Source organism: Lathyrus oleraceus, chromosome 1, assembly GCF_024323335.1.
Source record: "Lathyrus oleraceus cultivar Zhongwan6 chromosome 1, CAAS_Psat_ZW6_1.0, whole genome shotgun sequence".
Classification (NCBI taxonomy): domain Eukaryota; kingdom Viridiplantae; phylum Streptophyta; class Magnoliopsida; order Fabales; family Fabaceae; genus Lathyrus; species Lathyrus oleraceus.
The window spans coordinates 339,687,050-339,759,138 of NC_066579.1; the positions used below are offsets into that span (position 1 = coordinate 339,687,050).

At 36.6% G+C, this 72,089-nt stretch overlaps 5 protein-coding genes across 6 annotated transcripts; 1 reads left to right on the plus strand and 4 right to left on the minus strand.

Annotated features, from left to right (window-relative positions):
* Positions 1-7,734: 7,734 nt before the first annotated feature.
* On the minus strand, positions 7,735-12,820 carry LOC127135130 (ABC transporter D family member 2, chloroplastic). Of its 2 annotated transcripts, XM_051061931.1 has the most exons (10): positions 12,284-12,820; positions 11,944-12,178; positions 10,648-10,715; positions 9,994-10,320; positions 9,722-9,886; positions 9,374-9,602; positions 8,933-9,171; positions 8,532-8,847; positions 8,185-8,444; positions 7,735-8,085 (listed from the first exon to the last, which is right to left on the minus strand). In XM_051061931.1, exons 1-10 carry the CDS (start codon positions 12,527-12,529, stop codon positions 7,909-7,911), a joined length of 2,262 nt encoding a protein of 753 aa, XP_050917888.1. In that variant the 5' UTR covers positions 12,530-12,820; the 3' UTR covers positions 7,735-7,908. The 2 variants fall into 2 exon arrangements, with proteins under 2 accessions (XP_050917888.1, XP_050917895.1); XM_051061938.1 differs by lacking the exon at positions 12,284-12,820 and having other exon boundaries at positions 10,648-10,729; positions 11,944-12,119.
* An 8,148-nt stretch (positions 12,821-20,968) lies between these two features.
* LOC127135148 (uncharacterized) lies at positions 20,969-21,406 on the minus strand. Its single transcript, XM_051061944.1, has one exon. The coding sequence runs from the start codon at positions 21,353-21,355 to the stop codon at positions 21,119-21,121; it is 237 nt and encodes a 78-aa protein (XP_050917901.1). The 5' UTR covers positions 21,356-21,406; the 3' UTR covers positions 20,969-21,118.
* Positions 21,407-22,968: 1,562 nt separating this feature from the next.
* LOC127135154 (uncharacterized) lies at positions 22,969-26,113 on the minus strand. Its single transcript, XM_051061949.1, has 5 exons — positions 25,686-26,113; positions 25,474-25,608; positions 25,203-25,240; positions 25,053-25,119; positions 22,969-23,542 (listed from the first exon to the last, which is right to left on the minus strand). The coding sequence occupies exons 1-5, from the start codon at positions 25,887-25,889 to the stop codon at positions 23,153-23,155; spliced, it is 834 nt and encodes a 277-aa protein (XP_050917906.1). The 5' UTR covers positions 25,890-26,113; the 3' UTR covers positions 22,969-23,152.
* Positions 26,114-52,531: 26,418 nt separating this feature from the next.
* Positions 52,532-58,172, plus strand: LOC127135177 (isocitrate dehydrogenase [NADP], chloroplastic). The gene is made up of 15 exons (XM_051061961.1): positions 52,532-52,764; positions 52,947-52,990; positions 53,226-53,335; positions 54,939-54,976; positions 55,110-55,187; positions 55,280-55,333; positions 55,414-55,515; positions 55,691-55,782; positions 55,881-55,984; positions 56,205-56,273; positions 56,352-56,467; positions 56,609-56,643; positions 56,772-56,914; positions 57,386-57,508; positions 57,599-58,172. The coding sequence occupies exons 1-15, from the start codon at positions 52,716-52,718 to the stop codon at positions 57,690-57,692; spliced, it is 1,251 nt and encodes a 416-aa protein (XP_050917918.1). The 5' UTR covers positions 52,532-52,715; the 3' UTR covers positions 57,693-58,172.
* Positions 58,173-58,880: 708 nt separating this feature from the next.
* Positions 58,881-61,494, minus strand: LOC127135164 (serine/threonine-protein kinase RHS3). The gene is made up of 3 exons (XM_051061952.1): positions 60,930-61,494; positions 59,934-60,748; positions 58,881-59,760 (listed from the first exon to the last, which is right to left on the minus strand). Exons 1-3 carry the CDS (start codon positions 60,945-60,947, stop codon positions 58,881-58,883), a joined length of 1,713 nt encoding a protein of 570 aa, XP_050917909.1. The 5' UTR covers positions 60,948-61,494.
* Positions 61,495-72,089: the final 10,595 nt, after the last annotated feature.

Genomic DNA, 72,089 nt, shown 5'->3' on the forward strand with positions numbered 1-72,089 from the left:
TGTTTTGAATATTGTGTCGAGTGCCTATTTGTCATTTTTTTATTTCAAAAAAAATTATTTTTACACTCAAAGGCACTCAATCGTTTCATTACTTCACACACATTCTCTCTCTTCACTACTAACAGTTTCATTCTCAAGCCTTCTCAGAAAAACAACCATTTTTTCAAAAAAAACTTTCTAGAACGTTGAACTCCTTGCATTGGCATCATCATCAAATCCAGTTCCTATGGTGGTAAACTCTAGGAAATCTCTCGAAATCAAGCTCAAAACCTTGTCTCTTAGAGAAGAAGACCTGAAGTTGATTGTTAAGCAGATTGTGGATTTTGAATCATTTAAGGATAATGGGTTTCCCTTATAAGCTTATTTTGAATATCAAGGGTGGTTAAACTACTTTGAAATGTTTAACAGGTTTCCCTTACAAGCAGATTATATAACAATTTCAAGAAGAGGTATCCTGGAAAGATGTTGAAGGAAATTATACGGGGGGCTGCAAAGTCAACATACTCACAAGCTTGAGAAAGAGATATGAGGAGAATGAGATTGATTGGTCAAGATGCATATCTCAATATGATGAAGACCCCACCAAGATATTAGAGTAGATCATATTTTAGGACAACTAACAAGTGTGATGTTGTTCTCAACAATATGTTAGAGTCTTTTAATACTATTATTCCTGACTCAAGGGCTAAACCATAAGTCACTATGCTGGAAGAGATCAGAACCTACATTATGGAGAGATAGGAAAACAACATGATGAGGTTTTAAAATTTCTATGATGATGAGATTTTGCCTAACATTAGAAGGAAGATTGATATAACAAGCACATTCACCATCTTATGGCTTGTCAGGTATGAAACATTGGTTATTACTGGTACTTATAACAATGATTATTAGGGTTAGTATTGATATATTAAACAATTGTAGGATGTCTGATAAACACATGTTTGAAGTAAGGCATGTAGAAATCCCAGTAGAAACATTCACTATAAATTTGAAAGACTACACATGCTCTTGCAGAAGATGGGAGCTCACAGAACTTCCATGTGTTCATGCATTGTCAGCTATGAAGAGTATGAACTTTAACATTGATGATTATATCCCTGGGTATTACAGGAAATCTAATATATGTCAGTCTATAAGTATGTAATTTACCATGTGAATGGATCAAATATTTGGGTTAAGACACCATATCCAGATGTGCAACCACCTAAGTATAGAAAGATTCCTGGTAGACCAAAGAAGAAGAAGAACCTTGAACAAGGGGAGATTGATGGGACTGGCAGAAAAATGAGAAGAACATGTTTCATAGTCAAGTGCAGTAGGTGAAAAAAAGAAGGACACAACAAATTAACTTGTAAGGTTACACCAACAACTCAGCAACCTCAGGGAAATACAACTCAACAATCTCAGGGTAATGCAACTCAACAATATCAGAGCAATGCAACTCAAGGAAGTAGGAATGTTACTCAACCAACTCAAGGGAAAACGCCAACTGCTCAACCAGCTAAGTCATCACAGGGAAAGGCAACTCAATCAACTCAAGGAAAAAAGACAGCTACTTAACCAGCTAAGTCATCTCAGGGCAAGGAAACTCAATCAACTCAAGGGAAAAGGCCATTTACTCAAGGCAATGCAACTCAAGTAACTCCAACTCAAAGCAATGCAACTCAAGGAAATGGAAAGACACGGAAGTTAGGTGTAAGAAGACCATTTGTACCCCTAGTACCAAGAACAAGATTATCAGCAACCAAGAATGTAGTTGGCCCAACAACCAGGAGGTTTACTCCAACCAAAAGAATCACACCTAAGAAGAACATCTAGTGTTATTTAGCCCTTGTCTGGTTAATGGTTTTAGCATGTATTATGAAGTACTTTGGTATTATATATTGTATCTTGAACATGTTTATGTAACATGTTAATGGCATTTTAGAACCTTTGTGGAATTCTGTTATGTCTTGTGAACATGTAAATGTCATTTTTGAACAATTTTGGAATCATTTTGGAATTATGTAGTGTGTTATGCAAATCAATCTATATGTTATGAAAATCATTTTGGAATTCATGTTATGTGACCTGATATTGTAAACTGATTTGTTTATGGACTGGAACAAACAATAATCTGCCAAACAAACCAACTCATATTAAACTGATATAATGTGCTACATACCAACTCATCCATAACAATACAGTGATACTAACTGATATTGCTAACGGATACATACCAAGTCATCCATACAAACGGGTTTATACTCCTAAAACATCCTAAAAAACAATACACATAAGATTACAAGAAACATAATATTCCATATTTTTTCCACTTCAAGATCTTGTTCACTTGAGTTTGAAGTTTCATCACAACTTTCCTTAATTCTTCATTTCTCACCCTGACTTTTTCAAACTCCTTTTTTGCATCATTAATTTCCTTTGATATGCTTTCCAACATATTCTTCATAAATTGCCCATTTCATCTTCCAAATCCTTATGGAGTCAATTGAAAAAACCGCACCTTATTCACAAGGATCCTGGAAATTTCATATATGTATCAAAACGTTTTATCACATTTAGACATAAATCAAACTGAAATTAGGGCTTACCTTAAAATTTGAACAACCCCATAAAAAACCCAAAATTCATATCAGTTGTTGCCCTACGAATCACAGCTTTGTCCCCGCAATAACATTTTGGCATCCATTGTGAGTTTATGTATACACTGCATTCACAACTTTCAAAAAAATTCTGCTTCAGAAATGAAGAACATTGGTCGGGCTTCATGCTTCGAAGAAAACCCAGATGAAGAGCATGATGCATACGAAGATGAAAATGATGAAGATGGTGTAAACAAAGATGAAAATGATGCAGGTGATGCAAACGAAGATGAAAATGATGCAGATGATGTAAACGAAGATGAAGACGAAGATGGAAACGAGATATACAGTGAAAACAAAGAAGAAAATTGGTAATAAGAAAGGGATATTGCCAACTCAGCTGCCACATAGATTAAATAAACAGACATTTGAGAAGAAGAAAATACGGAAGGGGCTCATATGCATCTATTACAAAGTTAAAGGACCAAAGTGACACGAAAAAAAATGGACCCAACTGAACCCAAGCGTATATAGTAAAGGGACCAGAAAGAGTATTTTTCCCATATAATAATTTAAATTCTTCCAATTCCCCACTCATGACTAAATCTCCCACACCAACACCACCTTAATCACAAACCATTATCCAAACACACCCCTTCACCATAACATGACCTATCTATGGGTCATGTCACTTCATCTCTTCAACAAACCTCTGAATCTGACACTATTACGATAGCTCATATGCTAAGGGATTTCTCTCAACAAGAAACTGACCCTACAATATCTGTTCTAGAGGATTTAACAAATAACCTAGTTGGTAACCATAACCAGTTAGCGTGTGTTTCGGATTCAGATCAACCATCACCCATCAATGATATGCTTGAACCAGTCATTGAGGTTTTTAGTGCTAAGTCCTCTAGTACTTACTCAAGTTCTAATTTTGATTCATCAGACTCGAGTCCTCTTAACATCATGCCTCTCTTATCCATCCCTATGAAAACTACACCTTTTGTTAACCCTTCTCGACCAAACTCTGTTCAAACTAACATTCAAGTTCAAATTGAATCTAAACAAACTACCCAAGACCATCCATTACATGAACCATAAAACTTACCACATCTTGAACAAGAAATTCTAACTCTTGAGTCCCAACTAAATCTTGTTAAACCTCGTCTTGAGATTGCTCCTCAAAATGAGGTTGAACAAGTAACTTTAAACCAACCTTCACCAGATTCTACAAATGACCAAACTGTACCAGAACCATACCATGTCCAACATTCTAAACCATCTGACCATCGCAACTCACCTTCTAGGGAAGAAGATATTGTGTCATAAACTAACCCAGTACCTTTACTTAGCCCTTTCACAACTCACCATTCTATCAACCTAAACTTAAACCTTCCACCTAACATAAACTACCAACTAGAAGAGTTTAAAAATGTTATCTTTGATAAAATTCAGAATTTGGTTGCTGAGAGGCTCATAGCATTTGACCCATTGCATATGCAACTAAATAGGACTCTCTCAGAACCTTTGTGGACACATCTCTGTAGAATTTGAAGTCCTTCTATTTTGAGTCTGTAGCTTTTTCTAGTCAAAGGAAAGATCACTTAGAGAAGAAGTTGTCTTTGGTTGTTGCCAAACAAGAAGAAATGTATATCAAGTTGCAGATTGTTGCTGCAAGACAAGATGAAATGGGTTCTAATCCGAAGGCTATCTTGGAGCTTCTTAGACAAAAACCTTAGGCTTTAGGATTTAGGACACATTTTCTTTTTTCTTTTGTTTACATCTATTTTTATGGTTATATGAAAATATTTTTCTTTGGTATCTTTTATAATTCCTTTCATTATTTTTGTTGATGACAAATGTGGAGTAGATATAGAAGTCTTTAAGCACCTAAAACTTGTTAGTTATTATCTTGCTTAAATTCTGAAGGATTATATTTGTGCTTTAAATGTTTAAATTTAATTAACCTGGATAGGACTTGGGGGGGAGCTTACAAACCTAACCCTATGGACTATTAGATTCAGGGCGAGCTTACAAAACTCAAACTCTACAGTCAACTAGTTAATTAAATTATCAACCATTGCTCTTAAATACTTATGTTTGTCATCATTAAAAAGGGGGAAATTGTTGGAACAAATTTGGTTTGTCCCATATCTCTTAGGTTTTGATGATAACAAAGTATTTAACAAACAATTGGGTATACGAATATGTATTCAAGTGTACAGGACCAAAGACTTAAATTTCATATAAAATCCAAGTATTGGTTCTGACTTTGAACATTCAAATAGAAGCGTGAAGATCAAACCCTGATGGATCAGAAGCTGAAGACTGGACTTAGAATAAGTCATCTTCTAAAGAGGTTAACATTCAAAGATCAAAGTCTGAAGGAGTCAATCTTTGAAGAACATACTTTGGAGAAGTCTGCTTCTGGTGACCAGAACCTGAGATAGTCAAAGCGCGAGGACCAAATGGAGGTTGATAGGTTACTCTTCATCTCTGAACATACTTTATCACGTGATGACCTAAGTTCTATTTTATTCATAGAGTCTGCTGCGATACAACTGCTAATTCCTTTTGTAACAAATATTTTTCAAACTAGGTTTCACCTAACCTAACAACTTGGTGAAACATTCCAACGTCTTCCAACATCTCTTTTCGAAGTTTCTCAAAGGACTCTATTGTGTTTCATCTTCAATGTCTCTGTTTCTTCTCTATTTAAGGAGCTAAAATACTTGAAGAAAAATGTTGAACAATGCGAATGAAAATCAATTGACAAAAAGAGAAGTTACTCTATCAAAATAAAAGCATAAGTTAAACTTAAGATTTCTTATCCTTGTATATCTTAGAAATACTTAAGTCTTATAAGAGTCTTATTGCGTTGTATTATTTATACACTTATGATTGTATATCAATTGTATTGACCCAAAAATTATTTATCTGCTAGGTAGATTGTTAGAATTTTTTTACTAAGTGTTTGAGCAAGGAAGTCTCTGACTTGTGTGTTAGAGCAATGAAGTCTCATACTTGCGTGTTTGAGCAAGAAAGTTTCTAGCTTGTGTGTTAGAGCAAAGAAGTCTCATACTTATGTGTTTGAGTAAGGAAGTATCTAGCTTGTGTGCTAGAGCAATGGAGCCTCATACTTGTGTGTTTGAGCAATGAAGTCTCTAGCTTGTGTGTTAGATCAACGAAGTCTCATACTTATGTGTTTGAGAAAGGGAATTTTTAGCTTGTGTGCTAGAGTAAGGAAGTCTCATACTTGCGTGTTTGAGCAAGAAAGTCTCTAGCTTGTGTGTTAGAGCAAGGAAGTCTCTTATGTGTGTGTTTGAACAAGGAAGTCTCTAGCTTGTGTGCTAGAGCAAGAAAGTCTCTTACTTGTGTGTTTGATCAAGGAAGTCCCAAGCTTGTGCGCTTGAGCAAGGAAGTCTTTTACTTATGTGTTTGATCAAAGGAAGTCTATTGCTTGTATGTTTGAGCAAATTATAATCTGGTGTGCTTATAATGAAAATCTCGTATAAGTACAAGTGGATTGGATTACTCTCGAGTTATGAGAGGAACAAGGATAACTATGCGTGTTATTCTTCTTTCTTGCACTTTATATATGCTGCATATCTCTAACTAAATTGGATTATATAACCTTGTGTTTAGAATATGACTTAAGAGCCTTAAAAGAAAGAAAATGGCAACACAATTCAACCCCCTCCCTCTTGTGTTTTTCTCACCTTCATACGAGTACATAGAATTGCAGCTGATTAAAAGGAGCTCACCATTATTCCCAATAGACGGGGGAAAACTCCTCACAAAAGGTATTACCGCACAAAGAATGAACAAGAGAGTCCAAGACTTCACCAAGCTTACTCTCTTGAATACCCATAAACTTGAGGGATTTAGAAACAATATGCTATTTAAATTCATGCTTCTTAACCTTAATCTTCAACCCCACGAATAATGAACAATCCTACTAACATCAAAAACAACTTCTAGATCTCCTAGCCGACCTCAACCGCATATCCTTATTTACTAGATCCACAGGCCTCCATAATTCTTTGTCAACACTTAAAACATAAGTATACCTGAACTTCTTAGTAAGACGAAAAAAAATTGGCATTACCCTATTATATAAGTCAACTGAAATCCTAGAAGACTCTATCACTAGTCGTAACAAACAAACGTGAAGCATGTGGAAGAACATCTCCTAATGTAATAGAAGAGGTAATCCCTTGGGGACTCAAGCCTTACTCCCGCAATGGTCGGGGGAGACTATCCTGCAAACAGAAACCAATAGTAAAAAGGACTCACAATATATGTATCCAACAATAGATTGGAGAGGGTCATAATCATCTGATCCATAGTGGTCTCAAACATAAGTCTGGTGCCTACCCGTCTGAGAGTCCCTAAGGTAAGGAATGGTCTCGGTTCACCTCTCTCTAAAATGGGATTGGAAAATCTCTCCCAGTGGCAAGAACATAAAAAATGGTCAAATCGTATTGGAGAGAGCACCCTAAGTGAGGGAAGGACAAAGTCTCCACCCCATTGGACTAGTGGCAAGAACACATAAATGGTCAAATCGTATCAGAGAGAGCACCCTAAGTGAGGGAAGGACAAAAACTGAATTTTGGACCAGAGAGATAAAAATAGAGAAATCGTCAACCTGGGGTTGCAATTTCGAAGAATTAATTACATTTAGGGCCCAGCCCAAGTCCCTCACAGAACCGATAACAGACCAAGGAGTGACTGTGAAAGAGATCAAGCGCGGGGTATGCAAGTGATTACGATAATGGTAATGTTAATCCTGAACGAACAAATAAAAACATGCAGATTACAAAAATGTTAATGCAGATTGGAAAACCAATCCAGCATTAGAAGGAAATACGAAGATGAATGATATCAGGAGGAGGATGATATTGAGTTAGTGCACTCAGAAACATCATGGAATGAGATTTAAGGCAAGGAGTCAATAAGCTAATAACTCTAAGGAATGGTATGCATGGAAAAGAAGGATGCAGGAAGCATTTTTTTAGGGGGGAAAATGGTTATGCTGGCTGTAAAGGAAATTGATCAACGCCAGCTACGATTCCAGTTAGTATCGAGAAATAGAATGCAGAAGGAATGACATGCATGCAAAAATGAAAAACATTCTAGAGAATATTGTAGAATTATATAAGTGTTTCTATAAACCTGTATCTAAAAATCGAATGTTATAACTCAACTAGTTTCTGAGGGAAAACCTATATAGTGACATCCATATTCCTAAAAATTGTCATTCAATGAATTTGAAACATAGATGTCAATACTGAAAACCCGCTACAATCATACATTTCTAAATTTTTAGAGAGGATTCGCGTCTAGTGGGTTCAATGCACCAATTTGGCTGTTCGTTGTTAGAATCGGTCGCTGATATGCGTAGGACTCTGTCATGAAAGTCGCATAAGGTTGATCTATGGCCAACACTGATGTATGTTACGCCTTCTGCCGCAATCTTTTCGTACAGATGAACCTGCAACACAAAAGGCACAAGAAAATTAATCACTGCCACATTGATCAAGTTTGGATTTTGTTGATTTTATTTTATTAACAACTTTTCAGCCAAGAGCACCTCATTGGCTTCATCAAGTGCACTTGTCGACTCATCCAATAGAGCCAGCTGAGGTTTCGAAAGTAAAAGACGAGCAAACGCGAGACGTTGCTGTTCTCCCAGAGAAAGAACACTAGACCACTCATGTGTTGAATCCAAACCGAATCGAGCCAATATGTAGCCAAGACGGACATCCTCTAAGATCTTTATCAAATCATCTGTTTCCGGCTTCACAAGTTCGTTATTCATATCATCTGAGTTTGACAAAAAAGTAAGCACATCTGCACAGCAATTTTCAGTCTATCAGTAAATCATACACATTATTCCAGATTTAGGTGTACCAGAAAAAGAAGCTAGAAATCACATACCTTTTTCATTACTATCTGATGTGGGAACTACATCATCACCCCAAGTTGGATAAAGTAATTGTTGGCGAAGAGTACCTAAAACCATGTACGGCTTTTGAGGTAGGAAAAAAATTCCGGATTTTCTGCTTATGGATTTTCCTCCGTCTTCCATTGAGTCACGAGCTGTATTTATTAAAGGAGTATTCACATCTGAACTAAATTTCTCAGTGTCTTCCCCTTCTTTTACATAGTATATGATCTTTCCAGTACCAGTTTTCCATAGACCAGCCATAGCTCTTAACAAAGAAGTTTTTCCACTTCCACTTGGTCCTGTTATCTGTTAATTCGGTTACATTTGAAATGCATAAGTAAAACCCTACAGTTTTTATAAGTTAATGGTAAGGGGAGAGTTTCTTTCTTACCAGTAAATTATCCTTTTGCTTGATTGCCAATGATAAGTCTCTAATAAGTGTAGATTCACTTGGTGTCTTGAGAATCAAATTTTCTATCTCTAATAATGTTTCATGTTTCTCTTGTGGAGTTAATCCGTTAGATTCAAATACAGGTGAACTTATAAAGTCTTTGTATATAATATCTATGTCTTCCAAAGAATCGGGAAGAGATTTAGAGTTGCTTCTGTCCAAAACATCATCGAATTCACCTGCATATGCAATATAGAAACTGTTAGTCAGTAGTATACATTATACTCGAGAGGTGGCCGCAAAAGCATGTGTGCGACAACAGATGGAACAAACCATGGTTATCAGTATCTTTCGATATATGCAAACCATGGTTATCTTATCAGTATCTTTCAATATATGCAAACCATGTCTAGATAAGATAAGGGAAAAAGAATGATGTACCTAAACGATTAATGACGGCGGAAAAAGCACTTAATGCTTGAAACTGGTACACAATGAGAGAAAAGTCACCAAGGATGTGATTAAAAGCAGATACTGACTGATTGATGACACCAAACTCGATTTTTCCAGAGAAATACATTGGAGCAACAACAGCAGCAGGAAGAATTTGAATGACATAGCGATAACCACTGGTGAAGAACTCCAGATTTCTAGAAGAAATCAGCAATTGCTGTAAAAGAGAATTATAAATATTTCATCATGTTAACATAAGGTAGCCGCAATGAAAGAAGATAGGGTTTCAACAACAGATTTAAAGGGAAAAAGTAAACATAAGAAGAAAAATCTTACAGTCAGATTTTCGAAAGCACTTTTGAAGCGCGTCAGAAGAAGTTGCATCTCACTCTCTTCACCGCCATAGAAAGCAATTGATTCAGCATTTTCCCGAACCCTTACAAGTCCATAACGAAAGTCCGCCTCCTTTTTCTCTTGCAAGAAATTTAAAGTCACCAGGCCCTGTCATTTTCACCAATTCCAGTAAATGAAAATCGAACTACTTAAAAAGTCCTCTTGGAAGTTTTGCCTTGATTTAAAAATAACGCTTTAAAATAATAGACAATTACCTTTCCGAGGAAAACACTGATAGCTGTACCACCAATAGAGTATATGAGAAGAACAACAAAGAGTGGAGGATATATTCCATATAAGATGTTACTGAATGAGATTAAGTCTACGGCAGCGTTGAAGAGTGTCAAAGAGAAAGAAAGGGCTGTTCCGGTGAAAGAACTTAGATCATCAACAATTCGCTGATCTGGATTATCGATAATTGACTGTGACTGAAGTTTATAGAAAGTCTGATTCTTCAAATAGCGATCCATGTAATACCTCGTCATCCAAGACCTCCATCTCAATGAAAGAGTTTCTCTTGCATAATCTCTCAATACAAAAAACTGGAACACAGTGATGAATAAGGTTAGAAATTTAGGAAGAGGTTTGGAATAAGGTACAACAAACAAAAAGTTGCAGAAGCATCCATAGAGCTTGCATTCACGTCTTGCTAGAAAAGTTCAGAAAAAAGAAAGACACATGACATTATGACTTGGCCTTTTTTTTTTGTTTTCACCCTCTGGTTCCTAGGGGAATGGGGCCCTAGTAATCCAAAGTTCGGCCAGAGAAGTCATAGGTCTGGCCAAGCATTAGTCCCACCAGGAATCATTCTAAAAACTAAAGCAAAGTCTAGCAGAACTATACCTAAGAAAGTGCAGCAATGTGCTCACCGGGATTCCTCCAGCAAAGCCACCCAAGTAGTAAAGTAGCTGCTTCGTAAATTGCTCTTGATCCTTGTCTTGCATTAATAAACTTAAACAGGTTCAGTTGATTGTTGCCACTTCATACTAGAGTAAATAGTTTATTAAACAAAAGAACAGCAGAAAACTCATATACAAGCAAACTATGTAAGTTCAAATAGATGATCTTAGAATTTGGGAGGGGGGAGGGAGCAGTTTTGGCGGTTGCCTATATGATTAATCGGGTTCTATCTCTTATTATATAAGGAATGTTAAAAGTCCCATGTTGTATGAGATAGTCTAAAAATAAATTTATAATTGGGAGACATTCATCACTCTAAAAGCTGGTTTTTGTAGAGTTCAGTAAGGCCTAACCCAAATTCTAGCATGGTATCAGAGCCGAATTTTACAGGCATCAGGGTTGTCGATGGCGGATGATGGTCCATGGAAGAGAGCCAAAATCCCGCCATACTGACCACTTTGCGCCGCCGTTATAGTGGATTATGGCAGAAAAACCCACAATATGGGCCAATATTTACCATCGCGGCAAGCCCAAAAATCGCCATGTATATCCGCCATAATGTTGCCATGGCAGATATTTGATAACACTGACAGGCATGTTGTGGGAATTGGACTCTGGCCCACGTTGCGGCTGACGGTGGGTATTGAAGTAGCATTTGAGTCCCAAATTGCCATGGTTCCTGTGATTCGCATTCTACACATGTGCTTGGACACCCTAATCAATTGAGCTAGCTTTTGGACTGAGATCCCAGCCCATTTAACCGATGATAAATGGAAGATTGAGGAATGCTAGATTGCTAGCATCATACTACTTTAAGATACCGGATTACACATTTTCTATACTTTCAATTACACTTTTTTACAGACAAACACTAGTTGTTAGTACGCATGGTGTTAGTAGCCAGAGTCTGAATTTTAGACTCAATTCTCAAACTCCTAGGGTAATATCAGAGTCATCTTAAGTTTAAGTTTTTGGAGGTCCTGTGTAGCTTAGCCACGATTCAACTACAACAACATTTACGGGTCATATTTAACTAAATTTTAACAATGGCAAGGATTTTATGAGACCCTATATAGGATTTAGCCGTAATAGTTTTTGGGCCCGCGGTGCAGTAGCGCATCTTGCACACCGACACCGTCAAACACTGTCCTTAATAATACTACTAATTACTAATAGTAATACTAAAATGTAATAAAGAGTATATTAGCATTCTTCATGTAAGTTAGCACAGAACTAATGCCCATAATTAGAACAAATAAACTTACTGGCAAGTGCATTATAGAAATCTCTCCCTAGAAAACTGAATCCAACACTAATTCCAGTGGTAGCCAAAGTGAGAATAAAAACACTAGCCAGCTGCAATCTTGCTTGGACCTTATCATCAGAACTCCAATAAGGAGCAGCCACTTTCCAGAACCTTCTAAACAGCGTCTGAAGATCAGGATTCTCCCCCTCTGCAGCCACAGCACCATCACTCCCTCCTCCCAATTGCCCCTGTTTCTGCACACTCACCAACAAAAGTTTCAAACTTTATAACATAATCAACGACCCATCAACCAAATCTTCAACAAAATCAACATTAAAAGCAAGAACAAAAAGAAAAACCTTATCGAGATCAACTGGTAATAGAGATTTTCCAGATTCAGATGAAGAGAAACATTTGTTCAAATTCCTCCTCTTGAAATGCCTTCCATTGGAAATAGGCATAATGGACGATTGTTGTGAAAATTGGGTAAGGAAAGTGAAACCTTGATGAAGTTGCACATGGTGATTGAATTGATTGAAGGAAGGGTTTGATTTATAAGAAAAGAATAAAAGTGGGTTCGAGATTTGTTGAGTCAGCAAAATCATATTTTATTATTAAATTAAAAAAGAGAAACTTCCTTTCTGGGTATTCTTAAATTTGGTCTAAAACAATAAATACATGTAACATGAATGCTTGGTTTTGCTGTGTTTTCGTGAATGCAAAGATATAGGCAACATTGTCGTACCTTGTTGTAATAGTGAAATGTGTTGAGTGAGTGAGTGAAGAGGAAAATTGGGAGCAGCAATGAATGAATATCGGTGAATTATCCGTAAGGTGTGATTTTGTGTGATCCATACGTTGCCACGCAGAGAACGTTAAGCTTCCATAGCCATCAACTAGCCCACTGCATTGTTACAAATTCTTGTTTGTTTTGAATTTTATTCTTTTTGTTATATTTTTTTTTTTAAATTAATCCAAAATGTATAAGTACCAAATACTTTATTTATTTATTTTCGTCGTCAATATTAATATCCGGTGTACTTAATTTATTAATCTGATTTGAAAATCAGTTCTGCCATCAAGTAATTTCAATCCTATTCTAATCATAATGACAGAGATCGAACCGTAGTCATCTCTATTAAATTTAATGTTAATCAAACTTGCCTAACTATAGATTGGTAAAATTACCAAATTGATTTTTATTTTATTTTTTGGATAAGGAAAATGTATTTTTTTATACTTAATATGTTGTTTAAAAAAGGAAATTATGGTATGTGTAATTAGATTAAGGGATTAAAATGATAAATATTCAATTAAAGTTCATCCTAACTCTAGTTTTAAAAAAAAGTATATTTAAGTCTGTCCACCTACGCCTCGAATCTAACAAGAAAAATCGATTTAATTAAGGATGAGGTAGGTGCAAAAAAAATCCTGTTTTTAATTACGGGGCGGGGGATGTTAGTATCCGCCTCACACCAACCCATGTCTCCATCCCGACCTATTAAATATATTTTATTATTTTTATTTTTAATAATTTAATTAAATTTATTAGAATTTTATTTTAAATATATAGGTTAAATAAAAATGACCCACTATTATCAGTATTATTAAAATGATCAAATATTTAATTTAATTATTAATTGACAAATGTTAGCATGTGCCCCAAGGGCACAAGTTAATGATACATTTATAGAAATATTCTTTTGGAATGCGTGCATTTAATTTCTTAAACTTAAAATTTTATTTTATTCCACACAAAATTTTCAATAGTAGTAACCTTAACTTGTACCCCAAGGGCATAAGTTAGCAAGACCCTTATTAATTTGTGTTGTTCTAAAAAAATATGCATTTTAAATAAAAATTATAATTTATCCGGGTGGGGGCAAGACGGAGCGGAGAAACTCATTCTCCGTTGGGGGCGGGGTGGATGGTCATTTGTTAACCCTGATTGGGGGCGAGATTCATACAAGGAGGCGGGGCAGGTGCGGGTTTGGGAATGCTTAAACTCGTACATACTCCACCTTGTTGCCATGTCTAACTTGCAATATATCTTTGAAGAGTAAAATCATATGTGAGTTGGGTGACATTAGGTTAAAGATGGATATTAATAGAGTTTATGATATGCTTGATTGGGATTACCTCGTAGAGAGAGATATCATATTGCCAATGAGTTTTGGTACACACTAGATCAATTAAAAAATGTTATGTGTTAGGATTGTCATGAAGAAGGTTTTTCTATTAAATCTTTGTCAAGAATACAATCAATCACATTTAAAAGACTAAATATTCATTGAACTTCACATTATCCAACACAAGAGTTTTACCTTGTGGTGAGATTGGTAAGAACTAAAGATCGAGAATTCAGATTATACATTACTAAACAAATAGTTATACAAAAATGTAAAGCTAAGAAGTCGCGACAATCATTTTCAACCTTCTTATTACATGTGATCTTTGGTGTAGTGACTTTCATAATCAATTTCGCAACAACAAAGGAAATTAGTTCAGAGAGATGGTAGAGGCAACTAATTCTTCTAGATTTGTTGTTGTGGATAAAACATGTGCAAGTATACACAATCAAATAAATAGTAAGTGATAAAAAAAACATTGATCACTGTGAGGATTGGGTTTAAACATTTTCATAAACCATTTGAAACAACTAAAGTAATTCATAAGGCAAGAAAAGATTAATATTTGGTTTTATGCAACAAGATTGAAAATGATAATAATGTGAAACATAGTTTGCAAATATGTTAGACAATGATCCATTCCATGATTTTATCTAGTGTTTGTAGTAATGTGTGGTGTCATGTCATGTGAGGTCGGAGTTAAATCTTAAGGTGTTTGTCAACAACATGAAAATATATGCAACAGTACACTAAGATCACCTTATGGCTAAGTCTTCAATAGCACAACTAAACTTAAAGTAAAACTTGTCATGTTTACCCATAAGTCTCTAATCCGTTATATATAAAGTAATTAAGTAAGCAAATCATGTCTACTCACCATTTTACCATATTAGTTTTTGAAATTCATTTACTAACCATTATCGCAACTTAATAAAATTCCATTTAACTCTAAGATGATCATACCCAAAATTAAATGTACGAAAAGAATATATAATAACTAAACATAACATAAAACACATTCATTCACATTCAAATACTACTTGTTCATGGAATTTCACAGTATCCAACAAAAATAGAAGTTAGCTCATAGTGAGCAAAGATAGAACTAAGTACAAAAATATTATATTACATATTTTCATACAAATAGTAGAAATTGATAAAATTTAAAGAATTAATAATAATCCTTTTTAGACTTCTAATTGCAGGTGATATTTAGTGTGGTTCATTTGTGCGTCAACTTTACAACAAAAATGCAATGGAGTTAGGGAATGATATTTATAGTTTTGGTTTGTCATTTACTTAACTTCTCCTTAATTCCTTTCAAGTTACCCTCTAATGTAGAGTTTCCTTTCAATTTGTAGACCCTTTTTTTGTCTTCGAGTCAACCTCATTTTATCCAATTAGTATTGACCTAAAATTGGAGCATATTTTCTTTTAAGGTAATAATGTGATAGTACATTGCACATGTGTGACAATTTTCACTCTTCCTTGAAATTTTTCAGCCTTATACATTCCTTGTCGACTTAGGAAATATCTTAACATATAATATCTTCTTTTGTTTTAGTTTTTTCAAGTGTCACGGCTCCAACCATCATCTTCTCACACTTAAGCTTGCTAGGAATCAATAATTAAGCATCATCGTGACACTAATCATCACTAGAACTAATCTTCCACATTAAAAACCAAGTGAAGTCCACAAAAAACACTATGTGTTGAGCTATAAATTATAACAATGTGGCTCAAAACATATCAAACTAATACTTTTCATCTAAGATGCAAGGGATGCATTCAACTATTTAAGACCTAAATAACTCGAATAAGTGGAGTTATCACACCCTCAAACTTGAATCTTAATATGTCCTTAGGTGATTACACAAAGGTTTCACATAAATTTGTCAATCTATTGGATGAATTATGATGATATCAACACACTATAGAAACAAAGCTTTTAAGTTCAAAGTGTGTTCAAAATTTGGCATAACTTGCATAAAATCTATAATATTTGATGTGTGTGTGTGTGTGTGTGCGCGCGCGTGCAATCGTGCGTGTGTGTGTGTGTATGTGTGTGTGTGCGCGTGTGCGTGTGACTTATGACATACGATATCACTTAATCAAACTTATTGAAAATATATAACATGTTTTCTAGTTTATTTTTACTTTCTATTGTTCTAAGGTTTGAATCCAAGTTTTAATAAGAAATGATATTATTCCTTTCGGGAACTTAGGATTTAGACTTTATTAAGTTCAAGGGGTTCTGCTTGCATTTTTTTTCTTTTTTTTTCTTTATATTATGGATATTATTTTATAAATCATAGATGTATTACTTTCATTGTGTTCATCAGTCGCGGATGTATTACTTTCATTGAGTTCCATCAAAGAAATAAGAGTAAATACTTTGGATGAAGCTTTTGGAAACTATGATGGATAAGACTCAATTTGAGGTGAAGGTTCCTATTAGGGATACTAATAGTAGTGAGAGAACGATTATAGAGGCCTCTAATTATCATTTGACTCGTGATAAGATAGGGAGAAAGATTGTATCATCTCAAAGGAACGATTATACAGGCCTTGGGTATTATACTTTAAATGTGAATGAAGGATTGTAAAACTCAAAAACAGAGACCTTCTGGTAGGAATTTTAAAGTAGGTGGAGTCAAAGATGATTGAAGAACCATATTTGTGTCTTGTTAGATTATTGAAGCTGGGAAAAGGTGATTGGGAGAAAGTGGATGTAAGTGGTAAAATAAAGGTTCAAATGAGGCTTAAACTTTATAAAAGTGTTCAATAGATGTTGAATTGGTCGAGAGTAGTAAGGGGATTGATGAGTAAATTGGAATCACCATGGTTTCAATTCAATGTGTTGAAGTATCTCTTAAAATCTTAAGTGATGAAGAGAAGAAAACATATTTAGAGATTGCAAAAATCAGAAATCAACTTAAAATTCGAAAGAGGTCAGTAGTGGGGACGACTGAGGGTTTGGTTGATGGAGAGTGGACATGGCCGGTAGCAACTTCGTCGAGTCGATCCTAGCGGACGATTCGGTTCTTTCGAATATTGGACCATGTCTAAGTACTTTGTGTGTATTGGGCCAGGAGCAACGACAAACCTGAGTTTTTGCTGTGGTGGTAGAAGAGCTTACCTGCAAGGTTAGCACTCCAACACTCAAGTTAGGATGTGAAAGAGATAAGTGAATGAAGTTTGAATTTGAAATTGTGTTCCTGAATTTGGTGCGCTTACTCTTTATATAGTGGAGCAATTATAACAACCCTTTTATTTTTTACGCGTATAGTGCGGGGAACCTTTGGATGTATCCTGACTTTAGATCTTTTGTACCTTTCCTTATGGTAGTTTGCATGTGTTTTAATAAAATTGGATAAATCCTTGATTCCTTTGGATCGTCATCCAATGGCCATTCTAGTCGGCACGAAAAACTTGCCCCTCAAGCCCCTGTCTTCGTATGATAGTGCAGGGGTTTGTCGCATTAGTCTCATTCATGATAGTCATTTTTTGCATAGATGAAAACCAAAATAAGACATTATTGTTTTTGGGTGATTCACTCATTTAATGCACCTCGTGCTTCAAATTTCTTTTCGTAGGTTCCCTCATAGTCACCTTCAGGAACTGAAACACTTAAGTGTCTTCTCGATGTGATATGAATCATTGATAGAGTTTATTCCTTTTAGAAAGTCATCATACAATTCTTGAGGAGTCGGTTGCATATTTCTTTGAAACGTTCTTTTGCTTCATTATTATTTGCACTTTCCATGACGCTTCCTTTTCTGCACCTGAAGGAAGTAGTATTCATCATGAGTAAAAAATTAAAAGAAGATACTTCTGCCTCTTGGGTTGATCCTGCTTTTTCCTCAACTATTTCTATCTTTGTTCGAGAGAGTGGGGTTAACGGAGCCTTTCTTGACGTGGTTCATTTTTGTACAAGAGCATCTTGACTCCTAATGAAGATAAGAGAATTTGTAGCTAGTATGGAGAATGGTTCATCCCTTTCAATGAATGTACCTTTTCGATCATTGGTCTTCGGTTTCCTATCAACAACTTCAAAATAGAGGTTTTGAACCACTTGATGGTTGCCTCATCGCAGTTACATTGTGCGAGTTAGGCGTATGTTAAAGTTTTCTAGTACTTGTGTGAATATTTAAAGGAGAAACCCTATTTGTTCCTTTTCTTCCATATTTTCAAATTTCAATGTAGTTATGTGGCTTAGGCGTTGAGCCATGGTTTGATTAATTTGGTGCAAACTGTTTATAATTTTGGGATGTTTTTGGAGAGCTTGAAGCATTTCGAAATTGATTATATTGGGTCACCTCATCCACCTAGAGGCTCATGCAATGATATGCACCATAGCCAACAAAGTGGAAGGCAGGTGTAGTAATCTGTTTCCCAAATACTTGAACGATGATCACTTTTTGATGGGGAGTGGATTGTATGTTTATAAGGAGGATGACCTTTCCCAAGAGGATCTATAATTGAAGAAATTGTTGGTTGGTTTCGTCAAAGAGTTGAGTTACCCCGAGGGTATTACTCATTGGGATGAAGCTTCACGGAAGTGCTTGAAATGACTTATTGACACTCGTATGTTGATGAATGCCCGCACCAAGGATGAAAAGAATGTCATTTTTTGTGAATTCTGGAGGTGTTCGGTCTCTCTATCGTATGTTCAATTATTTGTAATGTACTTACTTTGGTAATCATTATTTGGAAACTTAATTAAGGATGAAGAGGTGTTCCGCTTATTGGGACAAGGAATTCGACAAACTTAAATTATAGTGGGGCCTTCAAATGCTTCGAGCCTGGTTGGTGTTTCTTCCTCCTTAGGGCCTGTCGAGGGTGTCGGTGCTTTGAATGACCCTTGTCAACCATTGTGTGAGTCAAATCCTCCAAAAATATTATGTGTCTACCTCAGAAGAGGATTGTTCTTACTTAACCAACCTGGCCAAGCGGGCTCTTGAGGAGGAACTGTCAACTCTGACACGTTATATGTGGCACGCTTTTGCTGCTCTTGCCATTGGTAGGGCCGCCTATTAGGATTCTTTCTTGTTCGATCAATGATGCAAGGAGAATTAGCAGATAAAAGAAAGTATCTGTAACTTGACACTCCAGCAAGATATGTACCTGCAAAAAATACATGAAGCACATGCTTCTTTAGTTGGAGTATGTGATGTTTTGAGTTCCCTAAATCTCCCTAACTCGTTAGTTTACCAATTGACTCTTTTGGTGATGAGCGTAACATGGAGGGATAATGCCTTGGCTTATGCTTGGTCTACTTTATCGGCTACACGTGTGTGTGTCTCTCTGTAGTTCAGAGAGATCTCAAAAACCTGCACCTTGAATGCCTCTTTTGCTCATAATTTAAATGAATCATCCAATGCTAGTACGGCAGATATTTTAGAGTCCTTTGAAAATGCCTTGCAACAAGTATAGAATTTTCACTTTTCTCTATGTATTTTGAGGGAGCAAGTGTGGTTATACCCAAATGCTCAAAGATGGGAAGATCGTCTCATTGAGGGATTAGTTTTTTTCCATTGTAAAGTGTGAGTGAAACGGAATAGATATGGTTACATTGTTCTTACTTGTTGAAGGAATATGTTTATTTGATCTTGGGTTCTTTTCTTTGGACTTTGCATGAACTTACGAGGTATTCCCTCAATGTTTATTGGACGTTTCTGGGATTATGCATGGCCAAGGGTCGACACCCCTCTCCCCAAGTGAAAACATGGTTTGAGGTCGACGTGTGGCCAACCCACCACAACATCTATAGTGGATAACTATTATAGGGGGTGGATTGATATTATCGTTTTATTCGTTTAGCCATTTTCTTTGTGTATGTGTTTTGCATTTTAGGGTTTTGATTGTTGTGGGCACACATGTGTAGCGTTTGCGAAAGCACCCTTGAGTCTTTGTATTGGGGCTTCAATCCCTTCGATTGTGCTCCGGACTCATCATTACCTTATACCATCACAAAGAAAAATAATATTTCATATTATGTAATTCTTTCATTAGCAACTGGTAGCTCGTCGTAGATATACAAATTTGAAACATAATCAGAAGGGTTGGCTGCCACTTATTCTCCTTGCTTTGCATCTTGTCAGTTTAGCCGCTTTGCATCTTGTCAGTTTAGCCGGGAGGTCAGATGTTCATGCTCTTGAGTTGGCTCGTTAGGGAGATTATATTGATTTCCATTGTCATGTTATCCCCTGGTCTTGCCGGCTCACCATAGAGGTTAATAAAAATAGTTGAAAGCACAAATCATGTTGAGGAACATGGGTGACCTGGATAAAATTTTCTCATCTTCTCATCCTACCTCCTACGTAATAGAAGAATCAAATATTAAAGTGTAACACAATATATATCTTACGTTTAATATAGCGGACAAAAGAGTAATTCTACTCATAGACATTATCACAAATATTTTATCATATCCCATAAATATTTATTGTATTAAATATATTATTTAATAAAATTATCAATGTCACAGGAAACTATAGAATCACATAGGTAAACAAATTGATATGTAATATAATAAATAAGAAATACCAATGCAATGCACACAAGGGTATTATAGAAATATCACTTAGTGAAATACAACAAGATAATTTATACACTCACACTTATATCGTTTCATATTGTTTTGTGAACACATGTAAACAGTATATAAACAATAAACAATGTCATATGAACAGTATAAAATTGATTAATAAAATATAAAAATTTAATTAATAAATAATAAAAAATTGATTAATAAAATAATAAAAAAATTAATTAATAAACATTCAAATATTAATAATCACATAATTTTATATTAATACTCCTTAATTAAAAATAAATAAAAAAACAATTTATATTAATATTCCTTAGATAAAAATAAAAAATAAAAAATAAAGCGTAGAAATTTCAAACATATTAACGAAAGAAAGTTGATGTAAAATAAAACGAGAATAGAAACATACACCAAGACAAATTTATAGCAATTTACATCATCAACCACAACTTATTCCTTTTTATTCCACAAACTACAGTCCCATTTACAAGAACAAAAAGAACAGAAAAGAACTAGCCAGTGCCTGTGACTCCAAGGTCTTTCTTATTTTCATCTCTACCAGCACCAAAAACAGGACCACCTTTTCCAGCAGGATCATGGACCTTCTCTTGAAGCTTATCAACTTGAATGCCTCCTTGATCTTCCTTCGAAAGCAAATCAGTTCTTGTACGATTCTGTCCTCCTTCTATTGATTCATATGTTGTTGCTGTCTTTGACTCTTTTGGTTGTGCTCCTTGTGCCCCTGACATTATTCTCTCTAATATTCTTCTTCTTCACTTCAAATCTTATATTATATGCTTTTTCACTCATTCATTTATAAACTTTATATAGTGTAGGACTTATCAACCCACGTCTTATGTTAGCATGCCATAACTCTACACGTGTACATCACTTGTGCCAAACGTCACGTTGCCTTTACTTTTCTGCCACGTTTGTTTTAAAAATAAATTTATATATTTATTTGACAATGAATTGTTAAAAAGAGAATTATTTAATTTATTATTTGGCAAGTATGTTTCTTCACAATGTAACAGTTTTTCATGCTGACAAACTCTCGTTGGTTTTAAAATCCTCTTTAAGGTGACTCTTTTACCATACTATTCCCTTTTTGAAATTTTAATCCCAAATTATCCTAATTTGAAAAAAAAATCTCATAATACCCTACTTTTAGAACACACTCGTCCAATAAATACACAAGTCATTGAAGAGGAAATTTTGAATGTAGAAAATCGGTCAATGAATAAATTTGAAAAGAGAATTTTGAATGTAAGAACTCGGTGAATGGATGGCTGAATGGTTAAAGCATTTGTTTTAATTTCTTTTATTTATTTTAAAAGTTTTAATTAATTAACATTCCTATTATTTACTCTTTGTCATCGTATTCATATGGATTAAGACACTCAAATTCATTAAATGCATTTTATTATCTTCATAAAAAATTATACATAACATCAATATTTTTAAATAATAATTAATTATATTATATATAATATTTATTGTTTCTCATAGTAATTAATTAGAACTTTAAAAAAAAATTGAAACTCCTTCCATCACTCGGTCATTCATTGGCCGAGTTCCTACTCCGAAATTTTCTTTTCATAGATTCGTCCTTTCATTAGACGAGTGTATGTTAGAAATAGGATATTTTGGAGTTTTTTTTTAAATTAGAGTAGTTTGAGATTAAAATTTTAAATATTGGATACTATGGTAAAAAAAAGTCCTTTTAGGAAGGTAATTGGACTATTCCCCAGGGTAAAAATTCATAAATATTACTTATTCAATAAATTTTAAAACAAAAATTATAAATAAGACAAAAGGATATTATTTAAGTCTTATTTATTCATTTATTATTAAAAGGTCAAAATATCATAATTAAAATTAATGTCTTTAATTTTTTAATAATATTAATATTGTTTAGATACATTTCCAAAACATGTATAAAGGGTTTTGAAGAAAGAAAAAAATATTTTTAATTATTATATGATTTTGATACAGATGTTGAAGAAAAAAAATATTTTTTAAAAATATTTGTGAAAAAATCGGACACAAATATAACACAATATTTTACGGATTAATTAGAAAATAAAAATAATTTTTCTCTCTCTCTTTCTTCTTTCTTCTTCATTAATTCCAATTTAAAAAAATTAAATTTAAAATAAATTAAAAAATTTCTACTTCTTTATTGGATATCTGTGCATTTTCATGCAAATACTTTTTACATTAATGTGCACTTTCATGCAAATACTTTTTACATTCATGTGACTTTTCCAAGTCATATAGGTTTATGTGCTTTATAGGATGAAATTGAGAAATTGTATGCACTTGTTTTGGCACAAAATTGTATGCTATATTATAGGAGTACTAAGACATCATGTTTGGTTATTTTATTTTCAGTTGATAAAATTAAATACTTTATGATACTTATAATATTTGTTCAAAGAACCCAACCATAAATTCAGCTATACTTGAACTCTTTTTTTACTTTCATTTCTATAACCTATTCAATATAAGGATCCCTTTCTAAAATACTTCATCAAAAATCAAGACTACTTTAAATTAAACACAGCCAAACCCACCAAAAATCCAAGTAAACCACCAGCTACGACTTCAACATCAGTATGACCAACAGATTCTTTAAATGGCAGTAAACCATCAGCAACCAAGTTTGAGATTTCTTCTGAGAAGCCAGAGGATGATAGTAACTCCTCATCACTTTGCCTTTTTTCGCCTTCTCGTTTAACTAATACACGTGCATTGGCTTGTTGTGCTTCCAAAGAAGTGGTTTCATGAGTTTCTTCTAGTTTTGGTGGAATGGATGAACCAGATTGAGAGTTGATCAAAGCATCTTTATGTTTGGAATGTAAATAGTTGACATGCATATTGAGAAGTAGTTTGTTCATTGTCCTAGCATGAATCCCTACTTCTCTTCTTACACCCTGCAAATTACAGAAGCCACAATCTTGATATAATACAACTAAGACCCTGTTTGATAAACAAATTAATTACATGTGTAAGCTATTATAACAAAAAATAAAATAAAACTATTTTCATATAAGTTAAGCTGTTTTTATCAAGGTTGTCAAAATCGGAATCTGGCATAAGATCAGGAGGGGGTTGTAAGATCGTATCTAAGATTGGAAGGTCCTACTCAATTATTTTTGTAAGATCGAGAGGGGTGGCAAGATCGTAATAAAAATCGTATATACTACTAAAGTGGAAATTAATACTACATATTTGAAGTATTTCTAGATGATATTTTCATAGGCATAGTACGCCGCTGAACCGTAATTATTGTGCCTATGTATCTTGTCATCCTTCTCGGCCTGTAATGGTGGTGGCTGGAAAACGGTTGATCGTGGCCATGATCGCACATGATCAATGGTTTTACCATTGTTTTCATGATTTGACAACAACACACGATTCTACTAAGATACAGATCGTTGGGGGTGAGTGAGATCGCAAAGTCGTAAGATTTTAAGATTTAGGTCGAGATTTTGATAATCATGGTTTTCATAAGCTATTTTGAAAAGCTTATCGAAACCAGCACAAAATAGCTTATGGATATATCATATGCTCTCTCGGGACTTACAAGTACCTATCTCAGTAAATGAGTTCAAATAAGTGAATCAAAACTGATTGGAATTACAAGTACTAATAAATTTTCATCTGTGGTAGCAATTTGCTTAAAGAAAATTTGTGTCTGCTAAACTTAAGCCATTGACTTTGGAAACAGTTTTGTCATAGTGAGATACTTACTGGGTGAAACAAAAAGTCTCAAGAGGAGTGGCCGATAATACTATATGTTATGGTCCATTGCTTGGAATAGTGTTGACACAGTCCTAGACGCGGTAGAAGCTTTGCTTTGACCTACGGTGAAGGCAAAAGCGGATAAAAAATACTTGTGAATTCAAGAGACTCTCTCAAGGACGAGTCTGCTTCTGCCTTCACCACAGATCGAATCAAAGCTTCTACTGCGTCTAGGACTCTGTCAAGACGATCCCAGACAAGGGACCATCACATACTAACACTGATTTTGCAATTTACTGTTATGATTCAATTAACCATATATTTTGCACTTCCGTATTATATACGTATGTGTTCAATCCATGATTGAGAACAATTATCAGAGATTTATCAAAAAAAGGAAGTTGTTATGCAGTATATTTACTATTAGTACTAGTTTCTATCACATTCTTTCCTTGTAGATCATTCATTCATGAAATGTTCTATACAGCAGCGATACTCAATATCTTGGAAGATTTTTATTTTAATCCGGCCTAAGATTCCTTCATTAAGTTTGGCATAGCCTCTCAAAGATAGTGGGTTGATTCTAAGTACACTTAACTCCTAACATAGTTAGAAGGAATATCAAAAGACAGTGATGCGAAACGAATAGATAAACTAGATTGAAATCATCATATTTTAACAGAAAAACATCACACACACCTGAGCATCATACATAACCAGACCAGCATAAACAAGTGCAAGACCAAAAATGGGATCTGAGAGGCCTCTGCATTTGGATAATAAACAATGACAAATTATATTTTTAAGAGAGAAAAATGGCATGAACCAGTCACAACTGAATCATTTTACCTCTCAAGGCCAAGGAGTGTTGCACAAGCCACTGTTGCCTATATCCAAAGGAAAACAAATGTCAACAACTATGTGAGAAATAGAATGAAAGTGAAAGTGAAACTCTAGCACTGACACTTCTGAAGAAAAGGCGTGTCCGTGTCTGAAACCGTCATTGACGCTTCTGATTACCTTCAATTTATTCAAGTTTTTCAAACTAGAACTAGTGACAACATGTTAGTGTCGTGTCGTGTCTATGGTGTCCGTGAAATGAAGGATTTGAAGGACATACAGAAGAGTGTGACGAAGGGAAACCTCCCGCTTGAATAAGAGCCTTGACATCAAACTCTTTGCCATACAGAAACACAGAAGTAAATGGCTTAGAAAATTGCCCAATTGCCATAGAAACTCCAGCTGCAATCAGAACCTTAACAGCAGAATACAACAAATGAGAATACAAAAGTCAATTCAGCAAATAAAACAACAAAAAGGAAATGGGGTTACCTTATTCTGGGCAATTTGAGCGATATCATTGAAAAAACCAGCACCAAGAGAAGAAGAAACTATAAAGGTAGAAGCTTTAACCTTTCTAGGAAAACGAAAGGAACCCAGTTGTTGGTGAAGACGAAGTTGGTTCCTTTGTTTGAGTGAATGGCTGAAAAGCGAGGAAGGAGTAACACAGAAGCTTGATTGTTGCAACGACATCATCGTCCCAATCAAATTCAACCAGAAAACATGTTACCTTAAGGTACCTACCTACCTTATATTCGGTCAGAATTTGTTTGGTTCCATCAAAGAGGGAATGATGAATGAAAAAGCGTGTCTCTCAGGACGTGGATAATGTATGGGGAGAAAGAACCTATTCCTATTGCTTGCGCAGTTCACAAAGATTTGTGTCTTCTTCCGGTAAAAGCTTTGAAAGAGAGAAATTATAAACTTTGCAAAAGAAATTTGGTTAAATATATTTTTAATTTTAAATATAGAATATGTTTTATTGGTTTTTAGTTTATATAGTGTCAACAAATTATAAATTTACAAATTGTAACAAATACATGAATTTTATTGGATAATAATTATAAATATTAAAAAAATATTATATATTAAAATAATTTATACTAGAAAAAAAAATTAAACTTATTCTGTGTAGGCTCGAAGGTCCAACAATTATGGTTGAGAGAGAAGAGTGATAGGTATGTTATTCTAGTCAATAATGTAGGTAATCTAGATCCAAAAATATCCATTAGACAGATCTTCAAATCTTTGCATTTCATGTCGATAGATCAATAAGTTATTTTAATCATTATACTATGAGAGCACATAATTTCTCATGTAATTCAAATTTAAATTTTATTCTCCCTATTTTACTCTTATATTGAGTTGGATGTTGGAGTGTTAACTTTATACGTCAACCCCTCTTCCACTGTATCAGAAGCTCAAATCCACAGTTGTAATCCATATCCATCGATCACCAATCAATTATGATTCTCGCGTGAGACATTGGTGTTCCCTGTGGGAATCGACATCTCATTCTTGTGTTTTTCATGTTTGAACATTCATCTCTCGATTCTCTGAACCGAAGATTTCTCGACCTATAATTTCAGATTTCTTGAATTTGAACCATATGTTTATGTTCTGATCCTCTCTGATTGAAGATTAACACCGCTTCTCAGATCTCCATTCATATCCACCAGCAATGGCAGGTTCAGAGCTACTCACTCCAATACAGAGCGCGAGACAGCCGCAATCACTCAAGGTGCAAGAGATCCACCATTTCGTCCTCAAAATGGTAGCGATCAAGTCCTCATAAATTATCCATCTACACCATCGCATCAAGATCATGTTCAGCCTATAACTTCTCAATGAGTCTTTCGACCTCTCTCGTTCTTAGGATATGCTTACAATTTCAGCAAGGTGAATCATCGCTCAGGCCCTAGCACCACCAATGGTACCTACACCATCGACATTACCTGGTTCCTAACTATTGCAAGCTAATCTCAGTGTGCAAGGAGCTAACGAACTACTAAACAATGTTTACAACATGGTTCGGCAACAAAATTCACAAGCAGTGGATAAAAGGTTACTCCTCCTCGAAGAAAGCTTGTGTAATGTAAATTTGAAGGGAAATACAATGCAAGAGGTAATTTCTCGAAGGAGTTATAATGTCGTCCCTGAATCGACATCATCTTGTTGGGATGCAATTCCAAGATCTCCAAGATCTCCAAGCCATCAAAGAATTCATAGATGCCAGACTCCTCCTTTCGGTTCTGAAAGAGGCAGAGGCAATCACACTCCTTCTGAGGTCTTCCACCCTCAGAAGGAGGAAGAACAAGTGGAGAATTCTCCGATTAAAAACGTAAAAAAGCCCCACCACAATTAAAGTCATAACCACACCACCAACGAATCCATCCAGCATAAGGATGCAATCAAGGTCTAAATCAAGAGGGATCATCTGTCTAAGTACACCAAAGACGAAAAGAGAGGTCAAGATGATTCCATAGAGACTAAGTCCCCGACCAAGACAATTAATATCGTGATCGGGGGTAAAAGGTAAGCAACAAAGAAGAAGAAGCACATAAGGAGGAAGCCCTGACAGATTGTGACCATCATGGAAGGTGCCTTGCTATTAAAAGCCTTATACAAGGAGACGATGAAGAGAAAGACCGCATTATTAATGGTCATTAACAAGAAAGGCGGAAGTACATCAACCAATGGCCCAAAAAGACTGATGCTCGGTTTCTGAGAAAGTGAAAAGGTTGGGGGAATCCCGAGAGATATCTTCCCATGGTCATAACAACCATGTTCGATCACTTTGATGTTTCCTAAATTCTAATTGATAGTGGCAGTTGTTTATGTCATCATGTACTTAGAATGTTTCAAGAAGATGTGCCTCAAAAAAGAAAAGTTGTGGCCTTATGAAGGATCCGATCAACAAGCCTTCAATGACACAATGACTCAACCATGGAGGTACATCGAGTTGATGATTACTGTGGGGAAATAGAGAGATGTCAGAACCATTGACTCATAGTTCTTGGTGATTCCCTACAACAACATTTGCAACTGTATCCTTGACAGACCCTACGCGATAACCTTATATGTTGTAGCATCCCCGATTCACCTCAAGATGAAGTTCCACAACCTCCATGGTGAACTATTCACGGTAAATGTTAACCTTGTTGAAGCTAAGAGAATCTACCAGACATTTCAGCAAGACCATAATGAAGGGAGAATACAAATCCATAAAGATAAATGTAAGTTCCATCACCGTCCAATTAAGGGATATGAACATTTGTCTCGTACCACAACTATGACAGATTACACCAGCCAAATAAGCAAAAGTGGCGTATTCCAGCATATTTAAAGTTGTGTGGTGAATAAGCGAGGAAATCAAAGCCCCACCACAATTACTCGTGTTGTCATAAACACCGCAAACGTACAACAAAAGAAACCAAAACCTCACAATGCAAAGCACTCACACAAAGAAAGTGGCAAACCCATAAAATGGTAATAACCGACTCACCCTCTCTTGGTAGCTAGACACTCTAGAGGACGCAATGGGTCTGCTACAACTCAACCTCAGACCAGGTCTTACCAACCTAGGGGAAGCAGTACCAACCCTTGGACTAACATGTTTCCAGAGACGTATAATAAACTTCGAGCGAAGACCTCATAAAGTAAAAGTTAAGCTTGAAGAAATACAATCATGACCTAGCATGTGCACCTTAATCAGGTAATAGCGATATTCAAATATCAATTTCATATATGCACGTTCCCCAATATAGGTTATCACATTTACATATACAAGTCAATCAGGAACGTCAAGTGGGTGGGGGGCATGCCTACTCATTGAGCGAGACAATTTCCCCATCTTTAATTAACTGGTCTGACCATACTTTATCCCTCAAAATTCACAAAGGAGAGTAAAAATGCTCCAATTGTAGTAAAAAAATTCTTACAAGAGTCCGAGATAGATGTAAGGACGACATCAGTCTCTTTATCTAGTTGTTGAACCAAATAGATATTGTCAAGGCGTAAATTTTTGAGATCTCCTTAAGCGGTTGAAAGATATTATTTTGTAGTAGATAATGAAGTCTGAGTGGAATCTAGAGCTTTATCTTTATTTGCCACTTCTCTCACTATGAACGTTACCTAATCAACTAAATAATCAAGGAAGTTGAAAGCACTTAAGGCATCACCAATCTCAGTAAGAGAAATATAAGCCTTTTTTACTTCTTGTTGGTACATATCACGCTGAAGTGTCAAATCAATGACACTTTCATGCAAAATTTGTCTCTCCTTATGAAGTCGATCAGTCAAAAGGATATCCATATGACCAGCTTCACCAATGGCCAAAACAGTAAAGGCCCGTTGGGTATAGTACGCCAGGGTCGACAATTCCTCCTCGAGAGGCTCATCAGTCAGGATGGCGAGGAAAGAGCAATCTTCCTCCGAAGTATACGCCTGATACTCCCATGGAGTACGAGGCCCCTACCGAGCCAAGAAGACGATAGCTAGATACTCGAAGTTGAGGGTAAAATTCTCGAAGTGTGTGACACCCTTCGTGTATCCTAAAGGATCTCAACATAGGGTTGGGTACCGAGGTAGTTCCTCTTCGAGGCCACGGTTAATCCAGTTGAGAAGACTGGGTTAATTTCTTCATCACTTCAACCGGAGCAGGGACGATGGGCAGTGTCAAAACATTCAAAGGGCCTACAATCATCAGGACAACCTGAGCTCCCCTCTTCAATTATTGAATTACTTCCTCACATTTCATTAAGTATACTCAAGGAAATTTTCAAAACATCAAGAAACATTGTAGGTAAACATAACAAACATCGAAGGATATAGATATTGGAAGCTTACCAAAACTGACCTTCCTTCCCTCCTTGGTATTAGCATACATCAACATGTGAGTTTTGATGATTTACTTCAAATGTTTCCTTGAGGCTTCATCCCGAGGGACGAAGCCCCCGACATAACCCAATTCTTTGAATAATGTGATTAATCATTTTTTCATGTAAAGTTATTCCTGGGACATGTGACCTTCCTTGTAGACGTATGACACATTTGTTGGATAAATGACTTTGCACATAAGAGGGGGTGAATTATATGTTTAAGAAAAACTTGGATTTGAACAACTTTTAGGATTAAAATCAGAGTTCGAAAACATTTTAGAAATTTTTTTAAGTTATGCAACAGAAAAATAAATTTCAGAAACTAAAATGCGAAAATATAAAAAGTTTAACAGAAAGATGAGAACACCAGAATTATTGATGTTCGGTCAAAAGAGAAAAATACCTAATGCTTTCCCCAAGAATTATTCTTAAGAGTATCCAATAAACTTAAGATCTTTTAGTTGGTTGAACTATCGACCCCCATTATACATGAAAAAATAAGTTTGTGGCTGACTTTCAACCAATTAACAAACAAGGAGAGAAACAGTGAGTCTTCCTTCCTAATGATAGATAAAAGCGGTTAGTCTCCTTTTCACAAGAAACTTCGAGCAGTTAGTCTACAAGCTTCAAACAAAGATTTTATCACGGGTTAATCTTGAACCTGAGGAGCTTTTAACATCAGGCTAAGCTCGTGAATCAAAACTTGGTTTTATATCGGCATAACTAAGAACCTATGAGATTTTACTATTGGGTTGTTATCGAACCTTAAAAGCTTTTAATCTGGATGAACTTTTGAACCCAAACGGATATTTAATCACACAATCCCTAAATCAAAGTTTTTTACGGGTTTAACTTTGGACCTAAACAGCCAATCCTTAAATGGATAAAATGTTCAATCAAGGTAAAAATAAAACTTCCTTGGTGAAATTACAAAACTACGCTTCTAGAATTACAACTTCCTCACTTGTAAAATGACTTTCTCGAAAAGCACAACGGTTAAACTTTTAGTGAGAGAAAGTGAACAATTTTTTTAGAGAGAGAGAGTGAGAAGTGAGAAATGAAATCACATTTTCTGGAAATAGACACGCCATCATGGCGACAATCCTAGTTAAATGAAGAGGCGAATAATATAAGCTTAAAATGCGCAGTAGACCTGGTCAACGAAGTGAGGGAAATTGTCCATGTATGAGAGTTTGCAGCCAAACACAGGGTCGTACGGATATATAACTCAAAAGTCAAAACGAGAGATATGCAAAAGGGCGACCTGATTTTGAAAAAGTAGTCTACCCGCATAATAGGGAAAAATGCATCCTAATTGGGAAATACAATACTCCATATATTTGAGGCTCCCCTATAGAACATACAAGTTGCAGAATCTAGAAAAGCCGCTTTTACCCATAACTTAGAATGCTATTCATCTTATATATTATTATAGTTAGAATTATTTGTAATGCTCTATTAAACAATATGTTTATGTACCTTTGAGTAATTATTAAGTGATTTGCTTTCGAGAGGGATCGTCTCTCCTGAAAATGTTATTTGTTGTACTTCATAATGAAGGTTCTTGCCGCCCCTTGAGGCAACAAGTACCTGCTGGACTTCATAACAAAGTCCTTGCCACCCCTTGAGGTAATAAGTATTTGTTGGACTTCGTAACGAAGGTCATTGTCATCCCTCGAGGGAATAAGTATTTGTTGGATTTCATAGTGAAAATCCTTGTCGCCCCTTAGGGCAACATTTCTTACGTTGGACTTCATGGTGAAGATCCTTGTTGCCTTATAGGGAAATGCGAATAATCTATCTGCCTCCTCGCCTGAGGGACTTATAGACTCTTCATGCGGGCTATATACAATTATGTCTAGAAGACTTAGATTCTTAAGGATACTGAATCCTCGCCTGAGGGACTTAGTGCCTTCTCGGGAAGGACAAGTAATCAAGAATCATGCATGAGAGATGCAACATATATTCATCTTGAGAGACTTGATAATAAGTCTTGCCTTAGGGCTTGATGAAAATCCCTCCCAAGTAAGTCGAACGCCTCGCCCGAGGACTTATAGTCTCTTCATCTGGGCTATATTAAATTATGCCTTGAAGACTTAGATTCTTCAGGATAACTAAATCCTTGCCTAAGGAACTTAGTGTCATATCGGGAGGGACAAGTAATCAAGAATCAAGCATGAGAGGCGCGATAGATATCCATCTTGAGATACTTGATCACAAGTTTTGCCTGAGGGCTCGATTGAAGTCCCGCCCAATTAGGTTGATCGCCTCACCTGAGAGACCTATAGTCTCTTTAGTTGGGCTATATATAATTCTACCTGGAAGACTTAGATTCTCCAGGATAACTAAATCCCCGCCTAAGGGACTTAGAATCTTCTCGAGCGGGACAAGTAATCAAGAATCACTCTTGAGAGGCGCGATAGATATCCAGCTTGAGAGACTTGATCACAAGTCTTACCTGAGGGCTTGGTGGATGTCCCACCCAAGTAGGTCGAACGCCTCGCCTAAGGTAATTATAGTCTATTCAGCAGGGCTATATATAATTCTTCCTGGAAGACTTAAATTCTCCAGGCTAACTAAATCCTCGCATGAGAGACTTAGTGTCTTCTCGGGCAGGATAAGTAATGAAGAATCACACCTGAGAGGCACAACATATATCCAGTTTGAGAGACTTGATCACAAGTATTTCCTAAGGGATGGATGGAAGTCCCACTCAAGCAGGTTCAACGCCTTGCCTGAGGGACTTATAGTATCTTCAGTCAGGCTATATACAATTATGCTTGGAAGACTTAGATTCTCTAGCCTGACTAAATCATCTCCTGAGGGACTTAGTGTCTTATCAGACGTGACAAGTAATCAAGAATCATGCCTGAGTGGCGCGATAGATAAAGACTTGATCGCAAGTCTTTCCCGAGGGTCCAATAGAGGTATTACCCGAGAGGTCAACTCGTTATTTTATCTGAAGGACTTAGTTACACGCAACTATGACTAAAAAACCCAAATTTCCCAAGATAACATAGGGGTCATTTGAGGAAATGCTAATTCTCGAGATAATTCCCTAGAGCCGCGACATTAAAACACTTTGTCTTCTATCAAAGGCCTCGTGCTTGAGGGACTATGCATTGTTATAATTGTAAACAACCTCGCTTAGGGTGTTGCCTTTGGACCGCCCCATAAGAGACGACACATGAATGTCACTCAAAAAGAGGTATCGCCTCACCCCAGGGCTTTGCTATCGCCCGATAGTGGGAAACATGAGATAAGGCGTTTATGGGGTAGAGAGTAGTTCTAGTCAATAACTGACCCATGACTTTATGGTAAATAGGGATGCAATGACCCACATTGACTGAGTGAGTGGTGACTTTTCCCAAGAGAACCATAGCCCCTAGAGGCCTCTATAAATAGATATCCCATGCATAAAAAGGGACAACTCATTCTTGATACCCAAAAGGGCATATAACGCTCACTAAAATCATAACACCACGACTGACCATAACCACACGCTTGTTCTCAAGCCTCGCCGGTTATCAACAAAACCTTTCACCTCACATGAGCAAGACTCGTAAATAACTCTAAAACACCACCGTATATAACTTCTCATCGTCGTGGACAAGTTCTAACCACCATGTAGTGTTATAAACCTACCAAGACCTTTGAGTCTCCATGCCATTGGAGGAGAAACACACACCTATAGTTTTTGACAAGTACTATTTTAGTAAGACATTAGGACGAATAAGCATAATTACACATTATACATAGTTGACAATTGTCGCATTACGCGAAAAACCGGCGGGAAACGAAAACAACAGAGCCGCCACCGTGCGTTATTTATCCCAAAAGAGGGAAAGGAAACGCTCAGAGTAAACCTGGGAAAAAGCATGGTCTCGCGACCAGAGAGAATGGGATCGGGAGTCGGTTATGCGAAGGGAAGGTATTAGCACCCCTACGCATCCGTCGTACTCGACGGGATCCACGCACAATAGGAAGGAAAATGGTTGCTAAAACACTGCTCACACACACACACTGGCTGAAGGAGACACAAGAAAACAGACAAGACTGACTCGGCAGGATATCGCATCCTGGGCCTACTTAGTCTATCAGGCATAGACATCAGAGTCAAAGTAGTTCGGACAGGGGAAACGACACATGCTCGCTAGGATGTCGCATCCTATGCATACGTATCTCCTTTGGACGAAGAAGAATCAGAGCATTCGTAGCTCGGCTGACACGCACACAAACAAACACAGGCAAAGGCAAACGTGGAGCCTGAATGCCAATCACTGGACTTACATCAGCATCCGGAGCAAAACACACACAAGAAGGCAAACATGGAGCCCGAATGCCAATCACTGGACTTACATCAGCATCCGAACCAACAAACACACACAGGAAACCAACTGCCAATCGCTGGACTTACGTCGGACTCCAACCAGAAAAGGAGAAACAAACTCACACAAAAAAACAAAAGGGCGCCCGGAGAGATCAGCTCATCTCCTGCCTACGTACCTCATCTGGTATGAGGATCAGGGCGACGTAGTTCCCCTACGGAGGGAAAAAGGGCTAGCAAACAAACTAAAAGGGAGACTAGAGCTCGAGCCTAATAGTTGCCACGCAAACAAAAAGAGACGCTGAGACGTCAGAAGGAACACAAAGGTTGAAAGGACAAACTAATAGGGAGACTAGAGCTCGAGCCTAATAGTTGCCAAACACACACAAAAAAAAAAAAAAAGGCGCCCGGAGAGATCTGCTCATCTCCTGCCTACGTATCTCATCTGGTATGAGAATCAGGGCGACGTAGTTCCCCTACGGAGGGAAAAAGGACTAGCCTAACCAGATAACAGAGGGAGACACAACACTAGGGAGACTACGACTCGAGCCTAGATGTTGTCATGCAAAGTCGTCCCTAAGTTAAGGTTTCTAGCTAACTTGCACAGGAAGCAAGCCTATCCTAAACATGACTTGCACAGGAAGCAAGCCACACCTAACCTAACTTGCACAGGAAGAAGAAGGGTCTCGATTGCAACTAGGGCAAGAGAAAGGGGAGGTCTCAATCGCAACGAGGGCGAGAGAAGAGAATTAGTGTTAGTTGTTAGTCAAACTCGACAAGACATCGCATCTCGTGCCTACGTATCTCATCTGGACATGAGAATCAGAGTTGCCGTAGTTCGGCTAAACTATTCCCGTTGGTTTGTGTTTTTTAAGTGGACAACGTCACTGCGCAATCTACCTGATGCTCGACCTTTGGAGACTTACTCACCTGTAGTAGAAGGAGCTAACGTATCCTTAAGAGGGGATAATGTTTGTTTGTGTTTTAGGAAAGCTCAAGCAAGAAAGGAAGTCCTATACGAAGGAACCGTGCTACCTTAATTGACATGCAAACGAGACTACACGGAGTCTAACAAACCTAGGGGATACAATCACACCACACAAGCACATACAGCATGAAATAAACACACCAACAAGGGGCTCAAACATCAAGGCTAGGTTTTAGTCGAGGGGTCATATCAACCTCAACAAACAAACCACTGGCACTGGGTAGTGTTAGCTCTTAACCTTGCCATTGAGGGGCTAAGGTGAAGCAGATGAAAGGTAAGTGAAGATAAGACTTCACATCTCTTATCCCTGGTCTGGGAGAGATTAAGACAAGAATATGTGGGTTCAGAAAGGAGGAACCCTTCTACACATTTGAAACTGACTCAACTGTACAATTGTACAAGATCTTGGGTTTGTATCTGCAATGCATCAACACAGTGGTGTGAGCAAAGCAGATGACACACAGAATAGCAGGGGATAGATTGCATATCCCTTGGGTTCTTCCAATTGCCTCTTCACTTAGGAGGTCTTTGACTCTATACAAGGACAAATGTAAACAGTCACAAACATTGCCTCTTAAGGAGGACTTCAGACAGTTGCCTGGCCAAGTAACAGGCCAGGTCTTCCAGACTACATGAAGATAAGAAGTTATACCTCAATGCAAATTGCTATTAAGCAAAGCAAAGCAAAGTTCTTAAAGAACTATAAGCAACTAAAGGTACCTGAAACCAGTCAGACAACATCAGTATTCAATTCAAAGTTAAATCAAAATGAGATAGAACTCAATAGTCAACACAATCAGTTAGATGTGAAATGCACAAGGCTCAAAGCATGTGAGCCAAGCAAACTACAAAACAAACAAGTTAGTCATGACAATCAAGCAAGCTCAATCAATTTGTATAAGTTTCTTTGGGCAATTGCTTCTTAACCTGAAAAAAATGAACTCAAACATGAGCAACAAGACCACTAGGACAAGCCTAGGGTCAAAAGGGGATGAGAAAGTCAAAACATCAAGTGAAATCCAATCCAAATCATATTCAAACAATCAAGAAGCAAACTCAATTGGTTCCACAATCATATCATTCATCATCATCATTTCATAAGCAAATTAGGTCAAAGCATGGCATATGGAAGCTCATAGAAGTCAACAGCAAGACTTAAGCCAAAACCAATCATAAACATTCCAAAAAATCATCAAATAAATCATGATCAAACATAATCCATAGCATGGTAAGCATGTCAAATTTCAGCTCAATTGGATCATGGGAAGTAGGGAAATGAAAATCAGAAAGGCAGGGCAAGTTCAAACATGCTCAAAGAAGCCAACCAAACATACACCAACTTGAATAAATCATAAATAAGTGATAGAAAATGAGAAATGAATGGGACTAACACCATGATAAACCTTAAGATGTCTACTAATCATATGTCAAATTTCATGTCCATCCAATAATGTATGAGAATTTCACAAAGCAAATGGGAACATGTATCACAAAAGTTAACATTTTGGCCAAACAGGGGAGAAAAATCTCAAACAATTAGGAAATGTCACAAATAACTCCAAGAAAAATCACATGTAAACTAGACACCCAAGAGCACATTCATGCAAAAATTCAAAGCAATTTGAGGTCAAGAAGCATGGTATTGAAAATCAAGAAGTTAGACATCAATGGTGTGACACAAATTGTCACACCCTAATTCAAAAAAACATAACTCACAAACCAGAGATGATAAATTCACAAACTCTAAACCAAAATCACCATGAGTGTGTCTAGTTTAAGCACAAAATATTTCAAAGCAATTGGATAAAGCATCATCATTTCACAAATGTTTTGGCAAAGTGTACAAAAAATGGTCACATGTCACAAACCCTAGCACCATTAAAAATCCATTCATCAAAAAATTCAGGAAAAATCATGATAAATAAGTAGAGATCAAGCAGAGCAAAATGCAAAAAGTCTCATGAAATTTGGATTAACAATGGTTGACTTGTGATTTTTGGAAGTTGGTGGTCAAAATGAAATGAATATTGAGAAATAAAATGAATTAAACCACTTAACTAAACAAGGCGTGGCATTTTAGTAATTATTGGGATACATTAGTAAAACACGGCGTTTGGGAAAGGAGAATGAAATGTCCTGATTGGCCAGGGTGAATGGAACAGTAAACTCTCATGCAACATGAAAAACACACGAGCAACACAGAACTGGGCATGGCGTTAGGGTTTATGAACAGTACATGTTCATCTTCTCCAATCAGCTCGTGCAAATTATTTTCCAGAAAATGAAATTAATCACACCAATCGACACATCTAAGCATGAACAACACGAATCCAACCACCATTTACATTAAATCAAACTAAACATCATGAATCAAGCAAAAACATATTGGAACAACAACTTTCATTTCAACATATCTTCCTACATACTTAACCATTTTCAAAACCACGACTACCATTGAACTCAGCATACAAAGACCTAGCTAATGCATATCATAGTTTAGTAAATAGTGAAATTCGAAAACTCACCAAATCTGAGGAACAAATGCAATGCAGTGGTTGTTTGGCCTCAACTGCTCGAAACAGGTGTCCTACTAGCTTCCCAAAGTTGAATGGAGAAAGGATTTTGGCTCAAGAATGTTCAAGGAAGCTCAAAACACGATCTGCCATTGGAGTGTTCTTGAATGAAACAGAGTTTATCTTTGGTTACAGTTGAGAAATGATGCTTGAAAATGCTTCCAATAGGCTGGTGAGTGATGGAATGAGCAAGCAAATTTGAACTCCTTGAAGTTTTCAGCAAGAATTTTCGAAAATGGTTTTTGAGAGCAAGTGCTTTTTTCTGTTTGTGAATGAGGCTGCTAGGGCTTTTTCAGAGTGAAAATGCAATATATGTATGCTGTTTAGTGTTTACATTAGTTGGCTAATGGAAAAGTTAATCACACTTTGCATAATGACATATTTTGACCATTTTTGCTAAAACCATGCCATTTCACAAAGGGTGTATGAAAGTGCACGAATTGGGCTTCCAACAAAGTCTAAATATCATTTCTGAAACATTCCAAGTGGTAAAAGTCATTGGAAATGTTTATTTTGAAAAGTCAATTTTTTACCACACTTGAATTAATTCATGCCATTCCAAAAATCCCATTTTGATTGGTGAAGTTTTGGTAAATGGTGATGACATATTTGGAAAGATGACATCAAATGTGACTTGTAGCAAAAAACCCCACCCAATTTGGCCAAATGGTTTGAGAGATATGGCCTTTTGAAGTTCAAAATTTCTGAAAATGATTTAATCATAACTTGCCAACCATACATGGGAATTGAGTGTTCTCGGACTTTTTGGAAATGGGAGAACAAGATATTCAATTTTCATGTTGGACAAAAATTCATTTGAAGCTTGTATCATGATGTAAGTTTGAGGATCAAGACTTTCCATTTTTGGCAAATTCCAATTACAGGTCAACTTTCTATTTTTTGGAAATTTCTTGTTTGACTTCAAATTCTTCCATCTTGACCTTTGAAATATTGAATGAGACTTGTATGGACATGAATGAGACCTCTCAAACCAATTCCCACCATCAACTCCCTGATTAAATGCACAGTTGACCAACAGTTGACTTTCTAGGGTTTCTGGTGGACTGCACACTGACTGATGACTTCTGAGCAATCAAACCTTGACCAAATCTCTTCAAAAGGACCCCTAGGTCATGTGAACATGTTGAACCAACCCTAGGGCCTTGTCTCAATGGAAATTGTACTTGCTTGCTTGATTGACTGATCTCCTGACCAGTTTGACCTAATTTGTCTGATGATCTTGCACTTGGGGACAAAGGACAATGCAATGCTATGCAGTGGACTATGTTAAATGTTATGACCTAATATGAAAATGTATGTACAATGATAGGTGCAAATTTGAGGTGCTACAGCTGCCCCTATTCAATCAGCTGGGAACCCGAATGGATGAGAGCAACGGCTGTCAGACTTTCAGGGTAAATAGGGATTGAATACTAAGAACCGTAGAAATTTGCACTCTGCTGGGAAAATAATTAACACCGCCTGTCAGGATCGGCAAAGAAACAATCTTGAAAGAAAAATCCGTCTAGAACGGAAAAAAGAAATCGGCCTGAATACCGAAACAGAAACGTCGACCTGGATACCAAAATAAATGGTAACACAGGGATAAACATGGCCTGAGCGTCGCTCGTCAGTCTGAACACTAAGCATTGGTATATGAGAGATTTGATGTCGATCTGAAACATCGGAAAATTGGCCTGGACGCCACTTCGGTCTGAATACCGGAAAATTGGTCTGAATGCCATAAGTACATCGACCTGATCGTCGGAAACTTCTTCGGTCTGAATACCGGAAAATCATAAGTACATCGACCTGATCGTCGGAAACTTCTTCGGTCTGAATACCGGAAAAATCATAAGTACATCGACCTGATCGTCGGAAACTTCTTCGGTCTGAATACCGGAAAAAACATAAGTACATCGACCTAATCGTCGGAAACTTCTTCGGTCTAAATACCGTAAAAAACATAAGTACATCGACATGATCGTCAGAAACTTCTTCGGTCTGAATACCGGAAAAACATAAGTACATCGACCTGATCGTCGGAAACTTCTTCGGTCTGAATACCGGAAAAAACATAAGTACATCGACCTGATCGTCGGAAACTTCTTCGGTCTGAATATCGGAAAAACATAAGTACATCGACCTGATCGTCGGAAACTTCTTCGGTCTGAATACCGGAAAAAACATAAGTACATCGACCTGATCGTCGGAAACTTCTTCGGTCTGAATACCGGAAAAAACATAAGTACATCGACCTGATCGTCGGAAACTTCTTCGGTCTGAATACCGGAAAAAACATAAGTACATCGACCTGATCGTCGGAAACTTCTTCGGTCTGAATACCGGAAAAAACATAAGTACATCGACCTGATCGTCGGAAACTTCTTCGGTCTGAATACCGGAAAAATTGGCCTGAGTGCCAAAGCGTGAATTGGTTTGTGTTCCAAAACACTCAACATCCTGAAGAGGGCTTAGAAAAGCAGTCTTGTTAAAGGATGGACATTCGATTCCACAAGAAATATGAATCTTACTCGACTGGGGAGGACGACTTCGACCCAAGAGCGCATGAGACATACTATCTATAGCCGTCAAAACGTAGATAATACACTCGCATGGAAGATTATCCATAACCGGGTTGCAGGTTGTTAAATGAATAATCGACCGACCTCATCCTGAAGAGAGCAAAGGCAAACTTGTTAAAGGATGAACATTCGATTCCACAAGGAATACGAATCTTACTCTGCTGGAGATAACAATCGAAAGATTGACCAAAGAGTGCCTGAGATATATTATCTATAGCCGTCGAAACGTAGATAATACACTCGCATGGACGATTATCCATAACCAGGTTGTAGGTTGTTAAATGGATAAACGACCAAAAAGAAAGGCATCGGGGTACCAGGACTGGGTATGCAAAAGATGACCAATCAGAGGATAAAGTTGCTAACCCGGAGCAAATACCCAAAAGAAAGGGGAAGGCCCACTGGGGACAATACTGCTTGATCAAGGCAAGTATCCAGAGGGGAAAAGAATATCAATACCGCAAAGAGGGGATTACATCTACCGGTTTGTAGGCAGAAAACCACAGAAAGGTAACCAGTCATCGATAGGATGAGCACAAAGGGTTAACTCTGCTAGGGGATGAAAGTGGGATTTTACAACTACCAGCTAGTAGGTAGAAAACCACAAAGATAGGACTTACAACTACCGGTTTGTAGGTAGAGGCCACAGAGAAGTAACCAGTCATCAATAGGATGAGCACAAAGGGTTAACTCCATCAAGGGGAGAACGTGGGATTTTACAACTACCGGTTAGTAGGTAGAAAACCACAAAGATAGAACTTACAGCTACCGGTTTGTAGGTAGAGGCCACAAATTCCGCTGAGGATAAGATGAATGAGTGCCGGTTAATGAGCGACTATTCATTTATGCCCCAGGGAAGCACGGGAGACAGCCAACAGAAAGCCAATTTAGGATCGATCCAAAAAGGCAGACTGAAACAAGACTCATCCTAATGAGGAAAGAACTCAATAGGGAAAACCCATCCCGTTAGGGAGGGAACGGAAACAATCGTCATCCACAAGGACATAACTCAGTGGGGAGCGCAGAAGGAAATGGTAGACACTTTCTGCTTAAGGGGTAGACTCTACATGGAGAGATCAGACACACCCACATCTGCTAGGGGAAAATCTACTGGAGAGATTCTTATCACCCAACAGCAAGAGGCAACAATCAACAGATACATGGCAACAGCTGCAACATGAGTATCCAAATGCTATGATTATGCATGTATGCATTCTACCTAAAATATATGATGAATGCTGACAAACAGACATGCTCAACACGCAGGTCCAGGAATCAACCACCCGGTACTACTCTTCTTCCATAGGGAAGGCCAAAAACACCAGAGAGCAAACGCGATCTGCTGGAAACCGGGATATCAGGGAACAACACCATCCTGTAGGGAGAGGAGAAGACTGCTCTGCTGGAGAGACGAACGCTAACGTCTTCAGTAAACACTCTGCTTGGGGAACTGCCCCACAAAAGTATTTCAACAGCAACCTTGCTGGGAATGCCCCACGATAGGGCTCGAACAAACCTATACTGGAGATGCCCCACAATAGGGCTAACAAGGACTTGGAGGAAGAATGTTGTACTGCCGGGAACATGAAGATAAACAACTTCAACCAACACTGCACTGAGCAACCTTGCTGAGGAGAAACCAAAAGAGGTTCGACAGGAGAAAGATACAGTTATGCTCGAGATACGAACAAATGTCTTACCTGTTGGTAATCATACCACCCTCGGGAGAGCACTGCGGATCTCCTAAGTATCCTTCCACCATTGTGAACGTTCACTTTGTTTAAGAACAATTTTTTTTGAAAAATTTGTTTATTTTGAAAACAATGATACCTTATCAATTAAAAACATGCAAAACATTTGTTGAGTTGAAACAAATAAGAATGCAAATAATTGGATAAAAGCTCAAATTGATGTGATAGAATGGTAGTCTGCAAAGGGCAGGACTCCATAGATCTGTACAAGTTTGAAATCGGTGATATATATTGGAGAGGGCTACATTGAACATAATGACCTTTCCTCTACCATTCCGAATTTTCGATGTATTCGGAGCTTCAGTCGACGACGAATCGAGAATCCCTGACGGATGACAGATATAGAGCACAGTCTTGTCGAGATGCAGTTACTTGCCAAATCCCTAATTTTTGTCTAGATTGCCCCAATGCGAGGTGATCAATCCAGCGGGATGCAAATTCTCTCTTTTTTTTTTCAATGTCTCTAACTTTTGCCTGGATCGCCCTTTCGGGTTTTCAATCCACCGAGACGCTCATTTTTGCCTAAGTCGCCCTTTGGGGTGTTCGACTTAGCGAGCTATTCTGTTTTTTCTTTTAGGCGAAGTATTTCTTGACTGCATCGAAATTCACAGGACGAGTGAACTTCTCCATCCATTGTTGTAAGTGTCAAAACATTACCTGAAAAGGCTCTCTTGACAACATATGGACTTTCAGCTTGGGGGGTTCACTTGCTCCTGGAATCGGGCACGAAAGACAAGACTTTCTTGAGCACAAGGTCCCTCGGAACACACGAGACTTGACCTTCTTGTCGAATGCTTTCATCACTCTCTGCTGATATAACTGACCATGACACATGGCAGTTGATCTCTTTTTTCTTTCAGCTGGATTCAACATCAGTCAACTTGGGACTTTGAGGGTGCTATTTCTCTTTTGTTTTTTTTTATTTCTTTTTCTTTCTTTTGATTTCTTTTGATTTGGATTTCTTTTGATTTTGCACCCTCCTCTTTCTTTTTATTTTTTTATTTTTTTATATGCCCCAGTTGGCTGTTCTGCTGATTCTCGAGATGCAGCTGAGTGATCTTCTTTTCTTGCTCAAGAAGTCGGGAAATCTCGTCAGGAATCCCTTCAACATCATCTTCTTCCGCTTCGAATACAGGGAATTCAAAATTGGGAGATGACGTCTGATCATTATGTTCAATGGGTTTAAGAAACAACCTGCATAATGATTTAGAGATGAAAAGCTTTTTGGAAACAAACAAGACAATCGTTATGCAGATGAAAAGATTGCTTTTATTCTTGTTTTTAGGGTTTTTTGTGATCACCAATTTCATGCAAAAAACGAAAAGGGAAAACAAATGGAAAAACAAATGTTTAACATGAATTTATTTGAATGAAAATATTATTGCACAAAATGTTGCCAACAATGTCATCACTTCTCCTTTTGGCATGGGAGAAGGGTTTTTAAACAAAGTGATTATTACTCTGACTTATGAACAACTGTAGGAAAGCCCACAGTGACCCAATTGTGATAGATCCCACCGGGGATGACAACTGTCAATATCTCTTGCATCAGCAGCTTCTGTCTTCTGAACAACCCTTCTGAAGAAAAGTCGGCACCAACCCAGGACTTGTTATCTTCAAGTTTGATTATCACGGGGACCCAAGTCCTCAAAGTTTAGAATACCTGACCTCACGAGGTCTTGAATCTTTATCTTCAACTGAAAGCAACTATCCACGTCATGACCAAGAGCACCCGAATGATACACACAATGCTGCTCAGGCCTATACCACCACCGAGGGTTGACGGGTATAGCCGGCGGGTCTCTGGGAGTGATCAAGTTCCGCTCTATCAAAGAGGGATACAACTCTGAGTACGACATAGGGATCGGGTCAAAAATGATCCTCTTCCTCTCATTACCCGTATTGGCTTGATTATCATAGGGAGGCTGGTAAGCCTGCTGTTGAGGACGATGTTGCTGATGTTGATACTGCTGAGTTGGTCTTCTCTGTTGCTGTGGAGTTTGAGTCGCTGGGATAGTCACAGCAGCGACCTGACGATATGGTCCTCTGTTCGCACTCCTTCGACGGTGCACAGCATTTGTTTCACTTTCTCCCTTTTTGGGTACCCCAGAGGATGGCTTATTAGAACCGGAAGAACTTGAAGAGCCAGGATGGCGAACCGGAGTGCGGGTTGCTTTGACATTAATAGTCTCTGCAACAAGAGGCTGTTCACTGATTCTGATCCCCCTCAATTCATCACTCACGGCATAATCATTGACGAGAATAGTGACAACAACATTCTCAAGAACGGGTACACCCACTGGTGAAGCACGGTGGACTGGTGGAATCACGGCTTCCAGTCTCTAGGCTAAGGCACGCAGCTCCTCTTTCCCCTGAACAACTCCTTGCATCATTGTCATAAACTGGGCCATGTTTGCCCTCATCTCGGCCAATTCTGCTTGAACCTGATCCATACTTCTCTGTTGATTCAATCTGGTTGCGGTGCGGACGATGATCAACAATCCTGTCTCAGTCAAAACCCAAAGTGAGAAGTCGTGTCCCCAAACATGTCTGCAATGCAAGGATGATATGTGCATGATATGTGTATGATGCGGATGCTATTTTATCATGAATGATCCTAAAAAGGATATGCATATGCGAGTTAACTTTTTTTTTCTTTTTCATGCACTATTATTGTTATTTTTTTTTTGGAAAATAAACATGCTATGATGCAAATGATGGAGCCAAAACTGGCAGGCTGTGCATCTCAGAACACCGGATCGAAGCTTCGGCTTGAACTCGGAGTCGCAATTCATCTGAAACCCAAGGTCAATCTGATCAACTGGCATCTGAACCCAAATCTGGAGAACCGAGTCACCATAAATCCGACTTGTGGAGTTCCGAAATAAACGGAACTGGAGATTACATTACTATCATCACAGGATCATCCATTGAATGGATGACAGCCAGATCCTCTGAACAGGTACTCTCGAATTCAACCCGGGGATCCGAAATAAACGAAACCCGCTGATAAACCACGGACAGAACTCCGGCGTCCCAGAAATAAGTGTCCACAATTCACAGTCACCATCAGTACCAAGAGTCACCAACAAGTCACCGACAAGTCAACAACTGTACCTGTAATGATCATTCCCTCCCCACTCACGGGTGTCATCTAGGCCAGGGTAAGGTCGAGAGAAACGCAGCATAAATAACCTCTCGCAAAATATCATCCTGTGCACACCCGATGTATGCACCGATAATATCCCACCAGGGTCTGAACTGCTCGTGATGTCAATGTTCCGCTAAGTGGCGTACACCACCCGCTTCCCATGAATCACTCTATTCCTAGGTTTCCTAGATTTCACTCATAGCCTGGGTATTGGGCCTTTTACCTCGAGTAACTCCCACCCCAAACAGAGAAACACAGCACAGCCAGCAGATGAATATGAATGAATGCAAACATTAATACAACCAATAAATGCAAACAATAAATGCACATATATACGAATGAATGCAATAAATAAACACAGCACAAAGCAACCAAAACCCTAACCTAGAGAGCGCTAGGAGAGACTCGCTTAGGGAAGATGGACCAGCACAGGTCAACTTCTCTATTCCCCAGCAGAGTCGCCAGTTGTCGCATTACGCGAAAAACCGGCGGGAAACGAAAACAACAGAGCCGCCACCGTGCGTTATTTATCCCAAAAGAGGGAAAGGAAACGCTCAGAGTAAACCTGGGAAAAAGCATGGTCTCGCGACCAGAGAGAATGGGATCGGGAGTCGGTTATGCGAAGGGAAGGTATTAGCACCCCTACGCATCCGTCGTACTCGACGGGATCCACGCACAATAGGAAGGAAAATGGTTGCTAAAACACTGCTCACACACACACACACACTGGCTGAAGGAGACACAAGAAAACAGACAAGACTGACTCGGCAGGATATCGCATCCTGGGCCTACTTAGTCTATCAGGCATAGACATCAGAGTCAAAGTAGTTCGGACAGGGGAAACGACACATGCTCGCTAGGATGTCGCATCCTATGCATACGTATCTCCTTTGGACGAAGAAGAATCAGAGCATACGTAGCTCGGCTGACACGCACACAAACAAACACAGGCAAAGGCAAACGTGGAGCCTGAATGCCAATCACTGGACTTACATCAGCATCCGGAGCAAAACACACACAAGAAGGCAAACATGGAGCCCGAATGCCAATCACTGGACTTACATCAGCATCCGAACCAACAAACACACACAGGAAACCAACTGCCAATCGCTGGACTTACGTCGGACTCCAACCAGAAAAGGAGAAACAAACTCACACAAAAAAACAAAAGGGCGCCCGGAGAGATCGGCTCATCTCCTGCCTACGTACCTCATCTGGTATGAGGATCAGGGCGACGTAGTTCCCCTACGGAGGGAAAAAGGGCTAGCAAACAAACTAAAAGGGAGACTAGAGCTCGAGCCTAATAGTTGCCACCCAAACAAAAAGAGACGCTGAGACGTCAGAAGGAACACAAAGGTTGAAAGGACAAACTAATAGGGAGACTAGAGCTCGAGCCTAATAGTTGCCAAACACACACAAAAAAAAGAAAAAAGGCGCCCGGAGAGATCTGCTCATCTCCTGCCTACGTATCTCATCTGGTATGAGAATCAGGGCGACGTAGTTCCCCTACGGAGGGAAAAAGGACTAGCCTAACCAGATAACAGAGGGAGACATAACACTAGGGAGACTACGACTCGAGCCTAGATGTTGTCATGCAAAGTCGTCCCTAAGTTAAGGTTTCTAGCTAACTTGCACAGGAAGCAAGCCTATCCTAAACATGACTTGCACAGGAAGCAAGCCACACATAACCTAACTTGCACAGGAAGAAGAAGGGTCTCGATTGCAACTAGGGCAAGAGAAAGGGGAGGTCTCAATCGCAACGAGGGCGAGAGAAGAGAATTAGTGTTAGTTGTTAGTCAAACTCGACAAGACATCGCATCTCGTGCCTACGTATCTCATCTGGACATGAGAATCAGAGTTGCCGTAGTTCGGCTAAACTATTCCCGTTGGTTTGTGTTTTTTAAGTGGACAACGTCACTGCGCAATCTACCTGATGCTCGACCTTTGGAGACTTACTCACCTGTAGTAGAAGGAGCTAACGTATCCTTAAGAGGGGATAATGTTTGTTTGTGTTTTAGGAAAGCTCAAGCAAGAAAGGAAGTCCTATACGAAGGAACCGTGCTACCTTAATTGACATGCAAACGAGACTACACGGAGTCTAACAAACCTAGGGGATACAATCACACCACACAAGCACATACAGCATGAAATAAACACACCAACAAGGGGCTCAAACATCAAGGCTAGGTTTTAGTCGAGGGGTCATATCAACCTCAACAAACAAACCACTGGCACTGGGTAGTGTTAGCTCTTAACCTTGCCATTGAGGGGCTAAGGTGAAGCAGATGAAAGGTAAGTGAAGATAAGACTTCACATCTCTTATCCCTGGTCTGGGAGAGATTAAGACAAGAATATGTGGGTTCAGAAAGGAGGAACCCTTCTACACATTTGAAACTGACTCAACTGTACAATTGTACAAGATCTTGGGTTTGTATCTGCAATGCATCAACACAGTGGTGTGAGCAAAGCAGATGACACACAGAATAGCAAGGGATAGATTGCATATCCCTTGGGTTCTGCCAATTGCCTCTTCACTTAGGAGGTCTTTGACTCTATACAAGGACAAATGTAAACAGTCACAAACATTGCCTCTTAAGGAGGACTTCAGACAGTTGCCTGGCCAAGTAACAGGCCAGGTCTTCCAGACTACATGAAGATAAGAAGTTATACCTCAATGCAAATTGCTATTAAGCAAAGCAAAGCAAAGTTCTTAAAGAACTATAAGCAACTAAAGGTACCTGAAACCAGTCAGACAACATCAGTATTCAATTCAAAGTTAAATCAAAATGAGATAGAACTCAATAGTCAACACAATCAGTTAGATGTGAAATGCACAAGGCTCAAAGCATGTGAGCCAAGCAACCTACAAAACAAACAAGTTAGTCATGACAATCAAGCAAGCTCAATCAATTTGTATAAGTTTCTTTGGGCAATTGCTTCTTAACCTGAAAAAAATGAACTCAAACATGAGCAACAAGACCACTAGGACAAGCCTAGGGTCAAAAGGGGATGAGAAAGTCAAAACATCAAGTGAAATCCAATCCAAATCATATTCAAACAATCAAGAAGCAAACTCAATTAGTTCCACAATCATATCATTCATCATCATCATTTCATAAGCAAATTAGGTCAAAGCATGGCATATGGAAGCTCATAGAAGTCAACAGCAAGACTTAAGCCAAAACCAATCATAAACATTCCAAAAAATCATCAAATAAATCATGATCAAACATAATCCATAGCATGGTAAGCATGTCAAATTTCAGCTCAATTGGATCATGGGAAGTAGGGAAATGAAAATCAGAAAGGCAGGGCAAGTTCAAACATGCTCAAAGAAGCCAACCAAACATACACCAACTTGAATAAATCATAAATCAGTGATAGCAAATGAGAAATGAATGGGACTAACACCATGATAAACCTTAAGATGTCTACTAATCATATGTCAAATTTCATGTCCATCCAATAATGTATGAGAATTTCACAAAGCAAATGGGAACATGTGTCACAAAAGTCAACATTTTGGCCAAACAGGGGAGAAAAATCTCAAACAATTAGGAAATGTCACAAATAACTCCAAGAAAAATCACATGTAAACTAGACACCCAAGAGCACATTCATGCAAAAATTCAAAGCAATTTGAGGTCAAGAAGCATGGTATTGAAAATCAAGAAGTTAGACATCAATGGTGTGACACAAATTGTCACACCCTAATTCAAAAAAACATAACTCACAAACCAGAGATGATAAATTCACAAACTCTAAACCAAAATCACCATGAATGTGTCTAGTTTAAGCACAAAAAATTTCAAAGCAATTGGATAAAGCATCATCATTTCACAAATGTTTTGGCAAAGTGTACAAAAAATGGTCACATGTCACAAACCCTAGCACCATTAAAAATCCATTCATCAAAAAATTCAGGAAAAATCATGATAAATAAGTAGAGATCAAGCAGAGCAAAATGCAAAAAGTCTCATGAAATTTGGATTAACAATGGTTGACTTGTGATTTTTGGAAGTTGGTGGTCAAAATGAAATGAATATTGAGAAATAAAATGAATTAAACCACTTAAATAAACAAGGCGTGGCATTTTAGTAATTATTGGGATACATTAGTAAAACGCGGCGTTTGGGAAAGGAGAATGAAATGTCCTGATTGGCCAGGGTGAATGGAACAGTAAACTCTCATGCAACATGAAAAACACACGAGCAACACAGAACTGGGCATGGCGTTAGGGTTTATGAACAGTACATGTTCATCTTCTCCAATCAGCTCGTGCAAATTATTTTCCAGAAAATGAAATTAATCACACCAATCGACACATCTAAGCATGAACAACACGAATCTAACCACCATTTACATTAAATCAAACTAAACATCATGAATCAAGCAAAAACATATTGGAACAACAACTTTCATTTCAACATATCTTCCTACATACTTAACCATTTTCAAAACCACGACTACCATTGAACTCAGCATACAAAGACCTAGCTAATGCATATCATAGTTTAGTAAATAGTGAAATTCGAAAACTCACCAAATCTGAGGAACAAATGCAATGCAGTGGTTGTTTGGCCTCAACTGCTCGAAACAGGTGTTCTACTAGCTTCCCAAAGTTGAATGGAGAAAGGATTTTGGCTCAAGAATGTTCAAGGAAGCTCAAAACACGATCTGCCATTGGAGTGTTCTTGAATGAAACAGAGTTTATCTTTGGTTACAGTTGAGAAATGATGCTTGAAAATGCTTCCAATAGGCTGGTGAGTGATGGAATGAGCAAGCAAATTCGAACTCCTTGAAGTTTTCAGCAAGAATTTTCGAAAATGGTTTTTGAGAGCAAGTGCTTTTTTCTGTTTGTGAATGAGGCTGCTAGGGCTTTTTCAGAGTGAAAATGCAATATATGTATGTTGTTTAGTGTTTGCATTAGTTGGCTAATGGAAAAGTTAATCACACTTTGCATAATGACATATTTTGACCATTTTTGCTAAAACCATGCCATTTCACAAAGGGTGTATGAAAGTGCACGAATTGGGCTTCCAACAAAGTCTAAATATCATTTCTGAAACATTCCAAGTGGTAAAAGTCATTGGAAATGTTTATTTTGAAAAGTCAATTTTTTACCACACTTGAATTAATTCATGCCATTCCAAAAATCCCATTTTGATTGGTGAAGTTTTGGTAAATGGTGATGACATATTTGGAAAGATGGCATCAAATGTGACTTGTAGCAAAAAACCCCACCCAATTTGGCCAAATGGTTTGAGAGATATGGCCTTTTGAAGTTCAAAATTTCTGAAAATGATTTGATCATAACTTGCCAACCATACATGGGAATTGAGTGTTCTTGGACTTTTTGGAAATGGGAGAACAAGATCTTCAATTTTCATGTTGGGAAAAAATTCATTTGAAGTTTGTATCATGATGTAAGTTTGAGGATCAAGACTTTCCATTTTTGGCAAATTCCAATTACAGGTCAACTTTCTATTTTTTGGAAATTTCTTGTTTGACTTCAAATTCTTCCATCTTGACCTTTGAAATGTTGAATGAGACTTGTATGGACATGAATGAGACCTCTCAAACCAATTCCCACCATCAACTCCCTGATTAAATGCACAGTTGACCAACAGTTGACTTTCTAGGGTTTCTGGTGGACTGCACACTGACTGATGACTTCTGAGCAATCAAACCTTGACCAAATCTCTTCAAAAGGACCCCTAGGTCATGTGAACATGTTGAACCAACCCTAGGGCCTTGTCTCAATGGAAATTGTACTTGCTTGCTTGATTGACTGATCTCCTGACCAGTTTGACCTAATTTGTCTGATGATCTTGCACTTGGGGACAAAGGAAAATGCAATGCTATGCAGTGGACTATGTTAAATGTTATGACCTAATATGAAAATGTATGTACAATGATAGGTGCAAATTTGAGGTGCTACAACAATATATAAACAATTTTAAAGTACGAACTTTATTAAAATCAAAATAGTAAAAATCCAAAGTTCGTCGCATTATCATCTATATAAAATTCAAATGTTAGGTGAAATCTATATAAAGTTCAAATGTTAGGTGAAGTATGTCAATATTATCTCATAACGACGTAAAATATACATATTTGTATTATGAAAACAACATGTCAATCACTCATTCTTATTGACTTCAATCTTTTATTCAAGCGACATCATTTCGTGTTATTCATTATTTTATTTTTAATGAAACTTATATTATTTTTTATCGACATACTATTAACTTAAATGAATGAGTATAATTTTATTTTTAATAAAAATTATTCTAGAACCACAACGTGGGAAATGTTGTAACAAGCCAACAATGCGCGTGTTTGAAAGTTAAAACACGACCCAAGAATTTCATTATATTTAGGTTTTGTTTGAGAGTTTAAAGAAGAAAAAAAAGGGAAGGCTTTGTAGAAGAAAATTTGTAAAAATAAAATAGATTTTATTTTAAAAAATTATATTTTTAAATAGAATGATAATTGAGAATACTATAATTAAAAATATTTAAAAAATTTATGTAAGTCATTTAAACCTCTCTTCCAATACAATTTTTTTTTTAATTATAAATAAAAACTAAAATTTCAAAATCTCCCAAACAATTTAGCATACTTTCATTTCATATAGTAAAGTGCTACTCCTCCATTTAAATAATAAAATCTCTTTCTTTTTATAAGAAGATATTTTCTTAAAAAAACTTTTAAAAAAATTTATATGTAATAATGATTTTCTAAAATAAAATTTCTATAAAAGAATATGAATTCATTTTCTTTCTTATTATATCATCAATGTACCATCTTAACAAATTTATTACTATAATTAATTTTTAGTGTATGCAATTTTTTTTTTGGTACAAAAGATATATATGTACAATTTTAACCGGCCTTACAAATAAAGAGTCATGTTAACTTATTTTTTAAGGATAAATACTAAAAATCTATTAAGAGAAATTATGTTAAAATAATAATAAGAAATACAATATAAATTTTTAATAAAATAATAGCACAATTTCTACAACAAAATTTCTATATTAAATTTTTAACTTATTTATGTAGAACATAACTTATTGTCCAAAAATAAAAAAGTAAAAAAATAAAAATCAAATACATCAACTTTGTAGATATTTTTCATGAAAATTTTTGGAGCATGCTAGCTTCATAAGAAACTACGATCCATTCTCTCGCTCTCTGTGTGTGTGTTTGTGTTTGTTGAATTGTTCGTTCCTCTCTCAATTTTCAGTTTCATACACCAGAAATGGGGTTTCAGAAAATAAGGGTTGACAATCCCATCGTTGAAATGGATGGTATGTTTTTGTAGATTCTGATTGTTACTAACACTACGAAATTGTTTACTTTTCTGATCAGTCATCATAAAGAGATGATAAAGTTGTAAACTTTATTAATTATCAGGAACTTGATTCAAATGGGTCACAATTCCAATTATCTTTCTGTGAATAACCAATTTTTCTTTGTCTTCCACTTGCAGGAGATGAAATGACAAGAGTAATTTGGACAATGATTAAAGATAAGGTAATCATGTTATGTTTTCTTGCATGCTTATTGTTAGCAGACATGGTACAGAAGAGAGGATTGGGAGAGTGAAATTGCTATGTGAATGAAGGAGTAAAAAGTGATTCTATCAAGCCATTTATAGGCGTTAACAAACTAGTAACTAAACTAACTATTGACATACTAACTTTTAATCTCTGTCTAACTACATCTCAGATATTTATTCTTTGCTTTTTCTTATTTTTACATTTTGTAGCTTATTTTCCCTTTTTTGGAGCTGGATATTAAGTATTTTGACCTCGGGCTTCCTCATCGAGATGCCACTAATGATAGAGTTACCATTGAAAGTGCCGAAGCTACACTAAAGTATGTGATCTAGTATTTTTCCCGAGGCTTATTTGCTTGTCTTTGCTCTCGAGACTGCGTATCATTTTGTCGTATCTATCACTATCACATTGTTCCTGCTTTATGATTATTTTTATGATCAAGAGTTGCAACTCTGTTAAATCTTAAGAGGAAATCTACCCCTATCTTGTTTATTTCTTAATCCAAAAGTGCATAGTCAGGCTTACCCTTGACGACATGTTTGGATTTCAGTTTAAGATTTCCTATTTATCTTGATAGTTAGAGATGTCTTTTCTTATTCAAATTTCTAAATTGCCATGAAATTCTTATACGAATATACATGTATTGCTTTCGGGTGCATTTGTTTCATGTTATATAAATATACTACTGGGAACGTACATGTTGGAAAATGAATATTTCCGTAGTGGAGTAACATTTCCATGAGAATGTTTTTGGGAATGTAGGACATTCCTAAGAACGTATTTATATTAACATGAAACAAATGCTACCTTAATGTTTGGAATGCTGTTTTTCATTATGCCGTGCATCTGTATCTTAAAAGAGGACAACTAACTAGAATTGTAATACCCCCAAAGTCTTACTTCAACAGTAGATGAACCGTTCATCTCACTCAAAGCACGGAATTAAGTCTCCTTTGGCACGTGTTTCAGTGTCCCCAAGTTAAATCATTATGAAGGCACCCATTATCAACTTCTGGTAATTGTAGCCATGGTGTTTCTTACCAAACACATGTGCAATGTTCCCGCCCAGTAGAGTGGCGGTGAAGCCACATTGCCTCCGATAATGATAAGAAAACATGCTTTAAATGAGGATGAAGACTAAATATTAGATATGCTCAACACTGTACATACAGTGATGTAGAATACTGATGTGACCCATGAACTCATAATAGAAAGTCTACTTATATTCAGTATGAAAGTGAAGCAAAGCTCATTTACAGTGATGAAAGAAAAGATAAACCAGAGCGTGACACTCCTACCAGAGCACAATGCTTCTAACCAGAGAGAAATCTCTTCTAACCAACTCTCTTAACAATATTTAGGAATGGCCCTCTCACTCTCGCCTCCTTCTCCCTATATACCCTCGCACATCCTAACCAACTGCCATATCAGTAGCTCTTTCTCTCACATTTCTATTCAGAGCCCAAAACCAGTGCCCTATCAAATACTGTTAGAAGATCAATGTTAGAAGGAAATAAATACTGCAAAACAAGAGCTTGATATGTTTGGTTTTGGTTGAAGTATTAACTACTTAAATAAAGTGGACTAATTTTTGTTTTGAATGTTATAATTTTTCAAGTTCTTTAGACCTGAAAGGGTTCTAGTCCATGTCCCCCCTTGTGTTTCTTTTACTCCTTTTAATTTTTCAAATAAAATTTTTGGTATGCTGCAAATGATTGGTCCTAGACAAAGTGCCGGCATAGTTTATATCTCAGTTATCACAATGATGCCTCTGCTTACCATTCTTTGCATTAAAAAAAAGTTAGGCGGAGTAAAGAAGCTTTCAATGTTTTCATTTCTGTATTGATTTATTAAGTAATATTCTTTTACGCGGGGCGGGGCCTCCTAATATCACCACTGGGTTTATTTTCCTTTCATTGTAGGTATAATGTAGCTATCAAATGTGCAACTATTACTCCAGGTACTCATAATTGTTCTTATTTGGAATGATGTGTGACCTTCCATGTCATCTTGACTTAAGGTCGTGAACAGCGTACAAACATGTTGCCTATGTGTTGATTGAAATTTATATCGAAGGGTTTTCTTTTTCATAGATGAAGGCCGTGTCAAGGAATTTAACTTAAAACAAATGTGGAGGAGCCCAAATGGGACAATCCGGAACATTTTAAATGGTAATTAAACATTCTGATGTTTCTGCAACCATGTTTTGTGTTCTGAGTTTTTAACTAACATATAAGGAAACTATTACTCTATATCCTTACAGGTACAGTTTTTAGAGAGCCAATCATCTGTAAAAATATTCCTCGACTTGTTACAGGTTCCTAAAAAATTAAGACTTATTTGATGTCTGAATTTTTCTTTTATGATAGCAAGTGTTAATTACTGGCTATTGTTTAGGCTGGACGAAGCCAATATGCATTGGAAGACATGCTTTCGGAGACCAATATCGGGCAACTGATGCAGTTATAAAAGGCCCAGGAAAGCTAAAATTGATGTTTGGTAAGTCAATATCCAGTCAACTGTTTCTCAGGGCCCAAATAGTTGGCATATACAATCTTCACAAAATTGCAACATTGCTTAACCAATGTCAATGTCGATGTCAATTCTTAAAAGACCAAAAAGTTTGAGGTCTATAAATTTGAAGTATCTTACGAAATTTAGTTGGGCTTTACAGTACCTGATGGACATGAAGAGACTAAAGAGCTAGAGGTGTATAACTTCACTGGTGCTGGAGGTGTAGCTTTGTCTATGTATAATACCGACGAGGTTTGCATCTGAGCAATGGTTTTTATTACTATTTCTCTCGGAAAATTATTTTAACTACACTGGCAATGATAAGTTATGTGGTATTTGTCTTGAAACAGTCCATTCGGGCTTTTGCTGAGGCTTCAATGAACATTGCTCATGAGAAAAAATGGCCTCTCTACCTTAGCACTAAAAATACCATTCTAAAGAACTATGATGGAAGGTATGCTGGTGAATTTTCTGTTCATTCTCTATATTTCGGGATTCTTCAATAAATTGAGATGATATTTTAACTGGATGGCAAAACCAATCCGCTTGCGTTTCATTCATGTGTAATTTTTCAATATAAAATCAAAATAAAAGACATTAAGTCCAAAAAAATAATAATTTAGTTGTAGTTATTAGACTGCCAAGCACATTTCTAACTCTTTGCTTTTATGAAGATTCAAGGATATTTTCCAAGAAGTTTATGACACCCAATGGAGTAATAAGTTTAAAGCTGCAGGAATATGGTTAGATGAGTTGCTTATCATGCTTGTCAAAACACTTCTTTCGTTAGTAGATTGGTAATTCACATTCTTGATTGTTAGGTATGAACACCGTCTTATAGATGATATGGTTGCGTATGCTGTTAAAAGTGACGGAGGCTATGTATGGGCCTGTAAGAATTATGATGGGGATGTGCAAAGTGATTTCATAGCTCAAGGTGGAAATCCATATGCTCTTATCTCATTCACTTAACTTTTAGTTCTTGAAAGTTTTGTTGCTTTTGTTAAGAAAGTGGATGTCCAAGGTTTAGCATGTCTTATTCTTTAATATGATCTGAAAAATAGTTTTCATTGAACAGGATTTGGTTCTCTTGGCTTGATGACTTCAATACTGGTATTGCTTTTCTATCCCCTTACTCGTTTCACTTTTCCCTTCATACCTATCCTTTATTTTGTTTATGTCTGTCCTTTCTTTGGTTATATCTCTGGCATGGATGTTCATGAAGCTGAAATTCGTGACAGGTTTGTCCGGATGGGAAAACCATTGAAGCAGAGGCAGCCCATGGTACTGTTACCCGCCATTTTCGGGTTCATCAGAAGGGTGGTGAAACCAGTACAAACAGTATTGCTTCAATTTTTGCCTGGTCACAAGGTCTTGCACATAGGTAAGATTTGAAACTGAAACTCATAGGATTATTCTTCACACTGTAATTCCTAGAATTTGGTCGTTTCCTTTGTAGTTTTAGGTGATAATACAGATGGCAGGCCGAGGAGATTAAGGGGTTGTTTTTGTTTTTTTCTCTATAAGTGATTTGTTTTAAAAAAATTTAAAAACATGTTTGCTAATTTTACCATATCAAGTAAATATTTTATGAGAAGAAAAAAGCCTTATAATAAAGATGTTGTATTGTTCTTCACCTCTAATAATATAAAAGAAGTTGCTTCATGAAAAACCTATAAATGAAGGACCCATTTACTTGTGCTTTTAAGAAAACAATTAACTATACAGAAAGTGCGTTTTTTATTTTCAAATGGTAGATTGCTGGACTTCACAGTGAAACTGGAAGCAGCTTCCATTGGAACAGTTGAAAGTGCGTTTTTTATTTTCAAATATTTTTAAAACAAAACTTTTGCAGGGCAAAGTTGGATGGAAATGATAGATTGCTGGACTATACAGAGAAACTGGAAGCAGCTTGCATTGGAACAGTTGAATTAGGAAAAATGACAAAGGATCTTGCGCTTCTTATTCATGGACCCAAGTAATTTCCGGCCTTACGATAGTTCTTTCAGAATGCTAACTATTCCTTTTATTAACAAATCAAAACTACTTGCTCTTGATTTTGTTGTAGGGTTTCTAGGTCGCACTATTTGAATACTGAAGAGTTCATCGATGCTGTAGCCGGGGAGCTGAGAACAAGATTAACTACACAAGCAAAGCTGTAGAGAGTTCACTAGTTTCTTGTGGTTTTAGCATCTTTATGCTGAATTTTGAATTTGAAATATGTTTGTTTGAATAAATAACGGTAGAAGTTGGGTGGAGAGAATGTTAAGAATGATGCAGATACTGGACACAAATAACAGGCAGAATCAAGCCAGAAGGGAACTACACATTCCCCATTTGTGATTGGCCTAAAATAAGGACTTCCTAAAACTGGATTGTCCACACTACAGATAGAAAAGCTCGGTGTATTCACATAGAATTCATTACTCTCTCCGTTTCAAAATGACTGTTATTTTATCAACGTCTTATGACAACATTATTGTATTTTTTAATCGGTGTGTAAAAACTTTTAACGAAACGAAAGTCATTTTGAAAAGGAGGGAGTAGCATGGTAGAACTTAAACTGGTTTTGGATTTTACATGCCCTATATAGGGATTCAGTGTAATAACATCCCCCAAATTGAAGAGCTACCTATTCTCTATCTTATGTTCTCTTGTTATGGATATTTAAATATTTTTTGTTGGCTATTGGATTAGCCATGTATATCGCTGGAAACTGAAAAGAACCGGTCAAAAATCGGAAAAATCCGGTGAACTTTCAAATCAGAGCGATTAATGTCAAAACTAACATAACTTTAAAATAAACATATTTTTAAAATTTAAAAAGTAGTAGAAAATATAATTTTTTTCTCTTTGAACTTTATCTTTATTCTCGAAAGAAAACTTAAACAAAACATGTTTAATAGATACGAAAAATCAATTTAGATATGTTATTTTTAATAACATGAGCATTTTCCATCTTGAATTTGATTAATGTCAGATTGTGGTTCTGTTTTTTTACAGCAGAATCTTCACTAACTTTTTCATCTTGGTCTAATACTCCACTTTTCTGTATTTCTCTTGTTTAACTAGAATTTTAAACTGTGTTAAAGTATAATCCTTAAGTAACTTTCACTTTAGATGTCAAAATAAAAAATATAACAAATTCAAAAAAGGAGATTAGTATTAAAAAAAAACACAAAGGATACTTAGAAGTAGGAAAAATAAAATTTTGAATGAATATACATGTATCTGTTTACAATGATTAGTTCTGCAAAAGAGGAGGTAACACTTTGTACAATGAATTTTGTTAAAACAAGTATTAATATATGTATATATATTTTTATCTAAACATGTTTTTTTTTCTTCTGCTAAAAATACTCAAAATCTACATAAGAATTATCAGTTGTATCTTTGCATTTTTTATCACTAGCAACTTCTGGCAACTTCTTATCAACTGGTGGTGTTGCTGTTTCCTTTCTAGCATACTTTGAAAAGTCTATAACATCTGGTATATGTGGTGGCATTGCACTTCTAACTAGTGCCCAATTCACTCCTTCAAAAAATGGATGCTGTTTTATTTCTGTTGCTCCTCTTTTATATGCAATTCTCTTCTGAGGTTCTTTTATCAGCAACCCTCTGATAAGATCCTTAGCCACTTGACTTATTTGAGGATTATCCGGAAACCTTAATGGCTGACCAACAACATTGAAGAGTGTTGCTTTGTATCCTGAGCCTTTGAAAGGCGTTGCGCCGTGCAACAATTCGTACAAGAAGATTCCGAATGTCCACCAATCTACCGCACTGCCGTGTCCTTCGCCTTTGATGATTTCGGGCGCGAGATACTCGTGTGTTCCTACGAATGACATTGATCTCACGTTGGTTGGTTCCGCCATTAGTTCGGGGAGGCGGTTTCCGTTGGCTAATAGGCCGAAGTCGGATTTTGCCTTACGATTTTTCTTCGAAGGCAAGATTCGAGGGAAGAAGCTCGATGATGGCTGAGTAGTGCCTTGCACTGCTTGGTCGTCGTTGAATATGCCTCCAGAATCGCTTCCGCTTCCGTTTCCTGCGTGGGTGGAGGATGATTTGACGAGTGTTGGACTGACGGAGCAGCGGAGCGATAAGTCGAAATCGGAGAGCATGATGTGACCTTCGTCTCTAACTAACAGATTCTCCGGCTTTAAGTCTCGGTATACAATGCCGAGCATGTGCAGGTACTCAAGAGCTAACAAAACTTCTGAAGCATAAAACCTAACATCACAAGAGATTTGAACATAAGATTCAATATAACCGTGTTGGTTTCGCGTTAGTCACGTATCAGACATTGGACACGCCGTTGATCTGAAGTGTCGGTGCTACATAGATTATAGTTACATCTAAATGGAAAAACAGTTGAAAAAAGGCCTCAAACAGATTCAACTAACCTTGCAGCTTCTTCGGTGAAACACTTATTTGGCTGTTTCTGTCGAAGCGAATGAAGATCGCCACCACTACAGTACTCCATAACGAGACAGTAAAACTTATCAGTTTCAAAGTAAGAATACAAAGTAGGCAAAAAAGGGTGATCAAGAAGTCCAAGAATCTCCCTTTCAGTTTGTGATCTAAGAAGCTTGTTTCTACTTATAAGAGCAGCCTTGTCCATTACTTTCATAGCAAAATGAGCATCAGTTCCTTTAAGTTCAACAAGATAAACACTTCCAATGTCTCCGTAACCGATACGCTTAAGAAGCCGAAAATGGCTCAGATTCAAAGGACCGTTTTTCAAAACCATGTTAACTGCATCCCATCTCACATCACCACCAGTATGTGGCCTAATGTTTGAACTTGTGCTCTCTAAACTGTCGCTTCGCGAGCTAGTTCCACTTCCGGGCAGGCCGCTTTGACTATTATTCTTTGTATGATTAGACATACCCTTTGAAACTCCTGTTAGTAACGAAGTCGCAGGTTCAGAATTTGAAGGCATCCTTGATGCCTTTGGACTTTGTCTCGAAAAAGCATCAGACATGTTTTTGTTCGGAGGACTTAGATTCTGCGGTTTCGTTTTATTTGCGAATTTTGCATCAGTTTTAGAACCTTGCTCCATAGGTCTAGTAGCTTCATTTGCAGAATATTCATTTGTGTAACCATCTTTTTCTTGATTCAACTTTTTGTTATGAGTTGGTGAAGTATTTCCTGAATTTGGACAACTACGCGTATTATAACGTTTGTCAAAACGTTCTTCGGATGTATTGTGATCCATCTGCATATATGCATAAAGCCGAAATTTTGATTAAATTTTGAAGAAATTTTGTTCTGCAATATCAACCGGTCAAATTTTACTGCACTATAAAGGTTTGCAACAATACTGCAACCGCAATTTAAAATCATAATCATATATTTTACTTACGAAAGCATCGATTAAAAGATGATGAAACTCTTACCTTGGGAAAATCAGGCATCTTGAGAGGCTTTGACACTATGAGTTTGCACCACAATGACACCCTTTAAGAGAATTTCTGGATGAAAATTGGTTATGGAGAGATGATACATGTATTGTTGTGGCAAAACAATATGAGAATGATGATTTTAACATAACATGACTCAAACAAATTCATGGTATCCACGTTATGGAGAAAGAAATACTAATTATGTTGATACCTTAACAAACTATGAATTTATTAATAAAAAGAGAAAAACAAAGAAATAAAAACATGGGAACATGTATGTGACAATGACAATGATAATGATAATAAAACAAACCTTAAAGTTAGAAATGGCATCAATCCTTGTAACTTTTGAGGCAATCTATGTAAGAGCTAATAAGAATGATGTTTGAGCTTCATGGTCAAAAGAATGTAATAACTAATTGATTTGTTTTGAAGAAGAAAAAGAGGAAGAAAAGTTGTTTGGTTAAGGAATGAAATGACATGTGGATATTGAAAATGAGCTGGTTGTTAATTGGAACACAACCTATCATCAAAAAACACATTTGAGATTCATGTCTTGTGGGAGAGGAAATTGTGGAAAAAGAGGTAGAAGATAGTAACATAACTAGAATTAGGAAAAAATAATGTTTATATATAGAAAATGGTAAATAAAAAACTAGTATGAAAATTAATGTGTTTTTATTAAGTGTATGATGGATTTTGAGAGTGAGAAAATTGAGGAATTTGTCACAGGTTTGAAAAAAGAATGGATAGGCGTCATATTCTCCTGCTTTGTCCTTAAATTGACAACATCATGTTATATTCTCACCACCTTAGCTTAGATACCATGTAACAATTTTTTTCTTCATTTCATAGAAACATGACATCCCCGATAACTCTTCACCACACATCCTTATAATAAAATCCACCGTTTGATCAAAATTTATTATGATATTGATTATCTCTATAAAATTAAATATCAATCGAAAATCAATTAATATATCAACAAGATGCATAAAAATTAACGTCTTACAAAGCTTTAACAAAACCGTTAATTTTGATCATTCTTTTTAACATATCAAATGATTTTTTTTATTAATGTTAAATTTTATAGAGATGATCTATATGATAATACCTATTAATCAAACAATGAATTTTGTTATACGGATATGCGGTAAAGAGTTATCGGAGGTGTCATGTTATTAAATTTGATACCTTGTACCATTTGATCCTGACTTTTATATATATATATATATATATATATATATATATATATATATATATATATATATATATATATATATATATATATATATATATATATATATATATATATATATATATATATATATATATATATATATATATATATATATATATATATATATATATATATATCAAGTGTAACACCTTGAATAATATTCGTCTAGCATAATATTTTATTCAAAGCATTATATATGACACGGAATACAATCATAATATTCTTCTAAAATAATATATTCGCATTATATATGATACCGAGTACAATTATAGTGTCTAGATGACATCCAAGTACACTACAATATTACATAACATAGTACTTATACAAAATAGATGTCAAAATAAAATGCTAGATGTTTAATGCATATGGACTTTCATAAGGCATATGATACTGTTGATTGATTGGACTACCTTAGAAAGTATTTTGAAAGAGATTGATCTTCATCATAAGTTCATTAGATGGACCATACTTGCAGTGATAACTGTCTCGTATATATTTAACATCAATGGAGACTACACCAAGATTTTGGAAGGCCACGAGGAGACCCCTTTTACTCATTATTGTTTGTTATAGTCACGAAGGTATATCTTCATAGAACTTTCCAAAAGCTTAAAGATGTCCCAAATTTCCACTTTCATTCAAAATGTGAAAAATTACAAATTGTAAACTTGAACTTTGTTGATGATTTATTTATCTTCTCTAGGGGCGATACTAAATTTGTGCAGCTAACAATGAATGTATTTTCTGACTTTTCTAAACCCACAGGGCTGAACACTAATTCATCTAAACGTAAAGTGTATTTTGGGAGTGTTGATGAGGATATCAAGGATGAGTTCCAAAAAATCACAAAGTTTGAAGATTAACCTCTCCCTTTTAGATATTTGGGAGTCCCTCTAACAAGCAAGAAGCTATCCGCTCAAAAATGTATGATCTTGGTGGACATAGTCATGATGAGGATCAGACATTGGAGTGCAAAACTCCTCAGTATGGCAGGTAGGATGCAATTGATAAGAAGTGTATTATTTTCCATCTCCAATTACTAGATGCAAAGGTTTCCACTACCAAATAAGGTTATACAAAAAATTGAATCAATATGTCGGTCTTTCTTATGGTCAGGAGCTGATACTGTGAGTGTAACTTCCGTTAGATGTCAAAACTAGGATACTTTAGCATAAATGTATATTGGACGGTATCCTCTGAATCTCTATGTGTATCTTAGCATTAGGAAGCATACAAGTATTTAAAAACAATGTGGGAAAGGTCACATGCATCAAACATGCATGAAAAATCATTTTTTTTGTGAAAAATAGCAATACAGGTCGACACATAGAACTATAGGTCGACCTATGGAAAAAAATCCTGGCTATAGGTCGACACATAGAACTACAGGTCGACCTATGGAAAACATTTCTTGGCTATAGGTCAAGTCTATAGGTCGACACGTATGCTGCTGTATTAAAGCCCATGACCTCTGTTTCATGTGCTGAGCCCTCAAGTCGACACATAGGGAACATATAACTATCATAGATCGACACATGACCTTGGACAGGTCAACCTATGCATCGAACAGGTCGACACATAACCTGTATAGGTCGAACTATCCGAAATTTTCTTCAAAAATTCATATTTTTCTATCCTCTTTTTCATTTCTTTTTGCCCTAAATCACCCATGCATATAAATACTCCATACATGCATCATTCTCTAGTAAGGTTTCTAGAGTAAGTAAAACCTACATGAATCTAGGATTTCAAAGCATCTCATCATCTTCAATTCAATCTATGCATACACACAATCAAACTACACATAATCATTTTTTGATTGGATGCCATCTAGATTAGGATTGATAACGTCCAATTAGGTTTGTTGTACCGAGAATATTGGGTTGCAATCTTTGAGGGATTCCAATAAGAAAACCGGTTTGGGGTTTTCATTCAATATTTTTAGGGTTTGAAGAATTTTGATAAGATTGTGCAATTCGAATCTGACCGAGTGAAAGCCTTGAGACTAGGTGTGTTGACAAGGGAGTAGTGTGAAATGGTGGATCGTGTTGAAAAATCTTAGGTTCAACAAGTGTGCGTTTAGGATTAATTCAGCCAGATGAAAGCCTTGAGATAAGGGGGTTGTGCAAGGAAGTAGCAAGAACAAGTGAGATTTGATTTCTCACCTCTTGTATTCATACATTTGCAAAGTGTACGTTTGATCAAGGTTTTTGGAGGTGCTAAAGTCAAGAACAAACTTAGGGTTTGTGGGATTTGATTTCTCACCTCTTGTATTCACACATTTGCAAAGTAAGATTTATTATATTTATATCTCAATTCGAATTCGAATTGAGGGCAAACGCACCCATAGCGAGGTCGATTGGGGAGCTGTCTAAACAAATCCTTGTGTACTCTCTCTCTCTCTCTCTCGTTTATTTTTCGATTCATGAATTGTTGATTACTTTGATCTCTTGATCAATATTGTTTGGATAATAACTTTTGAATTTTTTGTTAAATTGTGTTATTGTAGTAATCGCATACCATTTGGTAGTCATTGATTTTTGAGAACTACAAACACTATACCAATATTCAAACTTTGTTGATTGCACGCAAAGTATTTGACAAATTGTGTCAACTAGTATTTCGTGTGTTGTTGTCATTGGAGATAGATTGTTACTATAGTAAAGTATTCAATTTAGTGCTTGAAGTGTTGATAAATTAACTTGTGAATTATTATCATACCATTGGTACTCATACGTATGTCCGGGCTTTTTAATAGAAGGTTCGGTTAGACGATTTTGGATCCGGAAAATATTTTAAACTTGCTTCCGCACCATAATTTTTTTATAAGTCAAATTTTCTAATAAATTTTTAACTTGGGGTCTATTCTCCCCTCTCTAGATCTAGGCCAATCGTCTAACAAGTGGCATCACGAGTTTCATTTGTTTCCGGTCTTAGGATTTGCTTATTAGATAATGGTTACCAAACCTAAAGGGGTGTATAATATATCACCTATTTTCATGGAGAAAATTATGGCTATTGGAAAGCTTGTATGCGTATCCATATCAACTCTGTTGATAAGGGTGTATGGGAGGTCATCGCCAGTGGTCCTTATCAAATTAGAATGATCAATGTCAAGGCGTCATCATACCAAACCCGGAAAATCAATGGAATGATAATGATAAGAAGTTGTGGTCTCATGATTGTAAAGCACACAATATTCTCATATCTGCATTAGTTGTTGATGAGTATTATCGTGTCTCTCATTGTGAAACCTACAAGGCTATGTGGGATGCATTAGAAGTTTCCCATGAGGGACTTAATGAAGTCAAACAAGCTAGGATCAACATATTGAACCAAGAGTTTGAACTCTTTCATATAAAGCATGGTGAAACCATTGCCGACATGCAAAAGAGATTCACACATCTTATTAATAGATTGAATGCCCTAGGTAATCCTATCTTCAATGCTAGTGCTACTAACAATGTTTTAAGATGTCTTAATAGGGAATTGAAACTCAAGGTCACCGCTATCAAAGAGGCGAATGATCTTAAAACACTTGATATTACTACTTTGTTTGGTAAATTGGAAGAACATGAGCAAGAACTCACTTTCATGGAAAAACATGAATAAGAATATGAAAAGATGATGAAGAAAGAGAAAGGTAAAAACAAGGTGGAAGAGAAGAAGTACATTGCTCTAAAGACTTCTAGTTTCAAGTCCTCAAAGAATGAGCCTAGTGAGTATGAAGAAAGGGATGACAAGATCTCCGATGATGATGATGTTGGGCTATTTGTCAATAGATACCAAAGGTATATTCGGAAGAACAAGGTCAAGCACTTTGAAGGCAACTTAGTAAAATTTAGAAGGGAGTCAAAGTCTTCAAAATATGGTGAGAATAGGAAAGGTAAATTAGAAGCTTTTGTTATAATTATGGTGAAATTGGTCACTATAGACCGTAATGTCCCATGATTAAGAAAGACAAAGAAAGAGGGCATCACAAGAAGCCTAGTAAATCTAGAAGAGCTTATGTAGCTTATGAGAGTGCAAGTGATTCCTCAAGTGATGAAAGCTCCACTTCAAGTGTAGAATCGACCCGGATTTGTCTTATGGCTAATGGAAGGAATAAGAAACAAGTAAGTCCTTATAAACTTAAGCTTACTAGTGATTTATCTTACTCTCAATTATAAGACGCCTTTGATAATCTTCATAGAGAAGCATTAAATGCTTTTAAGAAATTAGCTTCACATGATTTTTTTTTTGCAATTAGAAGCTAAAGTATTAGAATCCGAAAGAAAGTTAGAAGATATTAAGATATCTATAATAAATATTCAAAGTGACAAGAATATGTGTTAAGAACCTTCTAGGTTTGATTGTGAATCTTGTCATAATTGGCAAAAAGAGGATAAGTGCTATTCAAGTCAAATTAGACACAACTTTACAATCTAAAAGTGAATTTGCTATTGATCCTTCTAAGTATGAAAGATCTTTGAATCATTCATACAAAAAGAAACAAAATTTAAAAAAGGATTAGAATGGTAAAAGCATAACTCATCATAATATATCTTGTCATTATTGTTGCAAAAAGGGTCATACCATTGAAAATTGCAAATTTAGGAAATGTTAGTTCCTAAAGGAGTCTCTCAATGGTTGCCTAAATGCAATCTTGATTTCACTCACTTCCAAGGATCCAATGAAAATTGGGTACCTATTTCCTTTGTTTAATTCTACAGGTTGAATGTCTTGAATCTACTGAAAAGACGTGGTATCTTGATAGTGGATGTTAAAGGCATATGACGAGTGACATATCACTTTTCGTTGATTTTGTGCCAAAGAAAAAGGGATTCGTCACTTATGGAGATAACAACAAATGAGCTATTCTTGGAAAATGTAGTGTAGGTAATTCCTCATCTACTACTATCTCCGATGTAATGCTTGTTGATGGTCTTAAACACAACCTTCTTAGCATTAGCCAACTTTGTGACAAGGGTTTTAAAGTCACTTTCAGTAATACTTGTTGTTTATTTAAGCATAATTAGAATAAGGATTGTGTGTTTAAGGGCTTGAGAGTCAATAATACTTATATGCTAAATTTAGATGATGTGTCCTTGGTTGGTACTAAGTGCCTTGCTACCATGAGTGAAAACTATTGGCTATGGCATAAGCATTTAGCTTATATTAACTTTAACTTACTAAAAAAGGTAACCTCAAAGGATCTAGTCATTGGTATTCCTAAAATGAAGTTCATAAAAGATCATCTATGTGAAGCATGTCAAATGGGGAAGCAAACGAAGGTCTCTTTTAAATCAAAAAATGTTGTTTCAACATCTAAACCTCTCAAACTTCTTCATATGGACCTCTTTGGTCATTCTAGGACCAAAATATTAGGTGGAAATTATTATGGCTTTGTTATAGTTGATTATCATTCTAGATTTTATTGGGTTATGTTTTTGCCTAGTAAAGATGAAACCTACCAGACTTTCAAACAATTTGCTAGATTGTTCCAAAATAAAATGAATTTTAAAATTGTTTCCATTCAAAGTGATCACGAAGGAGAGTTTGAAAATCTTCTTTTTAAAAAGTATTGTGAGAAACATGGCATTGAACATAACTTCTCGGCTCCTAGAACTCCATAACAAGATGGGGTTATGGAGCGTAAAAACCGAGTTTTAGAGGAGTTAGCGAGGATGATGCTTAATGAAGGCAATTTACCAAAGTACTTCTGGGTCGATGCTATTAGCACGACGTGTTATGTTTTGAATAGGATATTGGTACACCCTATTCTAAACAAAACCCCCTATGAATTACTTAGAGGTAGAAAACCTAATGTTTCTCACCTTCATGTCTTTTGGATGTAAATTTTTTATTTATAACAATGGAAATGAAAATCTAGATAAATTTGATGCTAAAGCCGATGAGGGTATCTTCCTTAGATACTCACAATCTAGCAAAGCATGTAGGACCTATAACAAGAGGCTACTTATTGTTGAAGAGTCCGTTCATGTTTCTTTGGACGAGTCTTTTCCAAAATATGCTGGGAAGGTATGTTTTTTCATGATATAGGTATGTCTTTGCATGACATCCTTAATGAAGTCGATGAAGGGATTGATCAACCTTAAACAGATGAAAATGAGAAAGTAGAAGATGATGATCACGAAGAGGAAAAGGAGGAGAGTCCAGTTGCAGTAGACTACCTTCCTTTGTCTTGGAGAACATCCAAAGATCACCCTATTGATAATATTCTTGGAGATATCACAAGAGGCGTGACAACACGCTCTAAGATAAGTAACTTTTGTTATCACTTCGCTTTTGTGTCACAGATTGAGCCTAAAAATGCTAAAGATGCAATTACTTAATGAGCATTGGCTCATGGAAATGCAAGACGAGCTAAATCAATTTAAAAGGAATGACGTTTGGGACTTTGTCCCGCATCCAAAACATCATCAAGTAATAGGCACAAGATGGGTTTTTAGGAACACGCTTGATGAAAATGAAGTGATAACCCGGAATAAGGCCCGGTTAGTCGCTCAAGGGTATAACCAAGAGAAGGGTATTGATTATGAGGAGACTTATGCCCTAGTCGCCTAACTTGAGGCCATACGCCTTCTTCTTACCTTTGTTTGCTCTAAGAACTTCAAATTATTTCAAATGGATGTGAAAAGTTGATTTCTAAATGGTTACATTAATGAAGGGGTGTATGTTGCTCAACCTCTCGGTTTTGAAAATCACGAGTATCCTAATCAAGTTTTCAAATTAAAATGCGCTTTGTACGGTCTCAAACAAGCACCTAGGGCTTGGTATGAGCGACTAAGAAAGTTTTTTATTAATCAAGGATACTTAAGGGGAAAGATTGACACTACTCTTTTTATTAAGCGCCATGGAAATGATACTCTTCTTGTACAAGTATATGTTGATGACATTGTCTTTGGATCTACTAATATGCAACTTGTCAAAGAATTTTCTAAGCTTATACAAGGACAGTTTGAAATGAGCCTTACGGGAGAGCTGAATTACTTCCCAAGTATTCAAATCAAATAACTAAGTGAAGGAACATTTGTTTATCAAACCAAGTATTGCAAGGACTTATTAAAGAGATTTGACATGGTTGATGCAAAGTCGATTGACACTCTGATGGCTATGACAGGTAACTTGGAAAGGAACGAAAATGGTAAGGATGTGGAAGTGAAGAAATATAGAGGTATGATAGGTTATCTTCTATATCACATTGCATCTAGGCCAGATATCTTGTTTAGTGTTTATATGTGTGCCCGATATCAATTGACCCTTAAGGAATCTCATCTCAAAACCGTCAGACGTATTTTTAGATATCTTCATGGTACTTTATTTTTAGGTATCTTCATGGTACTTCGAATTATAGGCCATGGTATTCCAAAAGGAGTGATTGTAGTTTAGTTAGTTACACCAATTCTGATTTTTCCGGTTGTAAGCCGGATAGGAAAAGCACTAGTGGGACTTGTCACATATTTTCAAATTCCTTAGTTTGTTGGAATAACAAGAAACAAATTTCAGTTGCTTTGTCAACTGCCGAGGCGAAATACGTAGCGAATGGTAGTTGTTGTGCTCAAATTTTGTGGCTTAAACAACAACTACTTGATTTTGATATAAAACTAAGCCGTATTCCGATTTTGTGTGACAACACTAGTGCCATTAACCTAACTAAGAACCCGGTGCTACATTCTCGTACTAAGCATATTAAGATTCGTCATCACTTCCTACGCGATCATGTTGAAAAAGGCGACATCGTTTTTGAGCATGTTGATAGTATAATCAACTAGCCGATATTTTTACAAAATCACTTGCAACCGAACCCTTTTTTAACATTCGACGGGAATTAGGAATTTTTGACATCTCAGCACTTACCTAAATGTTATGTTAATGCAATTTGAATATATCTTGTCTATCTAACATTTCTTGACAAGCATACTTCATAAGAGTGCATTCCTCATCATTTCACAAGCAAGGTACTATCATTTCATTTTCCGTTTTTGTGTGTTAGTTTTTTCTTTTCGCATGTTGTTTATGGTCCATATGATTGATGTTCTTGACATATAAGATAGTTCATGTATGATCACTTCCAACAATTTCTAATTTATGTATGTCAATTCATATGCTTATAGTGACGTTATGATATATTCATTCTCCTTGAAATATAGTAATTGGTGCATCGGTTTGTTATCTATTTTTCTCATGATTTATGATTGAACATGTTACATTGTTAACAATATCCTTGATTGTGTGTCATTGTTATATTTTCATATATGTTTTTAGTTTGTGTGATGGTACTTTGTTTATCGCCTTGCTAGAGCATATGTGTGTGCAACATTTCGGGAGCACCAAAGGCATATGTCACGTAATCATGTCGTTTTTGTAACATGTCAAGTATTTTGTGTTCACTTTGTGTCCTTAATTTTTCATGATTGTATTGTGATTATGTGGCATAAGTTGCGACAATTTGTTCAATTGTTGCATTATTGTCTTGTATTTATGTTTAATTATTTCTTTTCGATATGCAAATCATTCTATGTGAGTGCTATTATATTGATGTTCTTATCTTTGCAAAACGCCTATGTGTGTTATATTCGTTTATGCGTGATTTTAGATTCTTCTCATGGATTGCTTTATTTCTTTTTGATGTTGTCAAAGGGGGAGAAGTAAGATGAAGATGAATGAAGTTGTAGGGTGTATACATTCAGGGGATATTTTCATTGCAAACGCATATGCATAGACTCAAGTTTTGCCATCATAAAAAAGAGGAGTATGTGAGTGCAACTTCCTTTAGATGTGTTTTGTATGATGTCACAACCAGGATACTTTAGCGTAAGTTTATATTGAACGATATCCTCTGAATCTCTATGTGCGTCTTAGAATTAGGAAGCATAAAAGTATTTGGAAACAATGTGGGACAGGTCTCATGCATCAAACATGCATGATAAATAAGTTTTTGTGAAAAATAGCAGTACAGGTCGACAAATAGAACTATTGGTCAACCTATGGAAAAACATTTCTGGCTATAGGTCGACACATAAAACTACAGGTCAACATATGGAAAAATTTTCTTGACTATAGGTCGACACATGAAGTCTATAGGTCGACACATATGTTGTTGTATTAAAGCATGTGGCCTCTGTTTCATGTGACGGATCTTCAGGTCGACACATAGGGAGAACATAACTGTCATAGGTGGACACATGACCTTGGACAAGTCGACCTTTACAATGAACAGGTCGACACATAACCTGTATAGGTCGACCTATCCGATATTTTTCTTCAAAAATTCATATTTTTCTATCCTCCTTTCCATTCCTTTTGCCCTAAATCACCCATGCATATAAATATTCCATACATGCATCATTATGTAGTAAGGTTTCTAGAGTAAATAAAACCTACATGAATCTAGGATTTCAAAGCATCTCATCATCTTAAATTCAATCTATGCATATACACAATCAAACTACACATGATCATTTTTTGATTGGGTGCCATCTAGATTAGGATTGATAACGTTCTATTAGGTTTGTTGTACCGAGAATATTGGGTTGCGATCTTTATGGGATTCAAATAGGAAAATCGGTTTGGAGTTTTCCTTCAAGATCTTTAGGGTTTGAAGGTTTTTGACAAGATTATGCAATTCAAATCCGGTCCAGTGAAAGCCTTGAGACTAGGTGTGTCGGCAAGGGAGTAGCGTGAAACGGTGGATCGTGTTGACAAATCTTAGGTTCAACAAGTGTGTGTTTGGGATTAATTCAGCTGGATGAAATCCTTGAGACAAGGAGGTCATGCAAGGAAGTAGCAACAACAAGTGAATTGAAGCGGCATTATTGGTGACTTGATCAATCTTTGATCAAGGTTTTTGGAGGTGCTAGAGTCAAGAACAAAGTTAGGGTTTGTGGAATTTGTTTTCTAACCTCTTGTAT

Coding starts and splice junctions, on each gene's coding strand:
- LOC127135130 (XM_051061931.1), bottom strand. CDS start 12,529: ATGATTTTGCTGACTCAACAAATCTCGAACCCACTTTTATTCTTTTCT. Junction 12,179..12,283: donor TACCAGTTGATCTCGATAAG/GTTTTTCTTTTT, acceptor GTGAGTGTGCAG/AAACAGGGGCAATTGGGAGG. Junction 9,172..9,373: donor CGCCGTCATTAATCGTTTAG/GTACATCATTCT, acceptor TTGCATATGCAG/GTGAATTCGATGATGTTTTG.
- LOC127135148 (XM_051061944.1), bottom strand. CDS start 21,355: ATGTCAGGGGCACAAGGAGCACAACCAAAAGAGTCAAAGACAGCAACA.
- LOC127135154 (XM_051061949.1), bottom strand. CDS start 25,889: ATGATGTCGTTGCAACAATCAAGCTTCTGTGTTACTCCTTCCTCGCTT. Junction 25,120..25,202: donor ACACTCCTTGGCCTTGAGAG/GTAAAATGATTC, acceptor ATCCAAATGCAG/AGGCCTCTCAGATCCCATTT. Junction 23,543..25,052: donor TGGTTATGTATGATGCTCAG/GTGTGTGTGATG, acceptor TGTAATTTGCAG/GGTGTAAGAAGAGAAGTAGG.
- LOC127135177 (XM_051061961.1), top strand. CDS start 52,716: ATGGGGTTTCAGAAAATAAGGGTTGACAATCCCATCGTTGAAATGGAT. Junction 55,783..55,880: donor CTATGTATAATACCGACGAG/GTTTGCATCTGA, acceptor GTCTTGAAACAG/TCCATTCGGGCTTTTGCTGA. Junction 56,274..56,351: donor TTTAAAGCTGCAGGAATATG/GTTAGATGAGTT, acceptor CTTGATTGTTAG/GTATGAACACCGTCTTATAG.
- LOC127135164 (XM_051061952.1), bottom strand. Junction 59,761..59,933: donor TTCACCGAAGAAGCTGCAAG/GTTAGTTGAATC, acceptor TTGTGATGTTAG/GTTTTATGCTTCAGAAGTTT.